This window comes from Cryptomeria japonica, chromosome 6 (assembly GCF_030272615.1).
Source record: "Cryptomeria japonica chromosome 6, Sugi_1.0, whole genome shotgun sequence".
Lineage (NCBI taxonomy): Eukaryota > Viridiplantae > Streptophyta > Pinopsida > Cupressales > Cupressaceae > Cryptomeria > Cryptomeria japonica.
The window spans coordinates 395065857-395128682 of NC_081410.1; the positions used below are offsets into that span (position 1 = coordinate 395065857).

Genomic DNA, 62826 nt, shown 5'->3' on the forward strand with positions numbered 1-62826 from the left:
GGCTACGAAACTTGAATCAAACACCCAAACATACATGGATATTAGTGGTATTAGCTTGAGTATAATTATCGCAGGAAATTTTGACCTTCCTATTTCATGTTTGCTATTGTGCAGCTCACTTAGGGGAATCCTCTTTGTATGTACAAAAGTAGGTGGGACATTTGGAGAAAATTTCATTCAATTGTTTTTATACTATTTGGGACTGAATGGAATTGTTTTTAGATGTCCTCCTTGGTCTTCGATATTTGAAAAACATTCAAATAAAGTGGGAGGAATTTTTCTATTTTCTTCCATATACAAGAGTCTTTTATTTCTCACACTTGTCCATATATATAAAGTATTATTGTGAGGTTCAATAATTTTCTTTTAGTTTTATTGTATCGATGGAGGTTTTGCAATTATAATGCACAAAATGGTAGTGATGCATGTTCTTGAAATTGTCGATAAGGTGCTCAATCTACAGTACCTTCGTGAAAGGGGGAGTAAATATATAATTACTATGAAAAGAAACATGTACGCTAACTTAGTTAACAAAGTACAATACCTATAGAGCTGGACATTTTGTGACCCACAAGGAGGACTTAAATTTTTAGATGATGTTTGTAATTGAATGTCTTGTTATCCATTTGTAGATCTTCAACACAAATTTGACGTTGTGACAACTATTTTTGCATAGGTTTTCCTTTTACCACATCTTCTACTATGATTGTAATAAAGATTGCATAAATGTTGTAGCTCTTTAATTCATTGCTATCTTAGTAAAGGTCTCTTACTTATTGCATATGGATTTTGGAGAAGGATTATTAAGTATGTATGGTTATTTGACGTCATATATTTTGTGTATGTATATGCATAGGTATTGTTATTTGGTTTCAATAGTGATTCTGGAACTGTTTTATGTATACAGTTCTAGTTGAATGTTTAGTTGTAATTGTGAACCAAGTATGTCCTATTTCAATTGTAACTTATGATAGTTCAATATTCTCTTGTTATTGTTTGTATTTTACACACACAATCTGAAATAAAATAATAATTAAAAATAAATAAAAAATCAGACCTACACAATACTTTCATGAAAAATATCTTTAATAAGTCGATTGTAATGTCCCCTTTTTAGCAGTCATGGGGTGATTATTTGTTAGCCCATCTTTCCATGGTCTCGAGGGATAACTAGGACTTTTTAGGGATTGGTGAAGGATTTGACCTAGGCAATTTCAGTTTTAGGCCAATCAAAGGTGTTTTGGCAAGTTTTTCGAGATACTTACTATTTATAGTAAGTTAGTTATGGCTCAGTGTTTGGTAAATTTTTAAGCAATTTTGGTTGTCAATATTTCAGTGCATTTAATTTCTCATATGGATTGCTAATTTAATGGGTCATTAATTAATTGGACAATATATTAAAAGTTCCTAAAGTTAAATTTAAATATTTAACTTTTGTGATTATTTTATGTTGACTCTAATGTTAAAGGGGAAAAATTAAAAGTACCCTTTCTTTGTGGAGATATAAAGGGATAATAATATTTTATTATATCATTCAATTATCCCAAATTTGTGGTGTCTTAGGAAGTGTTCCCAAATGAAGTGATAAATAAGAGGATTTAATGCAGATTTGTTCATCTTGGAAATGGTGAATCTTGGAGTTTGGGTTTTCTGGAGATTATCTCTGAAAATATTTTTAGGTGTTTCAAGACATCAACCCTCATTTGTGACATCTCCTACACCTGTGAAATATCAGGCCTAGGAGATAAATCAAACAACATTGGTTGAATTGGAGAGATTGAATATCACAGCTTAAGAGGGAATCACTAGAAAAATCGTAGGGTTAATTTGAAGATGACAACTTAATTCACAGCCCTGGGAATCATTGGAGACTATTAGTGTTTGGGAAGTAGTGGGGTCATGGCTAATTGATAGAAGTCATGGCTAGTGTATTGACGCAGGGAAATACAGTGTTCAGTTGGCTGCCATTTCTCAGGACAAGCCGCAAATTACCTTAATCACAGACCTTCATTGTGACAGGGAGTTTGGAAATCACAACAAAAATGGTATTGGTGACTCCTAGCTAAATACGTAGCGATCATGGAATATTAAGCACTTTGTCGTGCTGGGAGAATTGGAAGGTGGTAGTGGTTGGGCATTTGAGACGCCTATCAACAAGCTTGGTTGGGTACAGTTTGCAAAGATGGATGTGGGGAGCATGGGGGTTTGCTGTTGCATTATACTGCAGTAAACCAATTACAACCAAATCGTCGATATTAGCAACTCTTGTAAGAAATCATGTTCCTCTATGATTGATACTCTTTTCAACATAAACGATGTATGTTCAATGACAATTTCGTATTGTTCCATGCATTATTACAAATAAAAAATTTGTGTATAAAATTGTAGTTGTGACCAATAATGGATTGAAAAAGTTATGCTAAGTTGTTACAATGTATGCATTTGATTTGTAATAGCCATTAATAATTGTACACCAATTGTTTGTCATTATTCATAGTGAAAGATTTTTTTGTGTTGGTCATATTTTATTTCATTTATGAAACCTACAAACATTGAAACGTACTAGGACCAACTAAACCACAGATAAATTCGAGAAAGGAAAAATTTAGATTTTAAAAGATGGTCTGCCAACTATTTGACAAAATACCAACAACAAGATTAACAACAAAAATTATAGCAATTAGGGCAGCCTATTACAGTAGTCTCAAAGCTTTAAGTCATGCCAACCTATGAGGGTTAATGAGTGACAGAGAGAGAAAACATTATCAATGTGAACTAAGAAAAGAGTGGCAAACACCAATAATTCTAGAAGGACAAACTGCGTCAGGTATTTTGGGTAGTAATCGAGATTCTTCTTCACAACATGGAGACTCCAATCCCATTGTCACTTACCCCAATAATCTACTTGAATTTTAATAAGAAAGTGATCCATTCTTAGCAAAAAATATGGGTGAGAGAAGAGACTCAGGTGAGGAAAGGTTTATATAGCTATTAGACACACTGGTACAAGGGCAACAGTTAGTAGAACAAAGAGCACAACAACAAAATTAGCGGTTGGAATTTTGACACAGATGATAGCACAATAGATTGGTATTGATATAAATAACTTAGGTGGTGGACATAATGTTGGTAACAATCAACAAGGTGGCAATAATGGGAAAAACAGGGCAACAATAGGAGAAATAATGAAGGCAACAATGGTGGACATAACAGAAATGGGAGGAATGGAGGAGGACAGATGGGTGATAATTTTGGTCATATAGCACAACCCACTAGGACAGTGAGTTCTAGGCCCCTCTTGCCCACCTTTCCACGTAGAGTTTCAGCATAGCTATTTGTTGAGCCACAAATTAAAGATCTATAGGATCAGTTTAGGAGAGACTGGGAAGTGGAGGACAGGACTTTCAGACAACTATATCCCTATGTGACTACATTGATGTGAGGATGAGACATATTCCTCGTGCAGGAGATAGGAACCAAAACTATGACTTAAGGAAGAAATTAGGGAAGTTGCTAGAGTTATCTTGTATTAGCTAATAATTATTTCTTTAATTATTAGTCTATTAAACTCTATGCTTAAGCTAAACTTAGGCATTTAATAAATATTGTAGGTATTTAATAATTATTAAATACACATTATCACTTTAGGGTTTCTTTAGGGTTGCATACCTTTAGGGTTTGTATTATCCTTTTATAAGGATTGTATTGTACTTGTTCGTTCAATTGATTCCCTTTCTAAATGATAATTTTCTTCTTCAGAGCATTTATGCTTTTTTGCTTTATGTGCCTCCATTCTTCTCTTGTGGCAGGTATTTGCATGAAGGTGTTCTTGGGATCTATGAGGTTGTATTTCCTCAACTTCTTCATGGTATCAAAGCCTACATCTGTTGCTGCTTGTTCCTGATTTTTCAAAAGATTTTTTGGAGGAGGGTTTCAAGTTTTTTCATAATTTTATTGGATTTGGGGTAGCTATTTTGTTTCTGATCATTTTGGGCTCAAACGGACCTCATCGTTGAGCTCAAAATGCCCCAAAACCCCCATTTCCATATAAAATTTGTCAAAATTTGACAAATTTGGGTTTTGAAATTTTTTCTTTGGTTTTACTTTTTTTGCACGAATTTCGAGAAATTCGTCAAAAAAATTATTTAAAAAAATCAGAGTAGTTTGGGCCAAAACAGACCTCACCGTTGGCTTCCAAAAGGCACTTTCAATCATTTTGATATATAATTCGACCTATTTCGGTGACATGTGCATCTGGGCCATGATTTTAACATTGGCACGCTTTACGAGGCACAAAATCCATATGGCTATACCTGTAAATGCCTCAGAAAATTTTCGTCAAATAATAATAATAATAATAATAATAATAATAATAATTTTATTTTATTTTATTTTATTTTTTTACCCTTTTTATGCCCAAAAAGAGGGGTTTTTTTTTTTTGGCCATAACTTGGGCAAACGGAGTCATTTTTTCAAAAATGAATAGGCGTCGGAAAGCTAGTTCCGAGCCAGACCTCGTGGTGTTGGAATTTTGTTTCCAATTTTGTTGTTTGACTGTGTTTTTTTTCCAGTCAAAGTGGGGTCTCTTTTTTGCACTCCGGGAGCCATAGAATGAGCATCCGAACTTCGTTTTTCGAAAACTTTATATCGTTGGAAAGATTGTTCTGTGCACTTTCCAGCCATATGAGTTTTCTTTCTAGATTCTGCTCCAGAAATATTTTATTCATTTTTTTGTTTTTCAGCACTCTGGTAGATATCTCGGTTGTTTCAAGTCCTGGGATCTCTTCTCTAAGTAGGATATCTCAATTTTGGTTCTTCTTTCTATTTCCAGTCTTCTTATCATTGTAACTTCTTCATTATGCAAACGCACTGAGATAAAGTGCCATCATGCATTGTTTACTTGGAATCTTGAACTTCTTGTTCCTTGTTGTACATGCACTACTTATAAAGTGCCATGAGGGAGTTGATGTTTGCCTGTTGTTGGCCATCTTCCTTTGTCCAGTGAGTGTTCCTTCCACGACATTCGCCTCAGGATGTGTTACAAGTGAGTGTTTCTTCCACGACACCATGTACTTTTCTCAGCACCTTTGATGTTCCTGGTTCTTCGTCATGCAGTTCTTGTTGGTTGTTCTTTTCAGTGTACCTGTCCCTCTCTCTCTTCAGCATTATGGGGAGGTTTGTCTTGTTGGTTCTAATGCTTCCTTGGTTCGATTGATCAGCTCTTCAGGCTTTGGTGTCTCATGCCATCTATATCTTTGAGTTCAGTTGTTTGCCTTTGTTTGCCATCTGATTCGAGTAGTGTCATTTGAAGGCACTCATGCAGATTACAGTCTTTTTTACCTGGTCATGTTCTATTTTAGTGGAGGTTCTTCAAACCAGTAGTTACTCTTCGACAATGTTTGCAACTATTTCCTGCTTCAGTGGTGTTCTTCTTGCTTTTCCATCTCTTTTTGGAGTAGAGTTTTTTCCCACATGGTTTTCTCTATTTCTCCGATTCATAGAGATTTGGTTGTGATTGGGTACCTCATTAGGCCTTGTTGTCGGGACCCAAATTTGCCTTCATCATGTAGTTGCATTTTTTGCTTCATGCATTTGGTTTTTTAGCTACTCCCTAAGTTCATCTTAAGGGGGGGTGTTAGAGTTATCTTGTATTAGCTAATAATTGTTTATTTAATTATTAGTCTATTAAACTCTACGCTTAAGCTAAACTTAGGCATTTAATAAATATTGTAGGTATTTAATAATTATTCTAATTATTAAATACACATTATCCCTTTAGGGTTGCATACTTTTAGGGTTTCTATTATCCTTTTATAAGGATTGTATTGTACTTGTTCATTCAATTGATTCCCTTTCTGAATGATATTTTTTCTTCTTCAGAGCATTTATGCTTTTTTGCTTTATGTGCTTCCATTCTTCTCTTGTGACAGACATTTGCATGTAGGTGTTCTTGGGATCTCTGAAGTTATATTTCCTCAACTTCTTCAGTTGTCTCTACCATATTTTGATGCTTCTATAAAAAATTCAACATGAGCTTGGATTCAAAAGGTGGACACTTAACTTTATCTTAATCCTATGCCTGAAGAAGAAACCATTAAATATGTTGCTATACATCTTAATGGAGTTGCACATGTTGAGTTTATAGAATGATTGATTGATAGGTTTGACACCAAGGACCCTGAGTTGCATTTCAAGGAGCTAGCACAACTTAGACAGTGGGGATTAGTAGATGCATATATATTGTAAATTTTCAGAGGATTGCAGTGTTAGTGACTGATATCTTAGAGAGGAGGCTTGGTATTTTATTCATGGATGGTATTTCTGATCCATTACGTGGATGGGTCAAGGGGAATGATCGTATGACATTGCAGAAGGTCATTAAAAAGGCTAGAGACTTGGCACCATCATCCTACAAGAGTAAATTCCAGTCTAAGGACTCCCATTTTAGGAAAGATAGGGATAAGAAACAAGTTCAAAAAGACACACATTAGCTGTGTGAGGGTATTAAGAAATTGGACAATGACCAGCTGAATGAACTCAGAAGTAAAAAATTGTGTTTTCACTATAGGGAGCCATAGGACCCCTCTCATAAATGTCGTCTTAAGGCTAAGGCCAATCATATTGAGTATTTTTCAGCAGCGGATACAACTTTAGAAAGTTCATAAAATTCATCGAATTCTAGGGACAGTGATGATATACCAGCAGTTAGAGGGAATAGCAGTGATGAATAGGTGTTAGCACGCTTAACAGGTACTCAGAAGGCAATCTCCTTTAAGGTGTGTGGTGTGATACAAGGGAAGTGAGTGATATCTTTGATTGATACTAGTGCTAATCATAATTTCATTGATGCTTAGGTTGTGGTGAAGCGTGATTTACAGATAGAGGAGCATGATGGGTTTAGAGTCATGGTGGCTAGTGGACACAAAATTTTATGCACACAAAAAAATACTATTTGCATATGAGAATCAGTGATTATGAGTTGGTTGATGATTTTTATGTAGTTAACATGGGAGATTATAATGTCATACTAGGTGTGACTCAGATGGCTTCTCTTGTGGAGATTATATTAATTTAGAGAAGGTAGAAATAAAATTTGAACATCAGGTAAGGAAAGTGGTACTTCATGGCTTATTAGATGGTGGACTTAGAGTGGTATCACTTAGGCAGATGGAGAGATTGATTCATCATGATCAAGTGCAGTGGGATACTGTGATTTCGGTGATGCCAGAGGTTACTGGACAACAAAAGCAGGAATATCCTTCACAAGTTCAGACATGTTGACCAAACATTCCAAAGTGTTTGGAGATATTCCACTAGGTAGACCTCTTGACAGGGGATTTGAGCATGTGATAGAATTAGATGAGGGGACTAAACCTATTATCACCACACCTTACAAGCATCCGAAAAAGTATAAGGATGAGATTGAGAAGGATATTAGAGAGCTTCTTGAGATGGGGCACATCAGGACTAGTAAGAGTTTGTTTGATTCTTCAGTTGTGTTGGTTAAAAAGAATGATGGTACTTTCAGGATATGGATTGATTACAGGGAGTTGAACAAGAAAATGATTAAGAACAGATATCTGATACCCCGTATTGATGAAATCATAGATGAGTTACCATTAGATTCAGTTCAAGGAGGATGATGTGGAGAAGACAACTTGCAGGTGTCATTATGGACACTTTGAGTTCTTAGTCATGGCCTTTGGCTTGACTAATGCACCAACTACCTTCCAATCTTGTATGAAAAGGATCTTCAGATATTAGTTGAGGAGATTTGTGCTAATATTTTTTGATGACATATTGATTTACAGTAAGACTTGGGAGGAGCATTTGAAACACATAGACATTGTGTTGAGAATACTTGAGCATGAATCCCTATATGCAAAGATGTCTAAATGTGCTTTTGGGATGACAAGGTTGTTGTATTTGGGGCACATCATCAGTGTTGAGGCTGTTCGTGTAGATCCAGATAAGATCGGGGCTATTATGGATTGGCCACCGCCAAAGAATATTTCACAGCTGAAGGGATTCCTTGGTTTGTGTGGATTCTACCACCGCTTAGTGAGGGGTTTTTCTTAGACTGCTACTCCCCTTATAGATTTGACTTGGAAAGATGCCTTTGAGTGGTCAGACAGAGGTCAGCAGTGTTTTGATAGATTTAAGGAGTGTATGAGCACATGCCCAACTTTGGCCATTCTTGATTTCAGTAGACCTTTTGAGTTGCATTGTGATGCCTCGGGAGAAGACCTTGGTGCGGTATTGATGCAGGATAGATACCCCATTGAATTTGAGAGCTAGAAGTTGAGGGATATTGAGAGGAGTTACAATATTTATGACAAGGAAATGTTAGTGATAATGCACACCTTGGCTAAATTCAGACAAAACCTGGTTGGTAGCAAGTTTACAGTTAAAACGGATCATAATAATTTGACACATTTCTTTGGGAAGAAGGATCTGAATGATAGGAAACAAAAGTGGGTCAGCAAACTACAGGCTTATGACTTTGACATAGTTTTTGCCAAGGGAAATAAAAAACATAGTTGTTGACGCTTTATCCAAGAGACCTCACTTGTGTGCCTTAGGAGTATTGGAGGATTATTGGATGGAGTTGATTTTTGTGGAGTATGCAAAGGATAAGTGGGCTACTAGGATTATTGATGGAAATATCCAGGATGACAGATACATAGTGGGAAATGACATGATCATTTACAAGGAAAGGATCTTATTAGGTCAGGATCTGCTAAAAAGAAAAAGATCTTGAGAGCTTTCCATGACTCACTGTTAGCAGGACACCTAGGATGTTTCAAAACTTATAGGCAGATTAGGGAGCGCTTCACGTGGAAAGGGATCAAGACAAAGGTATTACAGTATGTGAGAGAGTGTCCAGTGTGTCAGTAGAATAAGCATGAGCACTCTTTCCCAGGTGGATTATTGCAGCCCCTACTGATTCCCGAGAGGAAGTGAGACAGTGTGTTGATGGATTTTATCACGGGCCTACCCAAGGTCCATGGTAGGGATTGCATATATTTTGTGGTGGATCGGTTGACAAATTTTACATATTTCTTTGCTATTCCATCCACCTATACAATGGTTCAAACATCAGAGTTATTTTTCAAAGAGGTATTCAGGTTGCACGAGTTACCATGGAGCATCGTTAGTGACAAGGATAGCAGGTTTATGAGTGAATTTCGGTAGGAACTCTTCAGGTTGTGTGCAATAGAGATTACACGTCCGAGCACTAGTTATCACCCACAGATAGATGGGCAGTCAAAGATTATGAACAAGTGGGTGGAAGGATATCTTTGTAATTATATTGCAGGGTAGCAGAAGGCATGGGTGAAGTGGTTGCATTTAGGAGAGTAATGTTATAACACCACTTATCATATGTCTATCCGCATGTCACCTTTTATGGCTCTCTATGGCTACGAGGCTCTGAGATTTTTGGATTTGTTGTTTGGTGATAGTCGGGTACCTAGGCTAAGGATCTCTTATAGGACAGTCAAGATATAATGAGGTCCTTGAAGGAGAATATGCAAAAAGCTCAAAATCAGCAAAAGCAATATGCAAACCAACATAGAGTGGAGAGATATTTTGAGGTTGGTGACATGGTTTACCTTATTCTATAACCTTACTGACAATCCACTCTCAAAAGGAGTGGTGCAGAGAATTTGAAGCCACACTATTATGGGCCTTTCAGAGTTATCAAGAGGGTTAGATAAGTGGATTATGATCTTGAGTTGTCGGCAGACAGTAAGGTACATAATGTGTTTCATGTATCTTGCCTCAAACAAGCATTGGATCATAACACGGTACCTTCAATAGAGTTAACTCCTTTGGATGATGAGGGCAAACTTATTCTGGTTCCTGAGGCCATTCTTGATTCTAGGGAGCATACGTTATGGAGAAGGGTCATCAGAGAGTATTTGGTTAAATGGAGGAATCTATCAATAGAGGATGCTACTTGGGAGGGCAAGCAGGTTTTGCAACATTCAGAGTTGAGATTGCTTGAGCACAAGCAATTTCAAGGGGGGTGGACTGTAATGTCCCCTTTTTAGCAGTCACGAGGTGATTTTTCATTAGCCTATCTTTCCATGGTCTTGGGGGCTAACTAGGACTTTATAGGGATAAGTGAAGGATTTGGCCTAGGGGCAATTTAAGTTTCAGGCCAATTAGAGGTGTTTTGGCATGTTTTACAAATGCTTACTATTTATAGTAAGTCAATTATGCCTCCGTGTCTGGTAATTTTTTAAGAAATTTTGGCTATCAATATTTTGGAGCATTTAATTCCTCATCTGGATTGCTAATTTAATGTGTCATTAAATAATTGGGCAATAAATTAAAAGTTCCTAAAGTTAAATTTAAATATTTAACTTTAGTGATTATTTTATGCTGAGACTAATGTTAAAGGGGAAAAATTAAAAGTACCCTTTTTTGTGAAGACATAAGGGGATAATAATATTTTATTATATCATTCAATTATCCCACATTTGTTGTTTCTTGGGAAGTGTGCCCAAATGAAGTGATAAATAAGAAGATTTAATGCAGATTTGTTCATTTTGGAAATGGTGAATCTTGGAGTTTGGGTTTTCTAGAGATTATCTCTGAAAATATTTTCAAGTATTTGAGGACATCCTCATTTGTGACATCTCCTACATCTGCAAAATATCAGGCCTGGGGAGATAAATCAAATAACACTGGTCGAATTGGAGAGTTATTGAATATCAGATCTTAAGAGGGAATCACTAGAAAAATTGCAAGGTTAATTTGAAGATGACAATTGAATTCACAATGTTGGGAATCATTGAAACTGTTAGTGTTTGGGAAGCAATGGGGTCATGGCTAATTGATAGAAGTTGTGGCTAGTGTCTTGACACAAGGAAATACATTGTTCAGATGGCCGTCATTTCTCAGGATAAGCCGCAAGTTACCTTAATCACAAACCTTCACTGTGATAGGGAGTTTGGAAATCACAGCCAAAATGGTGTTGGTGACTCCTAGCTGAATACATAGTTGTCATGGAATATTAAGCACTTCACTATGTTGGGATAATTGGAAGGCGAAAGTGGTTGGGCATTTGGGATGCCTAGCAACAAGCTTGGTTGGGTACAGTTTGTATAATTGGACGTGGGGAGTGTGGGTGTTTGTTGTCGCATTATACTATGGTAACATAGTTATAGCCAAATCATGGATATTAGCAACTCTTTCAAGAAATTAGGTTCCTCTATGATTGATACTCTTGTTGGCATAGACCATGTATGTTGAATGACAAGTTCATATTGTTCCATCCATTATTACAAACAACAAATTTGTGTATAAACTTGTAGTTGTGACCAATAAAGGGTTGGAAAAAGTTATGCTAAGTTGTTATAATGTATGCATTTGATTTGTAATGGCCATTAATAATTGTGCACCAACTGTTTGTCATTATTCCTAGTGAATTCAGTATTTTCTATGTTGGTCGTATTGTATTTCTTATATGAAACCTACAAACATTGAAACACACCAAGACCAACTAAACCACAGATAAATTCAAGAAAGGAAAAAATTAGATTTAAAAGATAGTTTGCCAAGTGTTTGACAAAATACCAACAAGAAGATTGATAAGGAAAATTATAACAATTAGGGAAGCCTATTACATCGATAAAAAACAACAGGTGGAGGAACAATGAATGATGGAGTCAATTTTTGAATACGTGGATTCCCAATTGCAAGGAAACATGATAACACATGCATGTTTAATAGATGATGCACATCGATATGGACCATTGACAGTTTACTGAACATTTCAACTTCAAAAATGTACATACTAAAATTAAGACAATAATGCAACACAAACCTATTTTTTTCATGGTCATGTACAGTATTGTTTCATGCATCTTTCATGCTCTTGCACATTATCTTTTCTTATTGTCGACTAATATGGCTCTATTGGCAATTTTTGTAGGGACAACAATGGGAATAGTAGGGACAAAAAAGAAAGAGCATTGAACTAGCCAATATGAAATTCCATAATGAAACATCCCTTGAGGGGAAGGGAAATCCTGCTAGGAGTGCACCCAAGCATGGGGCCTCTGTTGTTCCCACCTTTCATGGCTTAGGAAAGTCAACAAGAAAAGCACCAACCCCTTGCCAAACTAGAAGGGTCCCCTAAGCCCTGATTGCATGGACAAAATGAAGTTTGACGCCATGCATGTACAACTGCTAATGGACAAGGTCGAATTGACCGAGGCTAAAAATGAAAGGTTGAAGGGGATAGTTATTGAGCTACAAAGGAGATGCACTGAACTAAATAATAAGTTCATGGAGCTAAGAAATAAGAATGTGGACTTCGAGTTGGAATTGCATAGACAACAGATGTTGATCGAGAAACAAGAGGTAGGGCATGAGGCGAGCATGAAACACCACAAAATTCTAATTGATCGGTTTAATGGCATGTTAGATGTCTGTGAGGCTAACATTGCACACTAGAAATAGAGGTTCTAGGAGGCAGTCAATTTTCTTACCAATGAAGTTGATGGAAAGGGTGTGCCTCCCCTTACCCCGAGTAGTGGAGGAAAAAATGGACTTAATTAGTTGTTATCGTTTGCCTTCATAACAAGCTTATTCTGTTATGAAACTTTTCTAAAAGTATATTGCTGACCTCTATTGAATAAAACCTTAGCAATGATGCAGATTGTTTGTAATAAGAAATATTTAATAGATATTGAATTGTTATTTTCAATAAAATAGATTGAATGGTTGTTAAATGGTTATTTTCAATAAAGCAGATTGAGTTCATTTAAATAGCTTAAATGGTTTCTTCAACACTTTTCATGGTTGAAGAATGGTTATACATGGCTTTCTCATATGTTTGTATATGATGAATGGTTATACATTGGATTTTGCAACAAGTTTCATATGAAGTGTAATAGATTATAAGAAGATATCTTATGTTTTTCAATGTGGATAAAAAACTGATACCAGTTGGTAAAAGTTACATCATAGATTAATTTTGTACATGGATCAAGCATATTTTTTTCTCGCATGTAACCACTTTAAAAAAAAAAAAAAATTAGTAATCTTATGCATAAGGGGCAAATGCTTGGATGAGGCAATTTAAGAGCATTATGGAAGCGGAAAAAAAAGTGGCCTTTGATGGGAACTTGATATTTTATTTCCTTTGATATATATGTTTGGAAGGTGTTACAAACTTTCTTCAATAGATGTCAGCAAATTCAAGTTTTAGAAGTTGCACATTTTAAATCTATTACAAACGTTGATGAAGGAAATAAATAACCCTACTGAAGTTGATCATAAAATGAAGAGTTTGATGTAGGTAAAATCTGAAAATAATAATAATAATAATAATAATAATAATGCATCTTTTAACTTCGTCAAGTTCCTTAATTTTGAATTTACTTCCAAACACTGGTGGACAAATTATTCTTTTTTGTTGACTACTTCCTTAATTTAGTAATGGTTATGTATTACACTACAAAAATGCACAATCTTATGGAGGTTAATAAGTCTCTTTCTCAAACTTTGAGCAAAAGGAAATTTGAAACATTATACAAATACAGATGCAAATCTATGAGGCTATCCTTGTTTAGGTTAGTCAACAATTCAGACATAAGTAAAATTTAGATAATGAACTCACATAAACATACTAAAATTACTCTGAAAATGAACTCAGAAAGTGGTGCAACATATAAACAACTCCAAAAATGAACTCAGAAAGTAAATAAGTATATCATGAACTCGCAAAATGAACTCAGAAAGTAAATAAGCATATAGTGAACTCCGAAAATAAACTCAAATTAAATAAGCATATAATGAACTTAGAAAATGAACTCAGACAACAAATAAGCATAATAATGAACTTGAAAGTAATTAAGCATATAATAAACTCAGAAAATGAGGTGATGCTCACACAAAATTTACCATATATACTCGACAATGAGGTGATGCCACATTAATTAATTCTTCTTCTCATGCTGACTGATGACTCTACATAACATGTGTTCTTATAATTGTCTGTATAACACATTGAATTATCACACACTATTTCCATAACACAACAGGTCATTATGTACTTTGTAGTATAGCACAACATGTTATCTTGTGTAATATGATATAATACTATGTGTTGTCCCGATGTATGTCAATAATCTGTATTGTTATCATGTCCTAATATGCTCGCACATTTTTTTTTAAATATACTCAAATAACAAGGTCACAAAATCTTCATGAACTCTATACACCAATAATTGAGTCCAATAGCAAGAATAAATTCTCCAAAAATTGATTCTATATAAATATTACGACATAATATGTTTTAACTTTCAACAATATGCAAGAAAGGTGTTTCCTTTTAATATGATATTTTGAGGGAAGTTATAAATTGTAGGCATGTGGCTTCTATTTATAATTTTGAATTAAGAGGAAATAAAGTTATATGATCTTGAAAAATATAAAAGATAAATTGTAGGAATGTGGACAAAACAATGAAATTAAATATGTCAAATGCAATTAAACCTTGCAAGAAGACACACATAAACCCAACTTTAAAATTATGTAGTTAAATCAAAAGATATCATTGATGTTCTAATAAAAGAATTTTTAAACTTATGAAAAATATTTTGATGCGTATGAGTAAAATGGCATTACAATTTTAGGGACAAAACTATTGATAATCAACATTCAAACCATACAGAAGCATCACATGAGAATTCATGTACCATCTTTTTTGCATTAATGGTCTACTTTCAAAATATTCAAAAGATGAACTAATCTCAACTCTGTAAACAAAAATTTCATTGTTTTATAAAAACCAAAGTCATATATAGGGACAACAAAAAAAAGTGGCGCAATAGTCATACAACGACTATTGTACATTTTCATGGAAAAGACCTCCTATGTGACGGAATTCTACTATGAATCCTAGTAAACCTTGGCGGTAGGCAAGGACTGACATATCTCATGAAGAGGCATCTATAGTCCATGAGCAATAGATTCAAAGGAAAATGTTGGGTGACATACTCAATATCATCATCGAGATGTGGTAGTGGGACATGTCCTCCTCGCCTATTGTCTTTGGGAAGGCACATGAGGTGACCCATGGGAGAGCAACTGGCCAATCCAAAAGGGCCAAATGTATAGGCCATAGTCACTCATTAATATCATTTCCCATAAGGACCCCACATCATCTATGTGCATGACATACCTCGTATTCCTATCGTATTATTTGTACATGTGCACATGCCACCCATGTGCTACGGTCCACCGAGGAATGAGACTTTGTAGGATGTCCTCCATAACATCGTCTGACAAGAGATGGAAAAGTGCAACCTCTTGGCTACGTTATGCTACATACATGAGTAACCTACATATTCATACAATCATAGTGTTAGACATTTAAGTATATCATTCAATAAATGGAAGACATGAAGATAGAATGTTGCTAATTAAATGGCGGAAAATAAAATCACAACCTCCTCCTGTGGCCAAATGTGTACATCATTACATTCTGTAGCAGATGAACAAAAAGAGCAATGTGACCTGCTTAGAAAGATACATTACAAAATAGGTTAGCGACAATATATGACGAAAAGTGAGACAACAAACAAAGTTGGTCCAAATTATTCAACATGTACACAGTTAAACAGTTGAACATGGAGCTATTAAAAATGTAGTAAATAATAAATGACCAACATGTGGTTTCAAATATGATAGAAAATATAGATTATCACCTCCCAGGTATGGCCAAACATAAAACTCTCACACTCAACATAGGATAACACAACATGTTATTCATTCTAAAAAATGAACTGAGCGAACTGAACAACACATCTTGATTGTCAACAGAAATATGAAAACATTATGGAATACTTGTCCACCTATATGGAATACAAAAATACAAATCCAAATCTAAACAAATAATACCAAGGTTATGTGTTATTGAGGGGCATCGTGTAATCCTTGTCCATAAATAGGACCTTCAAAAGCCGATCGTTGACTAGGACTTCTTTGTGCAAATGTTGAGGGTGTGTTGAACACCGTCACACCTATCTACGGACCAATCTCACCAACTGCAAAACATAACGAATAAATCACCACATGCACCATTAACATGTTTAGAAACCATGTGTATGTGACAATTGAGTACTAACCTATATTAGATGCAAAAAAACCTATTGTAGGGACACGAGGTTCCGATGTTAGTTTTAATTAGGGTGAAGAGTGGATTCTAATTGTCTAAGGCAATATTAGAATCCGCCCTTTAGGGCTAGGCCCTTTCTCACACACCACCATCCAATAGGGTCGACCCTATATCTCATGTCACTTGATGTGCCTCTCATGAAATGTGTTAAGGAAAATAATTAATAAATAAAATATAATTATTGCTAGTCTACCTACAAGTCTACCATCAAGAGGAAGATATATATGTGTGTACTTCAAGATGAAGTAAATCAATTCATATCTCACACACATCAGCAAATGTGATATGCTCTGCTCCTAAATGTGATCTGCCCTCCTACACTTGGCGAATATGCTCCTTGGTGAACTGCAAGAACATTTGGTTATATGTTGCTTCAGCCTGTTGAAGTCATCTTCTGTTGATTGGTGTCTTGGTCATCTACAGCTAGGGCATCATTCTACATCACCTTGGCAGCTTGTTGTTTGGACAACAATCAAAGGTAAGTGTTGTAATCAGAACATTATGCTTAATACATAATCAGATCTGAGGATCTTTATTGCTGGGTTTTTCCTCCTAGGAGGTTTTCCCAGTGTACTTGTGTGTTGTGAGTTCATTTTGTTCATTTCTCTACTTTTGCTTAATTCTGAAAAATCCTAACACTAACAACAATCAATATTAATCTGAAAATTAAGATAAATTTATATTTTCTAAGTATTGTATTAATCTAAAAGACTAAATTCAACATAGTATCAGAGCTATAGGCTAGATCAACTTTCAGATTTAAGAATCTAGTACTCTTTTATTTCCAGATTGTTGTCTCATTCCCAGGTCAGGTCAATGGGGATAAAAGTTGAAGATAGGCTTGATGGAAATCTCAACTTTGTTGCATGGAAGGTTCGTATCATGGTTTCCCTAGAGGAAGAAGATCTTCTTCTCTTTATAAAAGAGAAAGAGCTATTTGAACCTACAAATGTAGCTGAGCTAAAGCAATTCAAAAGGAATGTTGTCAAGGCCAGAAAGCTCCTTATTGATTCAGTTAAAGATCACCTAGTCACCTACATCGCCTCATTCACTACTGCAAGAGAAATATTCAGTCATCTACAAGGTACTTATGAAATTAACAATCTCAGAAGGGCAATTACTTTAAGGCAGCAATTACTTAATATCAAGATTTCAAAAGAAAATTTTGTTATCTCTTATTTCATGAGGATTTCAGAACTAAAGAATCAGCTAGGTAAAATTGGACATAACATGGAAGACAAGGATCTTTTTATGATTCCTCTAAATGGTCTACCACACTCATGGGAGTCCTTTATTCAAACCATAAGTGGAAGAACTGAATTACCTACCCTTGATCGTCTTAAGAATGATTGCATTCAAAAAGAGTTGCATTTTATCACAAGGGGGCAACTCAAAAGTCCTCAAATGGATGATCAACACATGCTTGCAGCCCAATGCAAAAAAGGTGGTAATTCAAAGAAGTATAACCCCAAGAGGAATAGAGATTTCAGACCACCTAGTTCTCAACATTCTTGAAAGAAGCCAAGAGATATCTCTCGTGTTCAATGTTTCAGATGTGACAAATTTGGTCACTATGCTAAAGAATGTCAGAATAATCCCTCGCAAAGAGAAGCCAACCTAAATGAAGTCTCAGAACAAAATGATGACTTCTTATTCATCTTTGCCCTATCAAGCAGCATACCCACAGACAGTAACACATGGTTGATAGACAGTGGTGCTTCCAGACACATCATAAACTATTGTGATCACCTTTCAGACTTAGTAGAAAAGGATATCAGTCTACATGTGGTAATTGATGATGATGCTCGATATTTGGTAAGAGGTTCTGGCACTACTTTAAATTTAGACTCTGGTATTTCAATTCACCTTAGTGATATTTTATTTGTTCCTGGAATTAAAAGAAACTTAATTTCTATTTCTACTCTAGAAGATAAAGGCTATCAAGTAGCATTTTCTGAGGGTAAAGTACTTGCTTGGCCTAAGAAATCTAGTTTCAAATCTTTTCATGTTATTGGAAATAGATATGATAGTTTGTATAAGCTCTCCACTAACCCTGTTCAAGCCCTCATTAATGAGGCTCCTGAATCATGTGAGATATGACATAGAATACTTCGACACTTACACTTTCAAGCTCTTCCCTCTCTTGGAAAGATAGTTAAAGGTGTTCCTAAACTTAGTAAATTTCATGATGATTCATGTAAAGGTTGTGCTATGGGTAAAAATGTTAAAAGTCATTTTTATAAAAGTGAAAGTAGAACTAAAGAAAAACTAGAACTTGTTCATTCTGATTTATGTGGCCCTATGTCTATAGCTTCTCCTAGTAGATTTCTCTATTATGTAATTTTCATAGATGATTTCTCAAGGAAAACTAGGATCTATTTCTTAAGGTCTAAAGAATCTGATGAAGTCTTAAGTATATTTAAAGAGTTTAAGACACTGGTTGAAAACATCTCTAGTAAAAGAATTAAATGCTTAAGGTCTGACAATGGAGGTGAGTATACCTCTGGCAGTTTTTATGACTTTTGTATTGAGTCAGGAATTAAGAGAGATTTTTGTGTTCCCTACAATCCTCAGCAAAATGGAATTGTTGAAAGAAAGAATAGGACTATTGTTGAGGTTGCAAAGGTCATGATCCATGATCAAGATTTACAAACTTTTTGGGGGGCTGAGGCTTCTAGAATAGCAGTCTACATTCAGAATAGATGTCCCCACCGTGTTCTAAAAAATATGACGCCTGAAGAAGCCTTCTCGGGATTCAAACTTGACATCAGCCACTTGAGAATTTTTGGAAGTCATGTATATGTTCATGTGCCTAAAGAAAAACAAACTAACTTGGAGCCCTCCGGAAAGAAAGGAATGTTAGTTGGATACAGTGAATCCTCCAAAGCCTTCAGGATCTACATTCCAAGTCAAAGGTGTGTTGAGGTAAGCAGAGATGTTACTTTTGAAGAAGATATTGTCTTTAAGAAATCAAAAGGTTCTTTTGTTATTGATGAAGTTAATGACAATCAAGATATGAACGTTGATACTAACCCTGAGATTCAGGGGGAGTTTTTCGTGTCTCGACCACAAGAAGAGAATGATGATCCTCCTGAGCCTATGAATCCCACTGATATACCTAGTGACATTGTTGTTAGCAAAAAGAGGCCACTTTGGGTAAGAAACACCATTCAAAAAGCTGAAAGATTTGCAACTCCCAGTGGCACTTTCAGAGAAACCAAGAGACCTCAAGTATTCTCCAACTATGTTGCATTGATGAGAAATCTCATTGAGTCTGAGCCATGCAATGTTGAAGAAGCCTTGAACCATCATACCTGGAAGCTAGCTATGGATGAACAGTATCAGTCAATCATCAAGAATGATGTTTGGGACATTGTGCCTAGACCCAAAGGTAAATCTGTTGTTTCCTCTAAATGGTTATTTAAAATTAAACATAATGTTGATGGTAGTATTGAAAAATATAAAGCTAGATTTGTAGCTCGTGGTTTTTCTCAAAAGGAAGGCATAAACTATGAACAAACATTTTCTCTTGTTGCTAGATATACCTCTATTAGAACTATAATAGCTATTGTTGCAACTAGAGGTTGGAAGCTACATCAAATGGATGTTAAGACTATCTTCCTTAATGGTGTCATTAAAGAAGAAGTCTATATTGAACAACGTGAGGGTTATGAGATCCAGGAGAGAGAAACTCATGTTTGCAAATTGAAGAAAGCTATATATGGCCTCAAACAGGCCCCTCGTACTTGGTATGAAATAATTGACAAGTACTTGTTAAGTTTAGGGTTTTGTAAAAATGATGTTGACTCTAACATTTACTTTAAGGTATCTAATGATGAAATGCTAATTCTAGTTCTATATGTCGATGATTTATTTCTTACTGGTCAAGATGAGCTTATCATTAGATGTAAGAAAGAATTAGCTTCAGAATTTGAAATGAAGGTCTTAGGTCTAATGCACTATTTTCTAGGTGTCACAACCCTCCTTTATCACTTTTTGGATTTAAATTACAATTTTATTTTATCTTTAGATAAGCTATTTAAATGATTGAGTAAATGTTATAAAAAGAATGAAAAATAATAACACAAACACACACACATGGAAAACATACATTATCTTTATTTATTTATTTTCCACATCCAATTATGGCACATGTTGTAGGAAGAATAAGAAGCTTCTAGAGGATTCTCCACCATCTTGCATGTAACTCCTCCACTAAGTCTAATCAATTTGCATGAAGTCCAAAATTGGGAAAGAATCTCCTTTTTAATTAAATTTTCTAGATAGTGGAATGGAGGGAATTTTCTTATAAAATTATATGCAAGTTTCAAAGAGGGGAGTTGATTATGTTTTGAAGAAAATTTCCCAAGTTTTAGAAATAGATCTTTTTGGTAGTCTCATTTTCATTGCAGGAATTTTAAGTTGTTGTTTGAAGGATTTCTCTCAAGTTGCAAGGAAAGATCATAAGGATAGCTAGTGGATTCAACATCAAGCTCGATAAACCAGGTTCTCTCCTCGTTGTTTATCTTTACATTTACTCATGAGGAATTCGTATTATCAATAGTTATAGATCTTCCTTTATATAAAGAAACTCGTTTATTTGATTGTAAATCTTTTATTTGAGGATAAATAGTAATGATGATGCTTTCATATAGTGCATGTAAATTATAGTTATTTAAATTATTTTATTTCCCTCAAGAAAATATGCACATGATCTTGCTTTTGTTTTTCTTCCAAAAATTTTAGCAAAAGAAAATCATATTCCTTTATTTGTTTAAAATCTCTTTTTCTGAAATCAAAATTTTTCCTATGTGATTTGGATCTTTATTCCTCCCTCTAATTCTTTTCTCTGGTTCTTCGAATGGAAATCTGAATCTCATTTTGAAATCTCTCTGTGATTATTTTCAAAATCTCGCTGGGATTATCTTTAAAATTCTCTGTGATTATCTTTAAATCTCTCTGTGATTATCTTTAAAATCTCTCTGTGATTATCTTTAAAATCTCGTTGTGATTATCTTTAAAATTTCTCTGTGATTATTTTTTTTTAAATCTCTCTGTGATTATTTTAATCTTTGTGAAATGAGTTGAATAAAATTTCTGTGAAATGAGTTGAATAAAATCTCTGTGAAATGAGTTGAATAAAATCTCTCCGTGAATATTGGTTGAAACTCTGTGAATATCAGTTGAATAAAATCCTCCTGTGAATACTGGAAACGAATTTTGGAAATAAACAATTCCCCTGTGAAATCTGGTGTTTTATTCATGTTCTTATTTTCATAAATGAATACCCTCTTCGTTTATATATAAGGATGTTATTAAATAATTGAGAAATATAAACTATATATATATAAAGCTTGTGTCAAATGTTTAAATTTATTAATGTTGCATTATATTAAAATTATTCCAAACGTTAAATATATTAATGTTGCATGTAATAGTAATGGCGCGGTTTTCAAAAAATGTTCGAAGGGTTGCAGAGGCGTACAAGGGCGGCGGTTATTGTAACCGTCGGAGGGGACAATGGTACCTCCCCCACCACCCCTGCGGTCACTATCACGGCAGTGGCCGCAGGGGAGTGGAGGGGACCATGGTGTCCCCTCAACCCTGCGCGCTTGCCCATGCAGGACCGCAAGGGTGATGGGACCCGCAGTCCCCACTCCCCCCTATTTGCTACTAAACCAAATAAATTCGCTTTTTATTTATTATACTTTGAAATTGCAAATTGAAATTTTTAATAATTGTTTTAATTAAATTTTAAGTTAATTTTTTTTATAATCATTTTTTTAATTTTAAATTAATTTTTAATAATTGTTTTAGTTAAATTTTAAGTTAATTATCGATGATTGTTTTAGTTACACTTTTTGTTAATTGCTAACAATTGCTTAGTTAAATTTTAAGTTAGTAAATTTGCAAAGGATTGAAATCAAAAAATTATTGTCTCAATCCCTTTAGGGATTTATTGGACTACTTGATCAGTGATTTTGGCTCACTTAAAAACAAATAATTCTTATTATTTGATCCAAAATGCCCAAAAGTATAAACTAATCACTCATTTGGAACTAGTAAATATTCTCACGATCGAAGTAAACATTACTTAATCTCGTATATAAATGTCACTATTTTTACATCATGTGCATTACTTATATGTTAAATTGCATTCATTGATGAGCAAGTTACCTTCCCATTTTCTTCATACAAGTTACATGTTTTAATATATGAGTTCATAATTGCCCTTATCATACCATTATATATTAATTAGTTGAGTTGTAGAAGAATGGTATTCCTTTTTATCAAATGGTACTTGGTTGCCATCAAAGTAGTTATTCAAATAATTAACTTCGAAAGGTCTAATTATGTACATTCATTTCGTGATTATTTTCAAGCATGATGTTTTCATAGCTCTTAGTTAGAAAACTAAATAAAGGAAGATGGAAACCAAAACCTAGTAGCATTCGGTATTTACGGTGCCTCTGGGTCACGCTTACGGGTAATGTCGTCGTGTTGAACTACTGCACTTAACGCCTAATAAAGCTACATCAACAACGTATGTGGCATCGTCCCTATAAATCGTCGGGGAGTAATAAGGGACATTTGGAAGTTAAAATCCAAGGGGCAGGTAATCTCCCTTGGATCGATAATCTAATAAGATAATTTTCAAATGATTTTACATTCATTGAGTTAAACCATAGTAAACCCCCTTTAGGGTTGGTTAAGTAAAAATGCTTTTACAGAATTAATTTTTGAAGAGATATTGTTGTCGATTAGCAATGGGTCAAGGGTGACGCTTGTGATAAGAATTAGGATCTAGTTGTTTTAGGCCACAAGCAATAGGCCATCTTGAGCCTTTTCTTAAGCGCTACCATCGTGGTAGCAACCATAGAAAGGGTTGCGTACATAGAATAGAAAATAGAACTACATACTTTACGCCTTGATCCTGTGCCGAAGCGGGTATGTAGGCAGTCTTGGGATGGAGTTGTCCCTCGTACTCAGGCGTTCGTGGGTGGGGTCTAGGCTTGGTAAAAGAAAGAATGAGTAAGAATCCTATTTTGAAAGATAAGATAATTAAATTGGAAAAAGTAATTCAATGCATACTCAGAAGGAATCCCGTATGGATTCGCTTGACTTCCTGAGGCTTTAAGCCAAATTCCGAGGCGGAATTCAAGCTCTTATTATGTTATTTAATTACTCCTAAGGACGGCAACCTCAGTGCACTTCTGTTAGAAGAGTGTAGTACTTAGTGAGTGGCTCAGGACCCAAATGGTCCCGATGAGTCTAAGTCTCTGGCCAGAGCACCTCCTATCCCGATTGGATAGATGCCTACCCCGTATGGGTAGATGCCTATCTTGTATTGGATAGATGAAATCTTATGTCCTGTATGGACCGATGCCTACTCTGTATGGGTAGATGCCTATCCCGTATTGGATAGATGAAATCTTATGTCCCGTATGGACCGATGCCTAACCCGTATGGTTAGATGCTCATCCCGGATGGATGAATGCCTAATCCAAATGGATGGATGCCCAGAGTATGCAATTGAATCAAACACAATGATTAAATTAAACAAAAAAAAAGAATGGTCAATTTTGTTGGGTTAATTAAGGTGGGTTATTACACTAGGTCTAGAAGTATGGCAAAGATCTAACAAAATTTTTCTAAGTCAAGGAAAATATACTATTGATATTTTGAAAAGATTTAGAATGATGGATTGTAAACCTATGTCTACTCCTATGGAATCTAACTTAAATAAATTGATTGTTTCTGCAGCTAACTTTGATTTTGCAGATCCATCAGAGTACAGGCAATTGATTGGATCATTGATGTATCTAGTTAACAATACACAAAACATATGCTATGCAGTGAATGCTCTCAGCCAATTTATGAGCATGCCCAAACATGTTCATCTTGTTGCAGCCAAACATCCTAAGATACTTGTGAGGCACAGTTGGTTATGGGCTGAAGTATCCACTTAACACTTCAATAACCTTGGAAGGTTATTCAGATGCAGATTGGGCTAAAAGTGTCAAGGACAGGAAAAGCACTTCCGGTATTTGTTTCAGCTTACGATCCGCAGTGATCTCTTGGGCTTGCAGAAAACAACATGTTGTACTAAGTACTACTGAAGCTGAGTATATTGCAGCAAGTGTTGCTTCTAGAGAAGCAGTGTGGCTTCGTAAGCTTCTTCATGGGTTATTTGGACAACCTTGGGTACCTACAGTTATACATTGTGATAATCAGAGTTGTATCAAGATGTCTATCAATTCAGTGTTTCATGACAGGTCAAAACATGTGGAAACTCATTATCACTTCATTCGAGATATGGTGCAAAGAGGTGTTATTCAGCTGAAGTATGTCAGCACTGATGATCAGATTGCAGATATCCTTACCAAGCCTCTATCCAAGGTGAAGTTTGTGTACTTCAGAGACAGGCTTGGGATTTCAAAAAATGAGACCTTGGTTGAGAGGGAGTCTCATCCCCAGTGATGCATTGTGTTGCATCAACCACCCTCTACGGGCAATGTAAGGTGGTAGTCTTCTCAGGGAGAAGAGTAATTGTTACCATCATTTGCGAGCAATGTAAGATGGTAGAAAAGATCCTCACCACCCTCTGCGGGCAATGTAAGGTGGCTTTAGTATTTGCTTGTGTACAAGATGGATGACCTCAGATTATGTAATTCCATTCTATGCTTGTGTGCAAGATGGAAGTCTACTATGTTCTGATTATGTAATTCATTCTTTGCTTGTGTGCAAGATGGAAGATAGTGATATTCTGATTATATTCTCTTCTCCCTAATTAAGAGGGAGTGTTAGTTTTAATTAGAGTGAAGAATGGATTCCAATTGCCTAAGGCAACATTGGAATCCGCCCTTTAGGGTTGGGCCCTTTCTCACACGCCACCCTCCAATAGGGCCGACTCTATATCTCACGCCACTTGATGTGCCTCTCATGAAACGTGTTAAGGAAAATAATTAATAAATAAAATATAATTATTGCTAGCCGACCTAGAGTTCTACCATCAAGAGGAAGATATATATGTATGTACTTCAAGATGAAGTAAATCAGTTCATATCTCACACACATCAAGAAATGCGATATGCTCTGCTCATAAATGCGATCTACCCTCCTACACTTGGTGAATCTGCTCCTTGTTGAATTGCAAGAACATTTGGTTATATGTTGCTTCAGCCTGTTGAAGTCATCTTCTGTTGATTGGTGTCTTGGTCATCTACAGCTAGGGCATCATTCTACATCACCTTGGCAACTTGTTGTTTGGACAGCAATCAGAGATATGGGGATTGAAGTGGATCTATATGGGGAGTGAAGTGGAATGCCATGGCAGCAGAATTTTCAAGATCAACCATGAACCTCTTCACACAACCTAAAAATGTCAATAGTTTTTCATGTGATTGTGGCATTTTTTACGATAACATCTTCAACTATGTGCTCGCCTTGTTCCACATCACAATGTCAGCATCCTCTATATGTGGTTTTGCATTAGAAATGTTATCTGTGTGTGTGAAAAGTGGACTTGTATTTGTATCTAGAATACACAACACTTCAATTAAGTCATTAGATGCATGGTTATTAAATCAATAATCAATGAATAATAAACCATTACAAAGCGACCCATTGCCTTCTAGTAGATGTGAGTTTAGATTGCTCTTAGATTGCTAAGCTATCCAGTGACTAGACAACACCTAAACGAAGGATTTTTAAATCTATATGAGCATGAATATGAGATAAATGGATGCAAGATTTAAGCTAGATATGCAAGATTAATCTAACATGATTTAAACAATATATGAATATTTAAGCTAAATGATTTAAGCAATATGAAATAACTAATATGCAATATATCAATGCAAATTCTCAATGAACCTAGAGCAAAAACAACATAATAACAATATATTCTCCAGGATTTTTGATTAGGAGATGAGACCCTGAATTTATAGAAAATTCAGAAAAAAACCAAAGACTGAGATCAAATGATGATGAGCGGTCAAGAATTTCCAAGAGGAAGCACAATCCAGGTGAATTGATGCAATTGGATGCTTTTCTCGGTTTTAAAGGAAATTGAACTAAAATTAAGATAAAATCAGAAAAAAACTGATTTATTCTCTATTTCATTCAATTTTAATATTTAACTGTTTTAATTGCTTTCTTTGAGATTATTTGTCAATTTTTAATTTGTTTTTCAAGATTGTCTCCAATTGATTTCTTTTCTCAAATTTTTAATTATTTTTTGGTCAATTAATTTCTTTTTTTATTTGTTTCCTTTTTTGAAGATTTATGGCAACTTTTATTTATTTTTCAACTCTTTTTGATGATTTAATGGTAAATTGATTTATTTAATTAAATATGCAAAAGATATTTAATAAAATAAATAAGATAATTGTTTAAAATGATTTACTTGGAATGATCAATTAATTAAATAAATATTTAATTAATATTGGTTGATTGATTTTGCCATGTGACATTGATGATTAAAGAATTGATTATGTGCTCAAAATTTATTTAATTGTCTTTGGTTAGGACCTTGGTGATGTTGTCGAGATCAGGGGCTCGTGGTTTAGATGACCATTTTTAGGGTATTACATATGCCCCTCTTTGAATTAATATGCGAGCAGCGCGTTGGTTCAAAGAATGGTTGATGTCTAGGAGATACCAGTTCTAGACTTGATTGATCACGAACCGGATGAAAAGCGAGGTGTTTAGCTTGATTTAAAGCGATGAAGCTGAACAGAGTTGATTAAAGCGATACTGATCCCAAACTTGATTGAACTAGGAACAATAGAGAGAAAAGATATCGAACTTGAACTTGATTGATCAAGAAGCGGATCTTGCTGATCTAGACACAATGAACGAAGATAAAATCGATCTTGAACTTGATTGATCAAGATACGATGAGCGAAGATAAACTGTCCAGCTTGATTTAATGTGATGAAACTGAACACCTGCTTAGATTGAGTGTGATCAAATATACTCTTTAAACCCTTGATTGAGTTTAAACGAATAATCAGCTTGATGAAAAGTGATGAAACTGATTAACGTTAAGAGACTGATTCAGACAAAGACAATGTCAACTTGATATGAAGCGATAAAACTGATATGCCCATAGAAATTGATTTGATGAAGCTTAGCTGCTTGAAGATTTGAAAATTTTCTCGACATTTGAAGATGTGAGGTCATAAGGTCATGAGTATACCCCCTTGGGAGCGAAATCGAAAGGTAGCAAGGGTTGCGCAGTGATTGTAGGCAATTTTTTTAGCGATGATAAGTTATTTGAGCACAAAGATTAATGTTGAAGATTAAAATCAGAGTTATGTGAGAATTCAATTGAGATTTAGTGTTGATTAACGAGAAATTGAGTGCAAATTGAAGAGAATGAGCAGTTGATGAAAGCGCTAAGTGGTCAACGTCGTGAAATTTCGATTAGAGAATTGACATCAGATTTTATTTTCAATCTCGAAAATAGACTCAAGACAGCCGATTTATGAGCTCTTGATTTGATTTCATCGTACTTGTGTTGATTGATTATGAGATGTCCGTCTATATGTTTTATTCTATATGTATGCATATCTTTTCAGTATAGATGAATGAATTCAAATGGAATATGGATGTTTATTTTTGTTTCTTTTTATGCAAATAAATGATGATGCAAATAAATGAGGAGAATGAGTAACTAGTATTGCAAATGTTTATTTTTCTTCATGCAATAATATGAGTGCAAATAAGTGTAAAATGAAATGTATGGATCTATATAAGATGCTCATGTATACAACTAACATCTCAATACATAAGTACTCGATCGGAGAAATGATGAAAAAGAGAGACCACTTAGCTTAGAAATGATGATACTTCCAACTCTCATTCAGAAGATAAAAAGACCATTGTTATTATACCGAAATTACTCTAAATTCATGAGATGCAGATTGAAATGCAAAATGAGATGCAACCGAAACCTAGTCACTAGATTTGAAAAGCTTAATTTTTATCATTGAGCGTTTTACAAACATAGCAGGCAGATTAGAGTTCCTTTCTTTTCATGTGCAATATTAATTATCTTGTCTGCAATGACCCTTTTTTCGTTCATATCCTTGGACAGATTTCGCAGGGACCTGAATTGCATGATAAATAAATTCCCTCAAAACAAACAAAGAAATGATGGGAACCTCCCTATAGCATACAAATAAGCGGAGTCGAGGTATGTGTGGCGATTTCACCTTATTGTGAAGGCACTTATCACAAACACCTAGCTGATTAGATGTTTTCAGACCATCGGAATCATTCCTACAAGCAGGAAACAAATAAAATATTATGCCCCCAATCCTTGCTCCTCTTAGTCAAGATAGACTTCCTCGAGTTACTCAGAGGGATAATAATTAAAAACCAATATAAAAGACAACACACAAAGAAAATTTCATGCATATCTCAAATAGTTTAGTGATTGTTTTTAGTAATGTTGTTTGTCTTGTGTACTCAGTGATAAAACTCTTCGGTAGTTGGGAGACAGATGATTGACTTCAGAGTGGATGACCGAGTACCACTGACTGAAAGATGACTTGGTTGATACTGCTTAGGATATGTAAATTGCTCAGTTCATTACCCTGAGACTAGGACATTGATTGGTTCCAAGCCATGAGGGTTCCACAAGAACCAGGATGTCACAAAAGCGACTAAGTTATGTACAAGCTAAAGTAAAGATGCAGCATTTCAGTACAAGAGATAAGACTACCCTAGACAAAATCTAGTAGCCATATTGATCTATGTCATTGTTTTGATTTGATCATTTATATGAATGTCTGGTTTCAAAGAGTAAGTACCTCATATAAGACCGATCTGTCTTGTTTCAAGTGCACCCTTCCTTGTATAAGACACGTTGATGTTTGATAGAGTTTGATAGATTGATTAACAAGACGTGATAAGTTTGATTGTAGACTTTGAGAGGTTGTCTATGGTTGATTTAGTTTGATGGATAGTCTATGCTTTCTTGCTCTGATTTTTTTTTCAATTTTTTATTTTGTGAGTTTTTTATTTTTAGGATTTTGTTCAGGACATTTTATGATTTTTAGGAATTTGTTCAATACATTTTATGATTTTTTAGGAGTTTGTTCAAGAGAATTTATGTTTTATAGGATTTTTTAATGTTTGCCCCTAGTGTCTAGCAAGGCAAAAGGGATTTTGAGTACATGAATGGATAATCAAATGATGGTGGACGCTTTCAAGGATTATCTCACAACGTTAATCCAAGCATAGGGTATAGATATAGCAATGTAAACCAAGGATTTTAGCGATGTAAAGAAAGGATTTTAGCAATGTAAAGCAAGGATATAGCGTAAAGAAGCCATATGGTCCAAAGAAGTGGCCATGTCAAGAGGTTTGTGGAAAGCATGTTTTTGCATTTTGTCCATAGTGTTGATCAAGATCAAGGAATAGGTCTAGATAGGGGACAAATAGGATAATCAAGATCAAAGGTGGTAATCAATGATGTATGAGAGCAATGGAGAAGAGCTAAAGGGTCTTTATCAAGTGTAATAGATAGGACACATGAATCCTGCAAGGATCCTTAACCTTGTCAAGATCAAAGGTGGAAAAGGGATATGAATTTAGATAGAGCGGATGAGGGATAATGGAGGATGAAGGATAATAGATGGATGTACATGGATGGAACTTGCCCCCAGTGTAAAGTGCAAAAGGATACTAGATTACGTATGATGCCTGTTTGTCAGGTTTTCATCATAGTACTTGCCCAAGGCGCCACAAGAAGTGGTTTTCACTCATGGAAAAAATTATTTCTCTTTACTTTTTTTCTTTGATTTTTTTTTTTCATTTTTTCATCATTTTTTTTTCTTTTGGAAGATAATAAAGGCATGACAGGGGATGGAAGAAGGACCCCAACGTCTTATTTCTTTGGATGGTACCCTTGGAATATGAGTTGCAATAGACCATGGCTATGAAGGTATGCTCAAAGATGTTGGCAGGATAATGAAATGAAACTAGGGCAAGGATTTTGTTAGAGTATTTGGGTATTTACTTGATTAATTAGACATTATTTGTTTAGTTATTTAAGTTCTCTTTATCTCTTCTACACTTAAGCTAACTTTAGGTGCATATTGTGTGAGCTTGAATTTCATCCTTAGAATGTTATCTGTAATAAGTTAGTTTCACAAAATACAATGGAAATGCATACAGGAAATCCAAAATCCACCAATGAAACTACATGAAATACATACTAAAATAAAACATTATTTTACCTTCATGGCTTATGTCTCATTGTGTCCTAACTCCACTGTTCCTGGTTGCAGATGGTGTGCTCTCAGACAATGCACTGTTGGCTTCCAAGATGACATATGAAGAATGGACTGATAACTTGTAGTTAACTGATAATATGATATGCAAAATGCTACATGATTATGCTAAATGATAATTTCTAAATGATACTATATGATAATTGCTATTTGCTTCAAAAACTCACGAATGCATAGGACTAGCTTGAAGACTATTTTGAAGACTCTTGAAGTCTCTTGAAGTCTAACTCTCTCTCAACTAAAGCTCGAGTTTATAGACTTTGAGAAGATTAGATGATGTGACTCAGATCAACAGTCCTGATCAGATCTGCAGATTTGAATGGTTATGAGCAAAGGTGAAGGTTGAGAGAAAGGGGGAAGGAGAAGACAAGTGTCACTCATCTCACCTTGACTAGGTTGCTGACTGAGAGAATCTAGGGATGGTTGGAGGAAATTTAGGCAATGATAGGACAAGTGGACTCAAGTCCTTCCTAAGATGTAGAGGGTGTTGGAGAGAATATAGGAAATGGTTGAAGATAAATGATGAATTAATATTTAAGGAATATTAATTTCCTTAGCCACATGATGGGTGAGTTGGCAAAGGGAAGATCAAGTAGAGATGGAGGGTGAGTTAGAAAAAGGATTAAATAATTTAGGAAATCTTTAAATATTTGAGACTATAAGATAGGAGAATAACTATTAAATATTGGATATTTAATTGCTTGGAGGAAATAATTAAATATTAGATATTTAATTAATTTGGAGGAGATAATTAAATATTAGATATTTAATTAACTTGATTAGAGGAATAATTAAATATTAGATTTTTAATTAATTAGAGGAATAAGATAGATGAATTAATTAATAAAATATTAATTAATAGAAAGACATGAAATGAATTAAACAGATTAATCTTTTCGAATTAACTATTTAATAGACGAATAATTATTAAATAAATATAAAATATTTATTTAATTGCTCATAGCCAATTTTAGGTGTATACATTTTGCCCCTCTTTGAAGCGAGGTGTGATGATGCATTGATTCAAAGAATAATTTCATTTGATGATGATATTGGTTTGATAGGATGCCCCAGACCTTGGTTGATAAATTGTGATACGATGATGCTCCCTCGGGAGATCAATTGAGATAATTGATTGGCGAAGTGGTTGGATGATTACGAGATTGATGTCCCGATTAGAAAAGGTTTGATTCTGCAAATTTGATTGATGAAAGTGTGAGTTATTTGATCACAATGGTTTAGTTTTCCATTGATAAGATGAGATCGATAAGATCTAGATATAATCTGGTTTCAGGGATGACACCTCCTGTATAAGACAAAGATGATCAAGAGCGTCTGGTTTTAGGAAAGATATATCCTGTATAAGACGTGATCAAAATGTATGGTTTTAGGAAGGATACATCCTATATAAGATATGATAGATCAGATGCGATCGATTGATAGAATGGATTAAGATTGATTGGATAAAGAACTGACGGTTTGTTGATATCAGGTTGCAGGATCAGTAGATATGTTGATGGTGATTCGGTTGAGGGGGTGATATAAGATTGGCGTGGGGTTGACAATATCATGAGAGAGATGAGTCATCAGTTTGATTGTGTATACACTTATGATGATGCTTCGATGATTCTTATGATGGATTTAGCCTTGGATAAGATGAGCTTGTAGGATCCCATTCAAGAATGAAATGCAAGCTAAATGCAAATGAGAATGCAATGATTTATATACAACTAAATGAGATGGATAATGATTAAAAAGATTCTAAAAAAAATGAATGCACCTATAATGATTAAATGAAAATTGTTTTTGTTGTCCAAGTATACTCAATATTTATTTATAATTGTTGATCTATTAATGAAATGATATGCTTATAATGCAGACGAATAATGAGCTAATGAAATGATCTAACTAAAAATTGTATTGCCATTCTTCATATGCGATCTTGTAACAGTGCTTGATTTCATCATTGAGTTTTAAAATGTTGTAAGAAAAATACAAGCAACTTGACATAATGATTCAAGATGACCTGAGTATTCCTTACATGGATTTTGATATAGCAAGTTAATACAAGCAACTTGATATAATGGATCAAGTTGACCTGAGTATTTCTTGCAGAACAGACAAGGAGTATCCCCTTTCATGCATAACTTGGAATGTCCTCCCTGATCTTTTGCCAATCATATCCTGAGACAAATTCATACCGTAGTAAGAGATAAACCACAGACAACAATCAAAGAAAATAATCATGCCCCATCATAGCTCCTCTAGTCATGGGTATCCTTGAGTCGCATAGAGTACATGATTAGCAATAAAATCAAGAGATAAACAATGAATCTTGTATGTCATTCACATGTTCTTATGGTCATTAACTGATATAATCATCTTGATGAATGATATTTGATAATCCTTTATAGCTTGCTGATTGATTTTTCAGTTTCTGAGTTTCACGATTCAGTTGTTGATGAGATGCCCTAATTTTCGTTGCTTTGTTGCTTGTTATCTGTTTCAAAACCCTAAACGTTTTTGGTTTTTCTAAGTTTTTTTTAAATGTTTTTGGACATTTAAAGATTCAGAAGATCACTTTAGCAAAAGGAATTAAGATTTTGCCCCCAGTGGAAACAAAAATGTATTATGGATTGATGAATTGATCAAGATCCAAACCATGGCGGGATAGAAATGTAGATATGATTGATTTTGATAAAATCTAAGGCAGTGACTATGACAAGTATGTCAAAGATTGATAATTGTTGGTAAGCTGCATATTTCCTGCTAATGGTTCAGAGCAATGGATGTAAAAGATGGAATGGACGAGATAAGATAGATGGAAGTGATAGGATGGAGTGGATTCATGCGCAAAGCGATCTAATAGATGGAGGAACTCACTTTGTAGATAGCGTCTGTTTACCAGGTTTTAACTACTTGTTTTTATTGCACATTTTGATTTATTTTTCTAATTTTTTTGTCTTTCCTAATTTTTCAGAGATGAAACATGTCCTGCCATCAATTGATAAAGATAAGACTACCCAGAACAAAATCCAGCAGTCATACTGATCTATGTCATTGTTTTGATTTGTTCGATGATTGATAAGAATGTCTGGTTTCAAAGAGTGAGTACACCATGTAAGACCGATCTGTCTGGTTTCGAGTGTACCTATCCCTATATAAGACACTTTGACGTTGATAGATTTTGAGTGATGAATTGATTAACAAGACATGTGATCAGTTTGATTGCAATATTTGATAAGTGCACAAGCTAAAAATCACTTTGATGATTAGATTTAATGTGTTTGATGCACATGTATGGTAAAATAAGGACTTGGTTGATTGATTTGATTGATCAATTGATTGATGTTGTTGGATAGATTGATTTGATTGCTTGATTACGTAATTGGCTTGATTTTTCAATAGATTGCTTGATTAGCTTGATTGCTCGATAGATTGCTTGATAGATTGCTTGATTAGCTTGATTGATTAGCTTGATTGGTTGATTGCTTGATTTAATTGATTGATATTGATTTGACAGATTTGATTGCTTTGATTAGTTTGAGTAGCTATGATTAGCTTGATTTGATAGATTGCTTGATTAGCTTGATTGCTTGATAGATTTCTTGATAGATTGGATAGATTGGATAGATAGCTTTGATTAGCTTCAGTAGCTCTAAAAAACCGATTTAGTTTCTGATGTAAGAGCTGAGCAGAGTTTGGAGTAAACTCAATGATTGATAAAAAACCATGATTAATAATTTTAAAATGATTTGATAACTTAAGTTGCTTCAATTTGATTTGATAGATTTGATAATTGATGATTGATTCAGTTTGATTGCAGACTTTGATAGTTTTCATATTGTTGATTTGATGGATGGGCCATGCGCTCATGCTTTGATTTTCCATTTTGTTCTTTTTTTTTAGTTTTTGGATTTTTTATTTTTTTTGAGCTTTTTGGATTAGAATAAAGATGTATTTGGTTTCCCCAATGTATAGCAAGACAAGGAATGTATGAATTGTTGAGCTGAAGATGAATGGGTGAAAGATGGAGGTAGCTTATGAGGAGACATGTCAAGAGATTTTTTTTGAAATCATGTTTTTGTCCTTAGTTTTGATCAAGATCAAAGATAAAAAAGGGGATATGGTTGGAGATAGGATATGGATAGGATAAACAAGATCATAGATAATGATAGATGATGGAAGAAATGAATAGTTAGGATAGATGGTATAGATTAGCATCAAGCAAGATCGTAGATAGCACTGGATGAATTTAGATAGGGTAATGGACACTGGAGGAAGGATAATGGGAGATGTGGTATGAAGAATAGAGTGGATGAAACTTTGACCCCAAGTATAGATGTCTCCATTTGTAAAGAGGTGATATGTAAAATTGTCACAATATTTAGTACCACCTAAATAAATGTTCCTAAACTTTTCAAAGATAGAGACCCAACCCACACTTAGAACCTCTGATAAATTCAACCAAACATATCTAGCAACTAGGAAGTAGACTCAAAAGGGAAGAAGAATCCCAAATTGGATCAAGGTACTTAGTCTTTGATTACCCATGTGTGTGCAATTGGGTTCATTCTAGCTCATATGATCATTGTAATCTTTAGAATCCAACGTAGCTAGCTACATGAGTTACCCTGACTTCAAAAGCATCATGGATAGAGCCCCGCTGCCAGAAAGAATCCATAGCTCCAATGAGGTTATCGTTGTAATATCACAAATATTGCTCCATTGACTGCCAGGTGTCCATAGCTCCAATGGAGTTACTCGCATTTTCCCATAGCCAAGCTTTTGATATTTGATTTTTTTTTCTTTTCAGGATATTTCTTTTCCTGATCATGCTTTGGATCTTTTGATATTGTCTTTTTCTTTTCTTATTTTGATTGCATTGGCTTGTAAATAATGAAACTTACATGGGTCTGATAATTACAATGGCACTGAAGTAAGATTTTAGATTTTTCACTAGCCATGTCTTCAACTAAGAGATCACAATGATTTAGAGCAATTGACTAAGTGTATGAGATGTAGTAATCAAAAGATGTCGGTACCAAGATACGATAAGTGGTTCTTTTCTGGATTGAGTGTGTATCCCAACCAAAAGATAATGTTGAAGAGGAATAAACTTGGATTCTGAAGTGTATCATAAATAGATATCTAGGAAAAGGACTGAACATGAGATTCGAGCATGGGCAAGCATGTGACAAAATGACACAAATGCCTATTTCACAAATGATGAATTTATACACAGGATTGAATGAAAAAGGATGGAAGGATAGAAAAGATGTGTTGGATAATAGATAGAATGTTTGAAGATTTGTGCAAGGATATATGGAAATGTATTCAAGATGAGTGTTGGTACACAACTTAAGAAGTAATGAAGATGTGGAGGAAAATTAAATTTTGGGACATAAGAACCCAAAATAGATAAAGAAAATGATGGAAGAATATTTTTGAAAAGATGTTTAGATAGATTTTTGAAAGAAGTTCAAAGGTGTGTGCCTTTGTTGATCTTTTTTATGGATCGTTTGAGGTGATGGAATGGTGGATGGAGGGAAGTAAGGACCCTAGATGGATGGAAAGGATGGAGAGTTTGAATTTGGAAGGAAAGGACCTAAAATGGATTTGGAGTATGAAGAGTTTGAATTTGGAATGAAAGGACCTAAAATGGATTTGGAGGATAAAGAGATTGAATTTGGAATGAAAGGACCTAAAATAGATTTAGAGGATGAAGAGTTTGACTTTGGAACGAAAGGACCTAAAATGGATTTGGATGATGAAGAGTTTGACTTTGGAATGAAATGACCTAAAATAGATTTGGAGAATGAAGATATTTCTTGATCTTGATCTTGACTTGGAGTAGGACCATTTGAGTTTGTGTTTTTCTCTTGATTTTGAATTAGATTAATGAAGGGGATGAAAGGGATACCATGTTGTTGCTTAGGAGGTGGATGTTGAATGGGGCTCTGCTCTTGAGATAAAAGGGGATCATCGTGGATGGAATACCAGAATTTTAGGGGATCATCATAAGATTCTTGATTGGTAGGATCTTGATCAAAAATGGGATTAGATTGAAGAGCCATGATATCTTGATCTTGATTTAGGCTAGGACTCATTTCCTTTGAATAAGCTTCTTCTTTTTCAAGTGACAAGGGATGATCACATGAGCGATCAAAGTTCCAGTTTAGATAGGTTGATGTTGTTGACTTCATGGATACTTCCTTTCGGATACTCAAGCTCACTAAGTCGAATAGGGGGTTTGTTCGATAGGCCCGTATGACAAAGTATGTCAAATGATATGGATAAAGTCTCTTGATATGAAAATTGGACTTGACTAATCTTGAATACCTAGCTAGGTATTATTGTCGTTGAGATAGTTGGATGATATACTCTTGATCACTTAGTTTGATCTGGTGTTTCAAATGTTGGAAAGCCTTTGTATTACCCTTTTGATCAATTTTTTTCAGCAATTTGTTGGATTTTTGCTCACTCGTAGATGATACTCTTCTTCAATTTTTTACCATTTGGAATATGTTATAGACATAGAAGACACAATGTTTAATAAAACAAAATACACAAGCAAATACAATTCATATGGCAGGCTGAGACAATAGTTGTTGAATCTCACATGGGGTTTCCTCCGAGGCTACGCTATTCAAAGCAGATATTTAGATGCTTGACCCCACTGGCTCCACCCTCGGCACTCACTTCTTCGGGGCAGCCAAACACCAGTTTCCATGAAATCTCCTCATGGCAAACTTTATATCTCTACTAGGAACCGTATGCGTGTGAGCCGCTTCAAAGGTCCGACCTCCTGTGCCAAAAACTAAAAGTTTTTTGCAACTAGTACAAATAGTTTTTAGTAAAGGCTTCCAGTCATGTGGCCATACATGCAGCACTTTTAGCTCTGTACATACAGAAGGTTCCCAGCCTATAGAGGTTACTCTCCTTAGGGTTTGTGGGGAAACATAGTGTCGGTATGAACTTATCAGCACATGTTGTTTGAACTTTCGTCATAAACACTATTTATTTATAGTGGATTGGTAGGACTCGGTATTAGCCTGTTTCCACTTTAGGTCGTTCCCCTCTCACTGGCCCCCTCAAGGCAGCTCGGGAAGGCAGGCCCTCTAAAGGATTTAATTGCTTGAAAGTAAAGAAAGCGTAAAAGAGTGGGTTTGGCTTTTTGATAACCCAATTAAGGGGAGAGCATATACCTACTACTTTCGAGACACGGAATACAAGCGTTCTTTTTAACTTTCCATAGCAATGTGATATATCCTTTACTTGAAGATGTTGCTCCAACAAGCATGGTGTTTATTTTAGCCCTTCATAGCAAATGATTTTATAAACTAGGAATTAGAAATCCTGGTCAACAAAATGAAAATCGTTGCAAAAAGCAACTTGCTTCGTAAGAATGGACAAGTTGATTGTTCTTTTTAACTTGCAAAAATAAGATTGATTGTGTTTTTTCTCTTTGCAAGAAAATGAAAGATTGTTGTTCTTTTTAGAGCCCAAAATTTGAGGCGTGAATCCTAACTTTGCAAGAAAGTAAATGTTTGATTTGTTGTTCTTTTTACCTTGCAAATGTGATTATTTTTAGAGCCCAAAAACAAGTGAGGTACTTTTTAGAACACCAAATTGAAAAATGAAGTTTTTTTTACCCAAAAAGGAAATATGAGTTCTTTTTAACCAACTTTGAAAAAGCTAGAAAAGAAATCACTAAATCCTAACTTAATTCCTCCAAATCTCCAATAAAAGAAGTTGGTGAAAATCCAAAACCTTAGGTGGGCTTCCACAAGCCTAATTTCAAATCGTGGTTACAAATTTTTCACTCTTGATTCTGAAATGCCCTGAAATTTGACTAAGTCTGAAATTTGGAGGATCTTCCAAAAACTAGATTTTGCATTATAACTCCTAGAGGTCTAAAACCCTTCTCAAACATCCTGACAATATATATGGAATATAACTTAAAGTATAAGAAAGAGAAAAGAGAAGAGAAAATGTCACTTATACCCTATATATTACCCTTGCACAAGCCTAATTTCAAGATTTGATTAAAAATTTTGCACTCTGTTTCAAATGCACTATCTTAGAGAACATATGCGCTAAAACAATTGTCAAATGCGCTAACCCATCTGTCAAATGCGCTAACCTACATTACAAAAGCGCTAACCTATCTTCAAAAGCGCTAACCTGCGATGCAAATGCGCTAACCCATGATGTAACCCATGATGCAAATGTGCAGATTTTCAGGCAAAAGCGCTAACCTACATGACATGTGTTAATTTGTGATGCATATGCGCTAACGTGTGATGCAAATGCGCTAACCTATTGAACAAAAGCGTTGTCAGAATTCACACATGCGTGAATCTACATAACAAATGCGTTAATTTTTATTTTATTTTTAGATTTTTAAAGATTACCTGTAATAAGTTAGTTTCACAAAATACAATAGAAATGCATACAAGAAATCTAAAATCCACCAATGAAACTACATGAAATACATACTAAAATAAAACATTATTTTACCTTCATGGCTTATGTCTCATTATGTCCTAACTCTACTATTTTTGGTTGCAGATGGTGTGCTCTCAAACAATGCACTGTTGGCTTCCAAGATGGCATATGAAGAATGGACTAATAACTTGTAGTTAACTGATAATATGATATGCAAAATGCTACATGATAATTTCTAAATGATACTATATGATAGTTTCTATTTGCTTCAAAAACTCACGGATGCATAAAATTAGCTTGAAGACTATTTTGAAGACTCTTCAAGTCTCTTGAAGTCTCTTTGAAGTCTAACTCTCTCTCAACTAAAGCTCTTGATTTTATAGACTTTCAGAAGATTAGATGATGTGGCTCAGATCAACGGTCCTGATCAGATCTGCAGATTTGAATGGTCATGAGCAAAAGTGAAGGTTGAGAGAAACGGGGAAGGAGAAGACAAGTGTCACTCATCTCACCTTGACTAGGTTGCTGACTGAGAGAATCTAGGGATGGTTGGAGGAAATTTAGGCATGATAGGACAAGTGGACTCAAGTCCTTCCTAAGATGTAGAGGGTGTTGGAGAGAATATAAGAAATGGTTATGAAATGTGTGTATGTACACAATTTCATTAATTTTGGAGGTTGAAGATAAATGATAAATTATTATTTAAGGAATATTAATTTCCTTAGCCACATGATGGGTGAGTTGGCAAAAGGAAGATGAAGTGGAGATGGAAGGTGAGTTAGGAAAAGGATTAAATAATTTAGGAAATCTTTAAATATTTGAGACTATAAGATAGGAGAATAACTATTAAATATTGGATATTTAATTGCTTGGAGGAGATAATTAAATATTAGATATTTAATTAACTTGGAGGAGATAATTAAATATTAGATATTTAATTAACTTGATTAGAGGAATAATTAAATATTAGATATTTAATTAATTAGAGGAATAAGATAGATGAATTAATTAATTAAATATTAATTAATAGAAAGACATGAAATGAATTAAATAGATTAATCTTTTCGAATTAACTATTTAATAGACAAATAATTATTAAATAAATATAAAATATTTATTTAATTGTTCATAGCCAATTTTAGGTGTATACACATATAATTAATTATTTTAATTAATTATTATGTGCAAACCTAGGTTTTCCCTTTTAGGGTTTCTTGACCTATTAAAGGTTGAGTTCTTTCTTTTCATTGTATGAAGAAGGATTATTATTGACAATACATTTTGGAGATTATTGAGCTCTCTTCTTTTGGAGCATATTTTTCCTGTGTATTCTTTCCTTCTGTGATTTGCTTCATTGCTTCTCCTTATAACAGGTTTTTCAGCTTGCAGAGATTATTTGGGCTCCTGTGGTGTTGTATTTTCTCAACTCCTCTATGGTATCAGAGCTTCAGATCTGAAGCTATCTGTTCTTGTTTTGAGAATTTTGCTTTGGAAGCAGATCTGGGGTTTCAGGAATTTTTTATGTACCTAGGGTTTGACCTTTTTTCTGAGCACTTTGGGCCTAAACTGACCTCACCATCGTGCTTAGAAGGCCCAAAAACCCCTATGGTCATATAAAATTCGACCTATTTTGGTTCCTGAGCCTTTGGGAGCATTTTTTTCTCCAAATCCAAGTCGTACGACCCTGACACGCAATTCGAGAAAAAAATTCAAAAAAATTATTTTTCCTTTTTACGGCATGCAGGCCGAATTTTTTCTTTTTTATTAAAAAAAATTCTTTCAAAAAAAGAAAAGGAAAAAAAAGTTTTCTAAAAAAAAAAAAAAAATTGTTTTTGGCAAAAATTTATGGGGGTACGCAGGTTACTGTGGGGCCCCTGCCATGTTTTCAGGCCCGTACAGCTCCACGGCCCCCTGCCGCCGGCCGTTTTTCCCCAGCCCCCACCAGCCTCCATCTCCTCGACTACCGGTGTCTTCTTTCCCGTCGACCCGGCCTCCCTGCATCCACCGGCCTCCGGCTTCCCCAGCCCCCACCGGCCCCGGCTCCCCGCCTCTGCCGCTGCAGTGCCCCCAGCAGATCTGCTCCCGACCTCTGCCTGCGCCCCGCTTCCCCAACTCCGACCGCCGTTGGAACTCGAGCCCGCTGCTGCTGCTGCGCCCTCTGCTCCCCACGCCACTCAGCTCCCCGGCAGCGCTCAGCCCCGGCCGCTGCCTGCCCCTCGCGTCGCTCAGTTCACCGCTCTGCTCGAGCCCACCACCCCAGCGATCCCTTTTTCCAGTCGACCACCGCCCAACCACCGGAACGCCACCCAGCCGCCACCCACTAGCCACCGGACCACCAAAGAGCCACCAGACCTCCTTTTTGGCCTTTTTCAGGGGGGGATTTGGTTTTTTGGCCCTATCTTGGGCATACGGAGTCATTTTTTCGAAAACGAAAAGACGTCAGAAAGCTGGTTCTGAGCCAGACCTTGTCATCTTGGTAATTTTTTCTAATTTTGTTGTTTGACTGTGTTTTTTTCCAATCAAAGTGAGGTCTAGTTTTTGCACTCCGGGAGATGTAGAATGAGCATCTGAACTCTGTTTTTTGAAAACTTTATATTTTCGAAAAGCGTGTGTTGTGTACTTTCCAGCCATTTAAGTTTTATTTCCAGATTCTGCTCAATGCATATTTTAATCAATTTTTTGTTTTTCAGCACTCTGGTGGATATCGTGGTTGTTTCAGGTCCTTGGATCTCTTCTCTGAGTAGGATGTCTCTATTTTGGTTAACGTTTTTCTTTCCAGTCTTCTTGTCGTTGTAGCTTATATTTATGCAAACACATTGAGATAAAGTGTCATCATGCATTGTTTACTTGGAATTTTGCATATCTTGTGTCTTCTTGTACATGCACTATTGATAAAGTGCCATGAGGGGGTTAATGTTTACCTGTTGTTTGTCATCTTCCTTTGTCAAGTGAGTGTTTCTTCCATGACATTCGCCTCATGATGTGTGTCAAGTGAGTGTTCCTTCCATGAAACCATGTACTTTTCTCAGCACCTTTGATGTTCCTGGTTCTTCGTCATGCAGTTTTTTTTTGTTGTTCTTTTCAATGTTCCTGTCCCCCTCCCTTGTCAGCATTATGGGGAGGTTTGTCCTGTTGGTTCTAACGCTTCCGTGGTTCGATTAATCAGCTCTTCAAGTTTTGGTGTTTTCATGTCATCTGTATCTTCGATTTCAATTGTTTGTCTTGTTTGCCTTCTGATTCGAGTAGTGTCGTTTGAGGGCACCCATACAGATTATAGTCTTCTCTACCTAGTCATGTTCTATTTCAGTGGAGGTTCTTCAGATCAGCAATTATTCTTCGACAGAGTTTGCAGGTTCTTCATGCTTCAGTGGTGGTCTTTTCCATCTCTTTTTGGAGTAGAGTTTTGTTCCCATGTGGTTTTCTCTATTTCTCCAGTTCATAGAGATTTCATTGTATTTGGATACCTGATCAGGCCTTGTTGTCGGGACCCATCTTTACTGCTTTCAGTAGCTGTTCTAGGTTTTAGCTTCTCCCTAAGTCTAGCTTACGAGGGGGTGTTAGAGTATTCAGATATTTACTTGATTAATTAAACATTATTTGTTTAATTATTTAAGTTCCCTTTATCTCTTTTACACTTAAGCTAACTTTAGGTGCATATAATTAATTGTTTTAATTAATTATTATGTACAAACCTAGGTTTTCCCTTTTAGGGTTTCTTAACCTACTAAAGGTTGAGTTCTTTCTTTTCATTGTATCAAGAAGGATTATTATTGACAATACATTTTGGAGATTATTGAGCTCTCTTCTTTTGGAGCATATTTTTCCTGTGTATTCTTTCCTTCTGTGATTTGCTTCATTGCTTCTCCTTGTAACAGGTTTTTCAGCTTGCAGAGATTATTTGGGCTCCTGTGGTGTTGTATTTTCTCAACTCCTCTATGGTATCAGACCTTTAGATCTGAAGCTACCTGTTCTTGTTTTGAGAATTTTGCTTTGGAAGCAGATCTGAGGTTTCAGGAATTTTTTATGTACCTAGGGTTTGACCCTTTTTCTAAGCACTTTGGGCCTAAACGGACCTCACCATCATGCTCAGAAGGCCCAAAAACCCCTATGGTCATATAAAATTCGACCTATTTTGGTTCCTGAGTCTCTGGGAGCATTTTTTTCTCCAGATCTAAGTCATACGACCCTGGCACACAGTTCGAGAAAAAAATTCAAAAAAATTATTTTTCCTTTTTACGGCATGTAGGCCGAATTTTTGTTTTTTTATTAAAAAAAATTCTTTCAAAAAAAGAAAAGGAAAAAAAAGTTTTTTCTAAAAAAATAAATAAATTTGTTTTTGGCAAAAATTTATGGGGGTACGCAGGGTACCGTGGGGCCCCTGCCATGTTTGCAGGCCCATACAGCTCCACGACCCCCTACCGTCGGCCGTTTTTTCCCAACCCCCACCAGCCTCCGTCTCCCCGACCGCCGGTGTCTTCTTTCCTGTCGACCCGGCCCCCTGCCGACCTCCCTGCATCCACCGGCCTCCGGCTTCCCCAACCCCCGCCGGCCCCGGCTCCCCGCCTCTGGCTGCCACCGCTGCAGTGCCCCCAACAAATCTTCTCCCAACCTCTGCCTGCGCCTCGCTTCCCCAACTCCGACCGCCTTTGGAACTCAAGCCCGCCGCCGCTGCAGCGCGCTCAGCTCCCCGGCAGCGCTCAGCCCCGGTTGCCGCTTGCCCCTCGCATCGCTCAATTCACCGCTCCGCCCGAGCCCACCACCCCAGCGACCCCTTTTTCCGGCCGACCACCGTCTAGCCACCGGAACGCCACCCGGCCGCCACCCACTGGCCACCGGACCACCAAAGAGCCACCAAACCTCCTTTTTGGCCTTTTTCAGGGGGAGAATTGGTTTTTTGGCCCTATCTTGGGCATACGGAATCGTTTTTTCGAAAACGAAAAAGGCGTCAGAAAGCTGGTTCTGAGCCAGACCTTGTCATCTTGGTAATTTTTTCTAATTTTGTTGTTTGATTGTGTTTTTTTCCAGTCAAAGTGAGGTCTAGTTTTTGCACTCCGGGAGATGTAGAATGAGCATCTGAACTCCGTTTTTTGAAAACTTTATATTTTCGAAAAACGTGTGCTGTGTACTCTCCAGCCATCTAAGTTTTATTTCCAGATTCTTCTCAATGCATATTTTAATCAGTTTTTTGCTTTTCAGCACTTTGATGGATATCGTGGTTATTTCAGGTCCTGGGATCTCTTCTCTGAATAGGATGTCTCTATTTTGGTTAACGTTTTTCTTTCCAATCTTTTTATCGTTGTAGCTTATATTTATGCAAACACATTGAAATAAAGTGTCATCATGCATTGTTTACTTGGAATCTTGCATATTTTGTGTCTTCTTGTACATGCACCATTGATAAAGTGTCATGAGGGGGTTAATGTTTGCCTGTTGTTTGTCATCTTCCTTTGTCAAGTGAGTGTTTCTTCCATGACATTCGCCTCATGATGTGTGTCAAGTGAGTGTTCCTTCCATGACACAATGTACTTTTCTCAGCACCTTAAATGTTCCTGGTTCTTCGTCATGCAGTTTTTTTTTGCTGTTCTTTTCAGTGTTCCTGTCCCTCTCCCGTGTCAGCATTATGGGGAGGTTTGTCCTGTTGGTTCTAATGCTTCCGTGGTTCAATTAATCAGCTCTTCAGGTTTTGGTGTTTTCATGTCATCTGTATCTTCGATTTCAGTTGTTTGCCTTGTTTGCCTTCTGATTCGGTAGTGTCATTTGAGGGCACTCATACAGATTATAGTCTTCTCTACCTGGTCATGTTCTATTTCAGTGGAGGTTCTTCAGATCAGCAATTATTCTTCGACAGAGTTTGCAGGTTCTTCATGCTTCAGTGGTGTTCTTTTCCATCTCTTTTTGGAGTAGAGTTTTGTTCCCATGTGGTTTTCTCTATTTCTCCAGTTCATAGAGATTTCATTATATTTGGATACCTGATCAGGCCTTATTGTCGGGACCCATCTTTATTGCTTTCAATAGTTGTTTTAGGTTTTAGCTTCTCCCTAAGTCTAGCTTACGGGGGGGTGTTAGAGTATTCAAGTATTTACTTGATTAATTAAACATTATTTGTTTAATTATTTAAGTTCCCTTTATCTCTTTTACACTTAAACTAACTTTAGGTGCATATAATTAATTGTTTTAATTAATTATTATGTGCAAACCTAGGTTTCCCCTTTTAGGGTTTCTTGACCTATTAAAGGTTGAGTTCTTTCTTTTCATTGTATGAAAAAGGATTATTATTGACTATACATTTTGGAGATTATTGAGCTCTCTTCTTTTGGAGCATATTTTTCCTGTGTATTCTTTCCTTCTGTGATTTGCTTCATTGCTTCTCCTTGTAACAGGTTTTTCAGCTTACAGAGATTATTTGGGCTCTTGTGGTGTTGCATTTTCTCAACTCCTATAGATTTATGCAAAGGATGGGATAAGAGGGATGGAAGGGTGAAAAAGAGGTGTTGGATAATGGATGGGATGTTGGAAGAATTGTGTATTGATAGATGGAAACGCTGGAAAGATCAACATTGGCACATGCCTTGAAGGATGGTGGACATATGGAGGAGAAGTGAATCTTAGATTTTGAGATTTGGATGGAAGAAAGGTTACAAATTTGGGGGCATAAGAACCCAAAATGGATGAAGGAGGTGATGGAGGAATAGACTCGGAAGGTTTGGATGGAAGAACAACAATTTTGGATGTCGATTTTTATTTTTCTTTAGATTGTTGTGCTTCAAGCAGTCGCTTAGGGATCCACATGGTTTTTTATTTTTCATGCTTTTGTAGTTCCTTAGAGCGCATTGCTTGTACAAGTTCCTTAGGAACCCATATAACTTTTGACTTTGCTTCTTTCTTTGTGGGCCTTTGTGGCATTTTGTATTTTTCTTTTTCTTTTTGGATCATATTTTTTTTTGTTTTGACATGTCGATTAGATGGGACATGTTGATCCTTGAATACATGTGGATTACTTGACTTATGACTTTTATGTTTGGCATCCAAATTGCCTGGAGGGAGAAAATAATGTGTGGATAGATAGGAATGATATGGACATATTTTATAGGATGGAAGGTACTCGAAGACGTGTGCCTTTGTTGATCCTGCATAAGGGATGGAGGGATATAGGGACCTAGAATGGATGGAAGCGATGATGGAGAAAGCGTATATTTGGGTTTAACCGGAGAAATGTAGGATTTATGAGAGATACCAACATCTTGACAAATGTCCCTAAGGCCATGACCTTTAACATTTTCTTTAATATGGAGGGGTTCTTGCTTGTGGAGATTTACCCCTTTGCCTTTATAAATATTTTGACTTGTAGGATACACTTTTCTTTGGAAAGAAGGCACGAGTCCATTATGAGATGGAGGTGGAATGTAAGGAATGATAGGATCATGAGAGGGATTTGTAGGCATGATGGATCCTTGAGGTGAATATGGAGGATTATGACAAGGAGATGAAGGGATACTTTGATCTTGACATGGAAGAGGATCATTGGATAGAGTAGGAAGGGTGTTTGACTCTTCATTTTGAATAGGATCATTTGAAAAAGTGGAAGAGGCATCATGATCTTGCTTAAAAAGTGGATTAGGAATGAGATTTGGAAGGATGTATTGCTCTTGAGATGGAAAGAGTTCATCTTGGAAGAAATGGAAAGGTATAAAGGGATCATCATGGGAATCTAGGGAGGTGGGATCTTTTTCAATCATTAGATGGGATTGAGGAGTTTTGGTGTGTGGGTCTTGATTTATTATAGGACTTGTTTCTTCATTCTTCAAATTATCCTCTTGGCATGGAACCACTTCTAAGGAAGGGTTAGGATTTTGCATAGGCGTAGGAGATTCTTGGAAGGTCTCCATATTTTGGCATGATGGGGAAACATTTTGAGTGGGACTCTCTGGAGTGGGTATGATTGGAATTGGAGTGCATGATGGCATAGGATCTGAGATTCTTAAACTTTTAGAGGAACTTGTATCAATATTTCCATTAACTTGGATTTCCATAGGAGATAGCCCTTGAAGGTAAACATGAGAAGTTTCATTGTTTGAAGGAGATGAAAACATCATGGAAGGGATGGAGGTTACATATGGAGCCTTGCTAGATATAGGTTCATGATTTTGATCATGCTTAGAAATAGTTCCTTCTTTTTCTTTAGGTGAGTCATTTGGATCTTCAATTTCAATGACACCATTATCAATGACATCTTGAATCTTATGTTTTAATTCCATGCATTTCGCAGTCTTATGTTCATTTTGTCTATGATATGTACAATAATTACTCACAAATTCACATCCCCATGTGGTCTTTTTAGGCAATATGATAAGATTATGCTCAAGAAGCTCTTTCAAAGTCGACTCAATAGATTTCCCCAAAGGTGTAAATTGTCTATATAGAGGATATTTGGAGGAAATGTCTTTATGTCTTGGTGAAGGTGTCTTGTGAGCTTGTTTGAGATTTGGCTTTTGATTGTCAATTACTTCTTGTTCCATCTTATATAATTGTTTTAGAATTTCTTGAAGTCTAGTGTTCTTAATATCATGAAGTTTTATCTCAAGAGGTGTCATTGAATCTTTTCATTGAGCTTGAATGTCATATATTTCTCTCTGAGATCTTGAATTTGTTGAGCTAAGGCAGCTATGGACTTCTTACTTTTGTCAAAAAAATTAGAAGAGTTTCTCGTTTGAATAGGCATTTACAATCGACGGGACCGAGAGCTAGATGTGCTACAGAAGTCAAGATCAAATTGTAGCTAGTTGTTCGTTTAACATAGTGATTGAGGGAAGTAATTGAGATCTGGTCTGGTTTCAGGAATGATATATCATGTGTAAGACGTTATCTAACTTAGGTTTGATAAGATGTTTGAACTAGCTTAGAGATGATCGACAAAATCGTGCAACACAACGGCAAGCGTACACTATCAAGATTGTTTATGCTCAGGAGGATGATGTCCAGTTTTATGCTCACTGTAGACTGGTCTGGGCAGGTTTGACTGTTTTCACTGACAAGAACAAGAATTTGTACGACAAAGTTTATCACTGAGTTGTTGAATTGTTTTCTCTAGTTTCAGTATTTCTGTTTCAGTTTCAGGGGTGAAAACACATAAAACATGCAAGATGTATAATAATTCAATCACAACACACTAACCCTACAGAAGTTGGCTTAGAGAAGTAAATCTTTGCTTGCTGACTTAGGTACACACCCAATAGCTAATCAGAATACGGTCGCTGAGTCTCACGCAATGGATTCTCAACGTCGTATTAGCCGAGTCCAAATGCTAATGGGGGCACAATATGGCAAGTGTCTTGGGAGAACTACTGTCTCTCTTGCACAAAGATTATCCCCCTTTCGGAGGTGAACCAGGTAGCTTCTATCTTATAGTTCTTAGTTAGGAATTTCGTTTGAAATTACACCTTTAAGTCACGCAAGCATGATTGAGGCCTATAGCCCGACAAGGTACCAAAACAAGATGTAGTCACGTAAACGTGATTGAGACCGCGAGGCCCTACAAAATGCTCAATATGAGAGATCTCAAAGAGAAAACTCAAATAATCTCATCCTCTGAGACTTTAATCACCAAAGGCCTGTTTATTATAGTGAGTTGGAATGCTCAGGTCCAGTTGTACTCACTTGGGTCGTTCTCACGGGGTGATTACTTTTTCCCACTGTGACAGGCCCGCTAAAGGTACACAAATCTCAAAACTTAGAAAAAAGCTTCAAGGGTCTAGATTTATGATTGTCTGTAAAAGACAAGAGCATACTCTCCTACCTCTAAGATTTTTCTGAAAACGCAAAAGACATGTTTTTTCTTTAACCAGATAGCAATTTAAGTGCCTAAAAATTAACTTAAAGAATACACGATGTTTGGTTGATTCTCTTTAGGCAACCTGCAAAACCAACAATCAGTAGTCGTGTTTTTTTATTCTTTGACAGGCGTATGTTTGATTGATAAATTCTTTGTCAAGCGGACTTGCAAACATTAAAAGCCCAAAATTAGTTGTCAAAATAACATTAAAAAAAAATCATCAAAAGAAAATTCTAGCATGCAAACTGTAAATTAAACTAATCTAACAAGAATTTCCATTTTTTATGACTATCCTAGTTATGACAGTTTTGATAATACTGCACTCTGTCATTTGTAACTTTTCAACTAGAGCCAATTCGGAAAATTGCTTCGGTGGAAATGTGGAAAACTTGGTTTTACAGAACATATTAAAATTTTGTTTATATCCAACGGTTCAATAAAAAATTATTCCCTCTGAATAGAGACCGTTTTTTACTATCACGGAAGAATAAGTAAAATGATAGTACTGCACTCTGTTATTCCTAACTTTCAAACCCAAAATTCTTTGGAAAATCGCTTTGATGAAACTGTATAAAACTTGGTTTTCAACTGCATATCAAAAATTGGTTTAAATCCAACGGTTCAATAAAACGTTATGCCTTCCAAACAGAGACCATTTTTCACTGTCACAGAAGAACAAGCAAAAAGAAAGATTTTTATTTGCAAATTTAACACATGTTTATTAGTTATAAAAACCAAACATTAAATTTGTTCAAGAAACATCAGAAATATTGTAGTAGTGTATTCGAGCCCCACGATGGGCGCCAAAAATGTGTGTATGAAAAGTGGACCTGTATCTGTATCTGTATCTGGAATACATAACACTTTAATTAAGTCAATAGATGCATGGTTAGTAAATCAATAATCAATGAACAATAAACCATTACAAAGCGACCCATTGCCTTCTAGTAGATGTGAGTTTAGATTGCTCTCAGATTGCTAAGTTATCTTGTGACTAGACAACACCTAAACGAAAGATTTTTAAATCTATATGAGCATGAATATGAGCTAAATGGATGCAAGATTTAAACTAGATATGCAAGATTAATCTAACATGATTTAAGCAATATATGAATATTTAAGCTAAATGATTTAAGCAATATGAAATAACTAATATGCAATATCTCAATGCAAATTCTCAATGAACCTAGAGCAAAAACAACATAATAACAATATATTCTCCAGGATTTTTGATTAGGAGATGAGAGCCTGAATTTATAGAAAATTCAGAAAGAAACCAAAGGCTGAGATCAAATGATGATGAGTGGTCAAGATTCTCCAAGAGGAAGCACAATCCAAGTGAATTGATGTGATTGGATGTTTTTCTCAGTTTTAAAAGAAATTGAACTCAAATTAAGATAAAATCAGAAAAAAACTGATTTATTCTCTATTTCATTCAATTTTAATATTTAATTGTTTTAATTGTTTTCTTTGAGATTATTTATCAATTTTTAATTTGTTTTTCAAGATTATCTCCAATTGATTTTTTTTCTCAAATTTTTTATTTTTTTTTGTCAATTAATTCATTTTTTTATTTGTTTCCTTTTTTGAAGATTTGTGCTCATAATTTCCAATTCCTCTTTCTTGATATGTTTCCTTTTTTGAAGATTTAAAACAATTTTTATTTATTTTTTAAATTAATTCTTTTTTTTATGATTTAATGGCAAATTGATTTATTTGATTAAATATGCAAAAGATATTTAATAAAATAAATAAGATAAGTGTTTAAAATGATTTACTTGGAATGATCAATTAATTAAATAAATATTTAATTAATATTGGTTGATTGATTTTGACATGTGACATTGATGATTAAAGAATTAATTGTGTGTTCAAGATTTATTTAATTGCCTTTGGTTAGGACCTTGGTGATGTTGTCGAGATTAAGGGCTCATGGTTTAGATGACCATTTTTAGGGTATTACACTATTGACGATCAGTTGAGGTGTTGGGTCTTCGTTAACACTAGTAGAAATTGGATTTGACATGAGAATAGGATCTGCATGAAACATGTACTTAAAGTGAAATGTGGATCTTTTAAATCAGCAAAGATCAATATTCACAAACCAAACAAGTTGACTAGCATTTAATGTCCACTTACCTGGGAGACATGAATTATCGAATGATTTTTTGCACGTGTTTCCTTGCAAACTCCACGAACAGTCACATATGTACAAGTGATCGCCACATTTCCTAACTACATACCAATTGCATGAAGACTGACTTTTCACCCAATGCCAACCAGGATGAGTGTCATCTAGAACACAATTGACATTAGGAATTTCCTTTGCCCTGTCTGTACTAGTTTGCAAATGTGTCAACCTATAGTTTTTAATAAATCCAAAATGTTGAAACTTCTGGTTTTATTTGTTCTAAAGTCATGAAGTTTTTCGCCCACATAGCTACAAAAATAAAATGTATGACGTCAACTAACAAACAAATGCATCAACTATCACATCAAATGAGTTAACGAGTCATTGAAGGCAAATCTATTAAAACATAAAACTCACCAATAAAACCATCTCCTTGACACCATGTGTTGTAGAAGTACTTTAGGAATCATGGTTGATAACTAAATTCGTCAAAGTGTGAAATTGTTGAATAGCGATCTCTTCTTTCTTGCATTGTCATCATTATCTGCCTTAGACAGTGAAAAATGTCCATTGATTTTTCCTTTGTTTCATACTTGTAGACATTCTTCAACCATGCTCGATGTACGTGCCAAATACATAGTATGACATGGCATTGAAAAACAACAATATTTCAAACACAACGACTAATTATGCCTGATCATATAGAATAAAACATAGAGCAACATATCTTACTATTTGATTTGATCAATTCAAACAATTGAAACATGCACGCACTCTATCGCTTGTATTGTTGCAATCGCATCATCTATGATAAATGCATTGATCCTCCAGTCATGCCTCTTTTCCTTTGCTCGTCTCTATAACTCCACCAACCACACTTGAATGTCCTCAATCTTGTTCCTCGATGGCACTGCCCATGCAATGGGCACCCCCGCTTTTTGCTCGTCAAAAATGAGCAACGAATAAAATTGGTACTATTTTAAAAAACAACCACGAAAAATCATTAGCATATAGGAATGCAAAGGGAAACTTGAAAATATGATGAAGACACATAAGGAGGAGTTTGAGGAGACTTGCCCCATATTTATTTTTTGCAAATGTGGAATCCATCGAGATGATTGAGTCATGTGAATGTCGAACCATCATGTTGAGCATCCATGACATTCGTATTCCCATAATGAAAGGTGTGTTGGGACATTGTGGTTGCTGGAAAAAAAATATAAAAAATTAGCCTCATCTTATTTTTTCCATTCTAAGATGTTAGTAGCGTCGTGAGCGTGCTTTCATGATCAAATAGAGCAGACCCTTATTGCCACATTCATAACATCCTTGTGTGTTATGAATGAATCTCTCTTCCTCAACATGCTACAGAAACCAGGATCATCAAGATGTATGTCCATTATAGCATCAACACTAACATCCATTAGCAATAAGCCCTCTATATATGCTTTGCATTCCTCTGAGAAGTTTGGTGCAAATTGAGAGTGCATCTCATTCCTTGTATCATCCACACTATAACACAATTCACCATTGTTGTCTACATGCAACAGTTGCTTGAATGTCAAGATGACCACATCTGGCCTACCATAGAACACCTTAATAATGAAGTGGCATGAACAACCTCATTTTTTCTAATATTTCTGATCACGCTTCTTAGGTGGCGGCTTATTCCTATTGTCTTGTAGACCATATGCACACCAATACCTACAATATAAACTGTGATGTTATCAACAAGAGTCATATATGTCGTAAAAGTCAAAGATTAGTCATATTGAAGTGCTCTACCAAGTGTGTTGAATATCTAAAAGCATGGATGAGGAGATACTATTTAGAATTAAATCATCTAGAAATAATAATAAGAATATGAAAGTATCATCTTCATGTCTCAAAATAGATATTGTGTGAATGAAGTTGCAATTTGTGAAAATAGATGCAAGCAAGTAATTGTCAATCTTCTCATAACTAACTTCATGAGATGCTTGTTTGAGATCATATAATGCATTAAAAACACCATAAATAAGTGAATATTCATATGTTTATCCTAGAGGCTACTCCATGTAGATCTCCTCATGAAGATTGTCGTGAAATATAATAGAAAACTAGTCATCTCTTAGATGGAGTAATATAAAGTACAAGGTGAATAAAATTCATCTTGTTTATAAGGGATTTTTTGGAGTATTCAATAACCTCAACCTATGAAAAACCCCTTGTTGAGAGATGTTCCTTATATCTTTCAATAGAACCATTAGCTATAAGCATTGATTAATACACCCACTTACACTAAACCATCTTTCTTCCCTTGTGAAGAGAAACCAAATCTAGAATACCATAAGTCTCTTAAAACATTTGCACATCAGTAGATATAACATGAACAAAATACTAGAACTAGAATTCTATGGGTGAGTGCATCAATAATTCATAGGATCACCAACTAACAATATAGCCTTCTTAATAGTACTATGGGTCCAACTAAGAAAAGACATGAGTGTGAGGAGGTGTGGATGGAAGAATACGACCATAATTTGAAGTATACTTATGAGATTAATAATGTGGGTTAGGTACTAGTGAATATGAAGAGGATGGAGGATCCATCTATTTGAAGGACTCATCAACTTGAATTTATCATAATGTAAACATCTAGTGATTAGAATAAATAATTGATAAGCCTTCATATCCTTAAAATAATAAAAGAACAAGAATTGCTAAATCTAGTGATTAGATTAAATAATTGATAAGCCTTCATATCCTTAAAATAATAAAAGAACAAGAATTGCTAAATCTTCTCCATTTCTTTATATTGACCATCTAGTAAGAATTCACAATCCTCACTACCAAATACCTAAAGAAGGAAATATTAGGCTTTATAGTGGACCAAACTTCCTTTGAAGTGATATTTTGAATTACCTTGTGGGGAGTGTCATTTTAAATATAGTTAGCACAATTATTTTCTTTATCCAAATAGAATGTCGTCATAGACTGTGATTGATGTATATCATTTTTATCTCTTAGTGATATTTTTTATTTATTTTAGTGACATCATTCTATTGATGGGTTTAGAGAACTAAATATTGATGACATATGTCATGTACTTAGTGCAAGAATCCTAAAAGGGTTGGTTCACATTTTCGCCCATTATCTATACATATCATTTGAATAGAAGAATCATATTGCTTCTCCATGGAAACATCTTGAATATCGTAAGAGTGATGAAGTGATACAGAGGAGGGACACACACAAAGGTTTCAACATGCAATGATAGTGGTTTCATACATCATCATTTTCAAGTGCTCTTGGATACATTTCTTAGGCCTCTAGGCTTGGACATCCTATAAGGGCTTGAATCAACATTATGATGGCAACGTGGACAACATAGAAAATTGGTTTTGGGGCTTATAGACTTATGATCAAATCTTATCAGTGTCTCTCAACAATTCCACGCCTACTAGGGTTGGTGATTACTAGCCTTTCACAATTAGGATTGTCAACGTTGATGGCCAGAGGCCAAATCAACACATCTATGACTTATAACTTATTAACCTTGACATGAGGGACCCTACCCAAGGTATATGATCCATCCTTTGAGCATCCACGAGTCAAACTTCCCACCAAGACTCTATTTGTGGGCAACAACACTGGTTAAATAACACTATCACAGTCTATCCTTTTAGGACAGTCAACCATACACTTGTTCTCACTTAGCAAAATGGCCTCCAATCAAGTTTAATTAATTCATAAGGACCCTACACATTCTTATACCACCATACACAAGGTAGACCAATCTTTTGTTTTGTTTTAAGGTGTTTCTCCAGCCTTGTTGTCCTCCATAGTCTGATACATAGAGATATCAAACCTCCTAATGCTTCAACACACGTGCAAACCTTCTCACCAATCCATGCACATTTGACATATGAAACATAGCATGATTACAAGTCTCTCCACCCATTTCTAGGGATTTCTACTGATGGAGGACTTAATTATACATTTATTTAGCCCACCGGTTACCTTAGGTAGGGTTTCTACCAGTTTGGGAAGAAATTTCAATATCTTGCTTGATATTAAATGGATTTAAATGAAATAGAAACCAAATTAAAGAAGATTCAAAGAAATTTCATCTCCAAGTGGTCTCAGGTCTCCAAATGACAAGTACAATCCGTACCAATAGAATTTGCAAATTGGTACATTAGAAAATGCACAAAAATTGGTGTGTATATTGAACAAAACTCAATTACAATGTTTCCAACCCTTGGGGTTGTGTGAAAAAGACTTATTTATGCCTCCACAATTAGTTCTCAACCTCCAACTGACCCCAAACTAACTTTTAACAACTTTTCAAAAAGTTGTCATTACAATGGAAAAGTTGTCATGGCAACATTGACGACATTTTTAGCAACTTTTGCATCTTTTTTCCCAAATGAGCCCAAAACTTCACAAATGGTCCTATATGATCTATAATGGTCCAAAATTACCTTATTTACATCAAACATCACAAAACAAGACAAAAACCCAAAAGTGGATCCCATAGGCATGAGGTTCCCCCTACACCATACTCCCAATGGGAAGAAAGACTCAAGTCCCACTTGAGGACAAAATTGCAAATGTGTACCCATGCTTTACAATATAATCTTCAAAAATCCATAAAGCATCATCCATGACAAGAACTCACCACATGACCAAGTACTGCAAATAGGTCTTGTTCCTTGTCTTCTTGAGTGTCTTTGTGTCAAGAATGCACTCCAACTCCATAGCAATGGAAAAGGTGAATAATGCACTCCAACTCAAAAAGTTGTCATTACAACGGAAAATTTATCATGGCAACATTGACAACATTTTAGCAACATTGACATCACTCTTGTACTCCAGAAACTATGCCCACATGCAACAGATTCATCAATTAATGTGAGTAGATACTTGGCTCTTAAAAAAGGAGTTGAAAATGAATGAGGTCACAATGAACCAACACAATTAAGATATAAGAATAGTGACCCTTTCCCTTAGGAAAGGATTCTTGATAATATTTTACAAGAACACCACCTTAGAAAACTCCCTCTATGACTGAAACCTTAAGAAGTGCAAGTACCATATCCTATGCATTCAACTATGAAAGATATGTATAGATGTGCCCAAATATCTCATACCAAATTCTTCTCATGTATAATTGAAGTGTCATATCTTGCCCTTGGAGATCTATCATGTTTATCTAAGGCATTCAATTCTTTTCAAACTATAAGATTGAGGATGTTGCAACTGAAAATGACTTGTTATAATGGTTTCTTCCAAGAATCTAGGCGCTACTATACAACATCGAAGACATTTGCAACTATCTATGAGGCATTTCAGCTACTCATCTAGCTATATAGGGGAGTAGAGACAACATTTGCAGGTATCTAGGAGTAGTTGGGAGTAGGTTGAACAAGTCAAAAGTGAATATAGGAGATGGTTTGAACTATCTTCCAATTTAAAAAGTAAGAGAATAGCAAGTCATCCTCATCCTCATGACACCTAAGAGCATTTTCAACAAACAAACAAGAAGGAAGTTTTGCCTCTGGTATAAAAAAAGACACTTCTTTCATTCATAAAGGATATTGTTGATTGTGAGGAAGTGGTTTTAGCATAAAGGCAATGTGTAGAGAAGTTTGATGGGAGTTCTTACTTTCTTTTGCTAAGGTCTGTAGTTGTTCTAAGCTTTCTCCTTAGCAAGAAGTTGTTTTGTAACTCATAAACCAGTCTTTTGACACATGTCCAAAATTGTTGCAGATTGAACAAATCACATTGACTCTCTTTTCCATCTCATAAGGACTAGACCGGTTAACATAAGGTCTTTGCCAATTTGTGTTCCTTCGGTCATTGAAATTCCTTCTCCAATCACCAATAGGTCTTGGGTTCATGTGAGGTGCTGGATTGTTTGCTCCATATGTGCATTCAACTGATCTATGCCCATACATGTTGCATGTATAACAGTAACCTTCAAATATTCTAGATACATATCTAGTGTTAGGTCTATAACCAGTGTTTACATCAGATCTGCTTCTACAAACATTACATTATGTCCTAGTTTATGACACTTAAAGCAAACAGGTTTACAAGCTTTCTTACCAATAGGTTTTTGAACTTTAGGAGCAGTTTTACCTTCATGCATGTTGTTCTTTGTACCAAAAGGTTTACCTTCCTCGAATGTAGAGTGTCCCAGTCCAGATGCATCTCCTTTAATTCTCTGAGATTGGATCTGTTCATCCAGCATAGAGGAGCTCTTATTGAATTTATCAAGCTTCTCATTGGCCTTAGCAAGTTCCTTGGTAAGGTCTTCATTCTTTTTCATGAGGGTCTCTCTAAGAGACATTGTCATTTCAAGATCTGATTGTATTCCTTCTTTTTCTTCTTTCTCCTCATGCCAATGTTCATACAAGGTTGCATTCTCCTGCTTGATCTTAAAGATTTCATGCTCTTTATCTCGGATCTGATCCTCAACCTTTCTTCTAGCTTCAAGTTCCTCACTCATCTGGATTGTTAATGCTTCAAGTTCTCTCCTTAGGTTAGTTTTTTCACCGTTCAGCTTCTCTACTTCTTCAACCAGTGCATCAATGTTCGCCTCATCTAAAGAGTTGTTGTCAGAGATCTCCAACAATTGTTTGGACAGTTATTTCCTTTTAGCTAGTGATGTCTTGTATTTGCCTCTTAAGGTTTCAAGTTCTTCCTTGGTTTCAGCAAGTTCTTTAGCCATCTCTCCAAAGCTCATTCCTCCCCCCATATTTGCCTTAGGATTAGAGATCCCTTCCAAGAGGTTAAGCCTTAAGGAAGTTAGGCTATGATAACAATTGATGAACTTATAAGGCATTGAGAGGGGGGGTGAATCAGTGCAAGTAAAAATAACACAAATCTGATTATGCACCTTAACAACTTGAAACTTGATAAGCAAATGAGAAACACAATCACATATGCAATCAACCAATAGAATAACGGCCACATAACACAAACAATTTATACGTGTAAAACCCAAATGGGAAAAACCACAGTGAGAATTAGTACCCACAAGATAACTATCTGCAAAATAGAAATCTTGACCGGTTAAGGTCTTACAATGATATGCCTTGTTAGGAGCAAACCCGATTAAGAGTCACCCAGTTAGGGGATTTACCTATCAGCCCTGTGAGGAGTCTAATGATCTATTAAGATCAACCTCGTGTGAGGATTTACCACCTTTTTTTAGAGTTGTCTTGTTAGGGGACTTAAAGATTTAAGGCCTGTTAGGACCTACCCGATTAAGGGATTTAGCTGTTGTAACTGTTAGGATAACAACAGTGAGAAGATCATCTTATAACACCTTTTGTGTCTGATAAGATCCGCTAATGATTTTTTTTCGGATTCAAGCTCATACACTCTTATATTCTTCATACCTCATCACACATTATAAAAACATCATTAAGTCGGCTAGAACCTTGGAACAATTCCCTAGGTTCAATGAATCTAGACAAACATGCAATACACTCCTTACATAAGTCGTGCACTGACTTAACACATCAAATTTTGTGTCGGTTAATCGATCTGAGTGATTATCATCACTACCGGTTAAGTTTCTATCAACTCCTCTATTCTACCAATCAAAATTCTTTCACCTAATCAAATTTGCTTGTGCGGTCATGAACATGTCTTCATCTAATAATCTTCAATGCTTCTGCAAAACTGCAACACTTCACCCTTCATGAATTTCCCATACCGGTTGTCGGATTGTAACTTTGTCTACCATTTACCGATTGAAGTCCTAATTACCGGTTCTGATAAAACTATCTCTACTTTACCGGTTAAGTCTTACCAGTTGCACTATAGGACTTAGATGTTAATAGACATAGTTGCCAACAATGACAACATACAAAATAGTCATCATTCAACATTATAATTTCATACAAATATCGGTTGCATCAAGCAAACAAACATTATCAATTGATCAAATGCCAACAAAAAGTATGTAACAATAGTTGAGTTGTGCAAAAGAATAGCTGAGTAAATAATTATTTGTGTGCAACAAATAATGGTACGAGTCTAAGTATTTGGTGCATCACCTCATTAGCTATATGTTTCATTTTACAAGCAATCTTTCTTCCCTTTTCCTCAATTAAGTCAATAGTTAGTACATTTTAAGTGAAGCATTTTTAGGAACTAGCCTATTCTGGAGGTTCTCCTTAGTCACAGGTTACCCACAACCTAAAGGAGATCCCATGTTTCACCAGTAAGTTGACATTATACTCAACTCAGGTGCAATATTTGGTGAACGGTAATATTATTATAGATTTTACTCAGCTCGGGTGCAATATTTGGTGATAACAGAAATATTATAATAAAATATTTGACCCTAGTCCAGACCACATTATATTTGGTGCTAACATGATTATTTTTGTTCTCAAATTTTATTGTAAAAACCTTCTTTTGAAGATATAATCTAAGATTGATATCTATTTATTCACAAATTTATGTGAACTAATCCAAAGCATTGTTTTCTATATTGACTTACTAACATATAAAATTACATTAAATTAAATAGTATAAAAAAGAAGACCTTGTTGCATAGAATATAGAACACCATGGATGGATTAATAATCTAATGACTATAACGAGGGAAATAACAGGGGACAGATTGTGCTTTTAATTCAATTTGGAAATATAGAAGGGGATGCCAGCACCTCCTTGCCAACCACTAACAAAAACCAGCAAAAGTAGATGCCTTGGCCATGCTATAGGGTGAAAGGAACAAAGGGATTTTCATTCAATTTGAGAAAAGAATAAAAATATATTAGGTCTGTAATTGTTGATCCATGACTATCATGTCTTAAGGAGTGAATGATCTATAACATTAGATAAATGCAGTAGATGTTGAAGGGGAAATATGAACAATTTATATCCAAAACATTGAACTAGAACAAAGGCAAAATTTGAGAAATGAAAAATAGAACAATACATTTATGATAAATGTGAAAGGTACAAACTTTTTGTAAGCTATTTGAGTCATTGCTGGGTATGGTGAGTTTGTATACCAAATAAATAACACACAGAGAAAATGGCATTCGTGTCATGCATTAGCGTTTAGACTTACCTAGTTGGTGCTGCAGCTGCCAAACCCTAGTCCAGTCCACCTTTGAAACCCTCGTACCTACGCAAATAACTCTCATTTAGCAGCCTATTTAGTAAACCCTAACGCATGAGGAAAAATGAAATATCTGATACTTCCTCATAAACATACCTACACTTGAAGGCCTTGTCTTTCTGCCCTTGTCGCTCACATACACGTCGTCCTCATCTGCCCTTTGTTCTCTCTGTCGTAACGGTTCGTATTATGCACCTCTGTTAATTCATTTTTTTTTTTGTGTCATGCACCTATATGTGACCCCCAACACAAATGGCTCAAACAACAAATGACCCAATGTAAAAATTTCTTGAAACCTCCTTATGGTTTGAACCCAAAATTTGTGACTCACAATAGAAAGAAATGCAAGTCCATATAGAAAGCAATGCAAGTAGTCAGACAGAGAAAGCAATGCAGGTTGAAAGATCTAGACCTGTGTCGTCACATACACACGTTTCCAATAAGTTATCTTTCTTGCTATCAAAGGTTGTCGAGATGTTATTAACTTCGTGTTATACGTACAGTGGGAGACAGCTGGGCTGTATCAATCGTACGAGAGCGCAGTTTTGGAGCTAGATTAGGCACGTCCGACACAGCTGCTTTCCCGTTTTCATAAACGTGTTATGTGCATTTAAGTCCATTAACCACGCGTTGTTGACCGTGCAGTGAAGTGACGTTGTCTTTGGTATGTCCACGTCATCAAACCCTGTGCATCGGGACCTCCACACTATCCCACCAAGTAGCCACAAGTGGGCATGGTATGCATGTATTTGATGCATGTTGTCAATACAACACTACCATTTTGGATCCAGAATAGCTGCGTCTGAAAATGGCTGCCAAGTAATGTGTTTTCCAATATAATTTTAAACGTCACATCAAGTGGTGGGCTTTCAGAATTGACAAGTGCAATATTTCAATATTAAATTTGAACACATAAAAATGTATTTTTAAAATTAAAGAAAAAATTGTAGTTACTCTAATCAATAATATAAAAAAAAAAATGAAATTATTAAATAAGTAATTTAGTTGCAATTATAGAATTATTGTGCCAACTTTTAATTCAGTGTATTGCTTGGTTAAATTAATTAAAAATTAAATTGGCAGGAACTAATAATGCAATATAATTTATATATATTAATGAAATAATTATAATACATCAATAATATGTAAATTAAATATAATTAAATAACTAATACATATAATTATATATAGTCATTGATAATAAATAATATAAAAATGTCTTCGGACATGTAGTGTCGCGGGTAAAACACTTCGTTGGTGAAGCAACCACCATGGTTCAAACCCTGTGCCTTTGTGCTCGCAAGGCCTTGTGCCTTTGTGCTCGCCGATGAGGTCCCCCATTTGTGGCCTCACAAAAATGTCTTCGGGCATGTAGTGTCACGGTTAAAACACTTCGTTGGTGAAGCGGCCACTATGGTTCAAACCCTGCACCTTTGTGCTCGCAAGGCCTTGTGCCTTTGCTGGGCCGATGAGGTCCCCCATTTGTGGCCTCACTGGTTCATAGCTCCAAGTCAAAAGCGTTTACCCCTTATTTAAAATATATATATATATAATAATTATAATAAATTATTATCAATAAAAAAAAAATTGTATGACACAATTATACATGATACTATTTATCATAATTATTATTATTATATTTAATTAATTAACAATAATAATTATATAACTATTATAATTATACAATTGTGATAATTATATAAATTAGCTAGTTTTAATTCAATGACTAAAAATTATTGTACATGGAGCTTTAATTCTAATTCGAACACTTTTTCGCTTACCAAAGAAAGGTATTTTATGGTTTAGTGTTTAGATATGGCTATCAAGATTAAACTTTCTTCGATGCTATTTGTCAAAAAAATTATTATATATTACTATTGTCATAATTAACAAAATAGTGTAGTGTACACATTGTTTTCAAAGGCATCGTTTTCTTCTAAAATTCATGGTTTATTTCATGCTCACAAGGCTTAAGACAGCAAAAGAAGAACTTTTGGATTTGAAATGTTTTCCATTTTGTAGCTGCATTTTCTAATTGTTTTACTCTCAAATTTCACTATCATAGAAAAACCTAAATCTATATCCAATAAAATCACATGTGACATGGAAGGAAACCACAAAATAACCTCATACATTAAGAATCTAATCATGTTCACTTTCACATATAACAAAAGAATTACAAATTATTATTTAAAGATGTCAAAATATTAATGTTATTACTAAAATTTATAAAAGTTCAAATTTAACACACAAGAATTGCGACAAGAACTTGACGCAAATGCATCTCTTGTTATACTATGAACAAAGGTTATATGACAGGTTTATTGAGTGAAGCCTCCATGAAAAAGGTGCTCCCATGCTCCCATCATATTGATCAACTCTATTCATTCAAGGACTCTTTAGCTGCTCAACCTCTTTTTTTTCTCTTGAAGGATCTCATTGACAAGGTTGTGACATGACATATATTAACAATACATCTAAGTCTTGGAGGTTTTCTTTGCCTCTTTTTACCCCGATATTTGTTTTCCATGTTACTGATTGTATATGCAACCAGCACCATAATTGGTCACGACTTAAGAATTCCACTGGCTCATTGAGGGCGTTCTTCCACCCATTAAGAGTCAAGATTGACCACTGCATTCATCATGGAAGTCTTGTCTCATACCCCTCCAGAAGTGGAGATTGGCAACATTGTTTTTATGTTTCCCATCTCCTAAATATTTGGGAGGGCACACTAATTTTCCATATAGACACTCAAGCAGTTCTGTATTTAGATTT

At 35.4% G+C, this 62826-nt stretch overlaps 1 long non-coding RNA gene across 2 annotated transcripts; it reads right to left on the reverse strand.

The window, feature by feature from the left end:
• Positions 1 to 14722: 14722 nt before the first annotated feature.
• On the reverse strand, positions 14723 to 60453 carry LOC131038328 (uncharacterized). Of its 2 annotated transcripts, XR_009104407.1 has the most exons (4): positions 60145 to 60453; positions 59998 to 60054; positions 15471 to 15537; positions 14723 to 15361 (listed from the first exon to the last, which is right to left on the reverse strand). It is a non-coding gene; the product is annotated as an uncharacterized LOC131038328 (long non-coding RNA). The 2 variants fall into 2 exon arrangements; XR_009104406.1 differs by lacking the exons at positions 14723 to 15361; positions 15471 to 15537 and adding an exon at positions 49455 to 49632.
• Positions 60454 to 62826: the final 2373 nt, after the last annotated feature.